Source organism: Orcinus orca, chromosome 1 (assembly GCF_937001465.1).
Source record: "Orcinus orca chromosome 1, mOrcOrc1.1, whole genome shotgun sequence".
Classification (NCBI taxonomy): domain Eukaryota; kingdom Metazoa; phylum Chordata; class Mammalia; order Artiodactyla; family Delphinidae; genus Orcinus; species Orcinus orca.
Window position 1 is genome coordinate 53,096,922 of NC_064559.1, and position 72,089 is coordinate 53,169,010.

At 41.9% G+C, this 72,089-nt stretch overlaps 1 long non-coding RNA gene across 1 annotated transcript; it reads left to right on the forward strand.

Moving 5' to 3' along the window:
- Window positions 1-40,132: 40,132 nt before the first annotated feature.
- On the forward strand, window positions 40,133-42,749 carry LOC125965656 (uncharacterized). Its single transcript, XR_007479845.1, has 3 exons — window positions 40,133-40,306; window positions 40,580-40,629; window positions 42,692-42,749. It is a non-coding gene; the product is annotated as an uncharacterized LOC125965656 (long non-coding RNA).
- Window positions 42,750-72,089: the final 29,340 nt, after the last annotated feature.

Genomic DNA, 72,089 nt, shown 5'->3' on the forward strand with positions numbered 1-72,089 from the left:
CACCATCCAGCTCCAACCTCCTGCCACTGCTCCTTTCCACGTTTTCCACCCTTAGGCTTTCTCCTCTATGTTTGTGCTCAAACCATCCCCTTTGCCTGGAATGTCCTCCCCCTTCGTCTTTATATGCCATCATCCTCTTCCATGAAGACCTCTTCTCTTCTGTTTCCATTGGCTTGCCCCTTTTCTCCTCTGGCTTTGAATTCTTCCTCTACCCCTGGTTCCTCATTTTCTATCTTCTTCTTTAGCATCTTTCACTTGGACCCCTGCTCAGACTCATGTTCTCATAAAACAGCTGTGTATAGCTAACATTGATTTTTGAGGTCTAGCCTAGAAAACTAATGAAAAAATGTCTTCCTGATTGTACAGTTAAAAGAGTTTCTTTTTAGACTGGGGAAATATGGAAAGTATGAAGAGCACAAGGGTTTCCACCAGCTGTGGAGGAATGGTCAAGAGCACAGGCAAGTTACTTAGCCTCTCTGAGCCTTAGTATTCTCATCTGTGAAATGGAAGTGATACACCCTGTCTCACTGGCTCACTGTGAATATTACATGACTGTTATGTGTAAAATGCCCAGGAGAGTTTCTGATGAGCAATAAGCACTACTCCTTACTTGGTAACTATTGTTATTATAACAACCATGGTAACATTTTCAAACTCTTATTTATACTGTTATTAAAAATACTTCATAAATTCCAGCCAGCAATCTTTCAGGCAAAATTCAGATCCTTTTCGTTTTCAAGCTGGAGGCTGCTTCTTCTCCCAGGGTAGAGAAGTGACCTGCCTTCTATCCCAGAAGCATTCACAGGTGTCACCAGGAAGTGGAACAAACATACTTGACTCTCTTGTCTATGCCTTCAGATCATGTGAAGCAACTGAACAGTCACTTGGGTGTGAAACCAACAGAAGGTGCAGGTTCAGTCACTTGACTCAGTAACAGGTGCTGTTTATAGCACCCAAGTTCTTTCCTGGAATCTTTTCATGTTTGTGACATGCACCATGTGTTAAGAGTGCACGCGTGCCATGTTTAGTCACAATGCGACAACCAATGGCAGGCACGACCTTTCGTTTAGGTGGAACCCTCTGGGTCGAGTGTGGGCTCCTCCTCAGCTCACCCAACCTTCCTCCCTGCACCACTAAGGCCATCAGGATGACTGGCTCACATCCTGTTAGGAAGAATTACCACAATCACTAATGGGTAGTTAGGGACAGCGTTCCAGTTTAAAGGCTTCCATGGGCTGTGAAAACTAGAGAGTAAATAATCGTTTATTAGCCAGTCACTTAGAGGATGCCACATGGAATGACGTTCCAGCGCTTCGAAACGCACAGAAGCCATATATCATAATGGACCATAAAAGTTACGTGCAAACAGGCTGTAAAACTGAACAACTGTTTACCTCGGTGAAGGTTTTATTTACATGCCCTCTGGCAGACACTTAAATGTACTTCATATGGGGCTGCCGATCACAGCTTCAAGCAGAGCCTGCATTAAGTGGAGATGCATTGGGTAGACACCAATTGCAATGTGATTTCAGGGGCCTGGGGACGGCCTCTCAGGCTCCCTCCAAAACGCATTTTGCCTGCTTGATGCTTAAAATTTCTTGAAATCGGGCTTCCCTGGTGGCGCAGTGGTTGAGAGTCCGCCTGCCAATGCAGGGGACACGGGTTCGTGTCCCAGTCCGGGAAGATCCCACATGCCGCGGAGCGGCTGGGCCCGTGAGCCATGGCCACTGAGCCTGCGCGTCCGGAGCCTGTGCTCCGCAACGGGAGAGGCCACAACAGTGAGAGGCCCGCATACCGCAAAAAAAAAAAAAAAAAATCTTCTTGAAATCAAAGCTCTATTTCTATAATTACAGAAAATTCAATTTGACAAGTTCAACATTGGATTCAACATAAAGTATCATGGAATGCACAAATAGCCAACATTTATAGTGCTATGTTCTTTACCGAGCACTTCCACACGTGGAATCTTCTTTGTCCTCCAACACTCTAGTAAGATGAATCATTTCCTCCGATTATGAGGAAGGACCCATGACTTGGAGAAGTTCAGTGACTTGTCCAAGGGCACATGTGGGTCATGGCAGAGCCTGGACTGGAATCTGGTGCTTCTGAGGATGCCTCCTTAGTGCACTTTCAACAAGAGCAGGCTCTTTCATTAAACACCCTATAGAGGAAGTTCTTGACCTAAATTCATACCATCCTGAGAGCCAGTTTTGAAAGGTGGAGATGTGGATGAGAGAGTTGGGTCAGCAGTCTTCCTGGGCCCTGCTCAGCTGGGGTAGGCCCAGAGATCTCCTTCTCTGCAGTGGCCCCTGCCTGCTTCAGGGATGTTCCTGCCCAAGCTGACTGGTGAGTGTGCACACACTTCCTTTAAGCTTTGCTGAGTTGATCCCTGCCACACTTGTGTTCCCTGCTGGGATTAGAGCCCTGTTCTGATCCCCAGTCTCCTTGGCTAAAGTTCTGGAAACTTGCTACTTCCTTGCTGGTTCTCTGTCCCAGGAGGCTACTCTGTGTCCCTTTTGCTTCTACCCTCAGCTGGTTTCTTTTCCTTTTTTAAAAATTTGTATTGGAGTATAGTTGATTGATAATGTGTTAGTTTCAGGTGTACAGCAATGTGATTCAGTTATACATATACATATACCCACATTTTTTAAGATTATTTTCCCATATAGGTCATTACAGAGTATTGAGTAGAGTTCCCTATGCTAAACGGTAGGTCACTATTAGTTATCTATTTTATATATAGTAGCATGTATATGTCAACCCCAATCTGCCAATTTATCCCTCCCCTCTTTCCCCACTGGTAACCATAAGTTTGTTTTCTACATCTGTAACTCTACTTCTGTTTTGTAAATAAGTTCATTTGTACCATTTTTTTAGATTCTACATTTAAGCGATATCATATGGTATTTGTCTTTCTCTGTCTGACTTACTTCACTCAGTATGACAATCTCTAGGTCCATCCATGTTGCTGCAAAAGGCATTATTTCATTCATTTTATGGCTGAGTAATATTCCACTGTATATATATGTACCACATCTTCTTTATCCGTTCCTCTGTTGATGGACATTTAGGTTGCTTCCATGTCCTGGCTGTTGTAAATAGTGCTGCAGTGAACACTGGGGTGCATGTATCTTTTTGATTTACGGTTTTCTCTGGACATATACCCAGGAGTGGGATTGCTGGATCATATGGTTCCGCTGGGGTTTTGTTCCTCTGCACAGACCTGCCAGAATTGCATGCTGATTGTTGGGGTTTTTTTCTCTATTGCTGGAACTGCCAGTTGTTCATTATTCCTTCATTCACTGAAGACATTTTTATAGAGCACCTACAACAGACAGGAAGACACAGTCCAGAGTCAATTCCCCTCGGCTCTCAAGGTAACCCTAATGAAACGTGAGTTTGCCGCGTACCTTTAGAGACTATGTAAGTGCTACTGTTGACTAGCTCACCAGATGCCTTAAAGCTGGGTTTTTTTTTTTTTTCTAAATCTCTGAACGTCCACTGTCAACCACAAGAACTGATGGCTTAATATGGGCACTGAGGAGGCTGGAGGTGAGGCTGGGTCATGGTTGGGGTCAGAACATGGGAAATGGGTTCTAGGAGAGCTTTAAGACAGCATGGGAATTTCTTAATATCAATAAGGCCTGGCTGGCCCTGGCTCCAGGTGAGTCTGGGAGCCAGTGGCTCTGCTGAGTGACAGCCAATGAGCCACACTGGGGTAATTTATAGAAAAGGGTGACAAGGAATGACCTTCAGCATCTTTGTTTAATAACATTACCTTCATAAGCTGCAATCCTTTAGTTTCACAGATACCAGTGGCAAGACTTGAATGCATTTTACCTGAATTTCTGCTTTATTTATTTCCCTGCTAACTTCATTTCTAAAATCACCTTTGCTGAATGACAACTCAATCAATTCAATAACATGCAATTTTACACAGTAGAAACCTATTCCCAGATCCCCCTTCCTACTTGTAATTGTCGGCTACTCCCTTGAATAGCCTGTGTGTTTCAAAGCCAAGTTATTTTCATCTCCAGACCCCCGAGGTGGAATGACACTGTGAGATGGACACAGTCCTGACCCGAGGCTGAAGATGCTGTCCTCTTCCCATTCTTTATTCACATGCATCTCTCGTTCATCACAGCCTGAGCTGCCAGCTCATGTTCAATTTCCCGTCAGATCAGTTGTGTTAAGGAATCATCGGCTTGATTGGCTTCATTTTAGAAGCTTTCTGAGATGCTGGGATTTTTTACTTTGTTTCACATGCTTTTGGAATCTTGCCAAAGTAAATGAAGGTAAAATGAACATGTATATTTTGGCTTTATTTTCCAGGACCAGGTAAAGTGATGGACAGGATTGTATTACTGGAGGAATGAAGGAGGAGGTGGGCTGCACACATATTCTGTTGATCCACAGAATCTGTGGGTAATGATCTGGGAAAAAAAATCTGCTGATTGAAAATGTGAATCATTAATAGCTTTGAAATATACAGCTTCTTTTAGATTTCAATCTTCTGTGATTTGCTTAGAGTCCGTGCTGCAGTGGTCTGAGCCACAGGTCGAATTGTCAGTCACAATGAGCAGGGTTTGCTCATGGCCTCTGTTGTTTCAGAGATTATATTAAACGCTTAGAAAAGCTGCAGTAACTCTTCCAGGGCTCTGGAGTAGTCATCATGGTATAGTACTCCCTGGACTTTCATTGATTTAGAATTTGCATTTTCCATTATTTGCAAATGACCCTCCAGGTTCTAAATATATTATAATTTGTATTCTTATTGAAACATGAATTAAAATTGCACTAGCTGGATGGGATGCTGGGGCATAGCCGTGGATTACATTGCTGGTCTAACACTCTGCCCTCTGCCACTCAAAGAAAAAATGTTTTTCACTCATTGTATATACATATTATGAGGAAAATGATGTGATATAGTGGTTCTTTGTGAATTGGGGGGATTCATAAAGATATTGTAAAGAATTACTCATGAGTGTCAGGCTGTACTGTCGGTATATCTTATTGTCTTATTGTAATGAAACCGAGTATAGCAATGCTTTTCTCATCTGTGGATGACTTATCTGGACATTAAGAAATAATTTATTTTGTAATCAATAAGTAAAGAAAAAGCGCTGCTGAGAAGACAATATAGATGTTCCCACATCTATCCACACTAAAACTCATACTCTTAGCTCAAAGGTGATCTCCTCAAGCCCTCATCCAGAACTAACCTCTGCCCTTTTTGATTTAGATTCGACCTCAGGTGCAAAGAGTTGAAGTCATCATCCTAAGATGCTCATGGCATCTACCTGCTCATTGTGGCTCACAATGAGCCACAATGAGTTTATTTTAGTATTTTCTGCCTTCATGCCCATCTCTATGCCTGTTATCTCCTTCATATCTAGTAAACATGCAACATGCACACTCATGTGTTTAGGATATGTTACTGAAATGTATGACATTTAAATTTATATGATGGTATTTCGGTATATGTCTTTTCTTTTCTTTTTTACTGTTTCCACTCAGCATAATTTTTCAGGATTTATCCATGCTGGTGAGTGTGCATGTGGTTAATTCTTCCACTGCATTTTCTTCCAGAGCATATGTCCACCATGGTTTGCTTATAGTCCCAGTTACAGATGCCACTGTTGGCTCAGTGCATTGCTGCCACATACAATGCTATGAAGTCCATCTTTTTCTGTGCCCCTTTATGGTCCTGGGTGAGTGTTCCTGGGGTGATAGCCCTAGAGTCAGATTATAGGTTATAGGGTAATTGTACGTTTCATCTCACATATTACTGCCAACTTACTCCCCAGATGACTGTTCCATTTTCCTTTTCTGTAGGAGTGAACTAGACTTCCTATATCCCCACATTCTCATCCATGTAAATTAGCATATTTCTGGGTATTAATGGTGTAGAACATCTCTTCATATATTTATTAGTCATTTGGATTTCCCCTTCTGGGAATTGTCTAGTCATGCCCTTGTCCATTTTACTATTGGGTTTCTTGTCTTTCTCATTAATTTGTTGGAATTCCATGTATATTTTAGACATTAATTTTTGTCAGTTTTAGTTGATGCAATTTTCTTCTGATACCTTTTGTTGAAGAGAAATTATTTTTTATATGACAAATATTTTATTTTGGAAGAATTTGAGATTACAGAAAAGTTGTAAAGATACTACAGACTGTTTCCATATCACCTTCTCCCCAATGTTAACATCTTACATAATTTGGCACACGTGTCAAAACCAAAAAATTAACATTGGCTTAATAATATTACCTAAATCACAGGTTTATTCAGATTTCACCATTTTTTTCCACTGATGTCCTTTTACTGTTCCAGGATCCTGCATTGCATTTAGTTGCCATGTCCTTAGTCTCTTTTGATCCATGCTAGTTTCTTAGTCTTTCCTTGTTTTTCATGACCTTCTCAGTATTGAGAAGTATTTTGTAGAATGTCTCTCAAATTGGGTTTGACTGCTGTATTCTTATGATTAGACTGTGCTTTATACATTTTTTGTAAGAAGACCACAGAGGTAAAATATGTTTCCTATCATATCAAGTCAAGGGATACATAATATCAACATGACTTATCACTGGTGATGTTAACTTAATCTTAAATACTTGGTTAAGGTGATATCAGGCACTTTTCTCCACTGTCAAGTTAAATTATTTTCCTCTCCATCCTCTATTCTTGGAAGTGAGTCACTAGGTTCAGCCCACAGGGGAGAGGAATCAAACTTTACCTTCTGGACAAGGGAGTATCTACATATACTATTTAGAATTCTATTAGGAAGAATAAATCCTTAATTTTAATGTTATCAAAATTGCCATATTTTCACCATATGGCTTGTGCTTTTGAGGTCTTGTCTCCTATCCCAAAGGCCACAAAGATATTCTTTTATACTTTCTTCACACACACACACACACACACACACACACACACACACATACACATACACACATACACCAATATAATATTCATCTTTAATCTTTAGGTTTTTAATCCATCCAGATTTTACCTTTATATAAGGTGTGAAGTAGGGTCTAAATTAAAATTTTATCCTTATTTTTTTTTTTAAACTTCCTTTCTTGAACTGATCCTTCCCCCACTGATTTATTATGTCAGCTGGCCATATATCCAATTTCCAACTGGGAACTCTTTCTGGGCTCTATTTTGTTCCATTGGTCTATTAGTCTGTTATTGTGCCAGTACATAATAGAGTTATACCATGGCATTATAGTATGCATTCATATCTGGTAGGGTAAATGTTGTGGGTTGAATAGTGGCCTCCACAAAGATTTGTCCACATCCAAATCCCTAGAACCTGTGAATGTCACTTTATTTGGAAAAAAAGTCATTACATATGTCATTAAATTAAGGTATTTGAAATGAAATTAGCCTGATTACCTGGCTAGGTCCTAAATCTCATGGCAAGAAACAGAAGAAGGAAAGACACAGACATACAGAAAAGAATGTTGATGTGAAGGCAAAGACAGATTGCACTGATACAGCTATAGGTCAAGAAAGCCAAGGACTGCCAGCAACCAACAGAAGCTAGAAGAGGCAAGGAACATATTCTACCTTAGAGTTCCCAGAGAGAATGTGGCTCTGACAACACATTGATTTTGGATTTCCAGCTTCCAAAACTGACAGAGAATATATTTCTGTTGTTTTAAGCCATCCAGTTTGTGCTATTTTGTTACTGCAGTCCTAGGAAACTAATGCAGTAACTGCTTCTGTTGCTTATTTTTTAAAATTGTCTTTTATTCATGGACATTTATTCTTCCATCCTCATTTTAGACAGTTTGATGAGATGTTAAAAAATCCTACTGAAATTTTTTTTGGTAATATCATTAAATTTATAAATTAATTTGGGGGGAGAATTTACATCCTTACAGTGTTAAATAATCTCATCCATGAGCATTGGGTTTTTCTCCATTAATCAGAGCTTATATGATTTAGTGGGCTTTAAGATTTTCTCCGTAAAATTCTTGTGTATTCTTTGTTATTTTCAAACCATGACAGTTCTGCGCTTCCCTTGCAATCTTCATGTCTTATTGCATTGGCCAAGACATTGAGGGCTATATAAAGCAGTTGCAGTAATAGTGAGCATCTTTGTCTTATTCTGGTGTAAAAGGGGATGCATTTAAAATGCATTGACTACATGTGAGGTTTCCTGGGGGTCTTTTATTTTATTTATTTATTTATTTATTTATTTACTTTTGGCTGTGTTGGGTCTATGTTGCTGCGTGCGTGCTTTCTCTAGTTGCAGTGAGTGGGGGTTACTCTTCGTTGCAGTACGTGGGTGTCTCATTGCGGTGGCTTCTCTTGTTGCAGAGCATGGGCTCTAGGCCTGCGGGCTTGGGCTTCAGTAGTTGTGATGCGTGGGCTCAGTAGTTGTGGCTCACAGGCTGTAGAGTGCAGGCTCAGTAGGTGTGGCGCCTGGGCTTAGTTGCTCCGCGGCATGTGGGGTCTTCCTGGACCAGGGCTCGAACCCACGTCCCCTTCATTGGCAGACGGACTCCCAACCACTGCACCACCAGAGAAGCCCCTCCCGTGGGTCTTTTAGTAGATCTTCTTCCTCCTTTATCTACTTAAGAAATTTCTTTTTCTATTCCTGATTCAAGGGGATGGGAAAATAGACTGCACATCTTGATAGGAGTAGAGGCAAAGTTACATTGCAAAGGCCATGGACATAGTAATGAGTGGAAAATTGTCACCATTTTTGTCCAGTGTGACTATTGTGATGATCTATCCACTACACTTCCACTGGATAAGTTATAAGCTGTATTTAGCATAGTAAATTTCTGGTTGGAAGACAGGTGGGGAGTCAGGGGCTACTTAGTCATGAGAAAAATATCCATGACTTAGAGATGGGTGTGGTGAAATGAAATTTTTAATTTTTTTAAATTGCAACAGGGGCAACATGGGGCAGACTACTGAAAAATACAGTAATGCTTTTTGTTGTTGTTGTTGTTGTTGTTGCTGTCTGCGGGATTCTCACTGTTGTGGCCTCTCCTGTTGCGGAGCACAGGCTCCAGACGTGCAGGCTCAGCGGCCATGGCTTATGGGCCCAGCCGCTCCGCGGTATGTGGGATCTTCCCAGACCAGGGCACGAACCCGTGTCCCCTGCATTAGCAGGCAGACTCTCAACCACTGTGCCACTAGAGAAGCCCTACAGTAATGCTTTGTGAAGATTTTTTTCAAAGAGTAAATTCCCAATAGGTACAACCATCAACTTGAGCACCAATTCATCAGCAAATATTTACTAAGTCATTACCATAGGCCAAGCACTGTCATAGTGGCTGGAGGAGTACAAAGAATAAGACAGTTTGCCCTCAAAACACTTTCAGTTTATTAGGAAGATATAGCAGTCCCCCAAAGAGGGCCAATAATACAAGGTAAAATGTAAGAGACATCAAAAGAGAGGTCCAAAGAGATGGCAATAAAGCATTCAGCTCTTTAAAGAGATTAAAAAAACAGGAATATATCTTCAATAATATAATAAAAACCAGTGGAGAGGGAGATTCACTTTTCATAACTGGGCCACCAGAGTATTTAAATTCCAAAAGCAAGGGATGTTTATATTAAGATTTCTTCACAAATGACACCCTACTACGTGAATTTTCTAGAGGTTTGAAAGAATTATTGTGACTTTGAAAATAGCTTCCCACAATCTGACTCTGTGAATTAAATGGAAGAGACATGAACAGGTTTCCACATCTGTATTGGAGTCTCTCCACTTACAAATCACTAATAACAAAACTAGCTCAAAGCATGTGTTGACACGAGAATTAGCTAGTAGAAACCATTGCAAAGCACTGTGGAAATCTTAAGTGCTGTGGAACTAGGTCAGTATGGACGTTGGCTTGCCTCCAGTTGCTCCTGAAAGAGAGAAGGAGTTCGATGACAGTTGAGTGACCATTTAACCGGCTATTCAGGTGACTGGCGGGATGCCTGGTGATACACGGAAGAAGAAAATTTACAGAAGACAAAAGTAGGAGCAGCAAAAGAGATCAGGGACCATTCTTCTCATCTGGGGCACTGCAGGCATTTTGAACAGGACAAGTCTTTGTTGTACAGGACTTCTGGTGTGTTGAGGATATTTGGCATCTCCTCTGGTTGAACATCACAGAGACAGAGAGCTAGGAACCCTTAGGAAATGATATTGCCAGGGGGTTTAGAGGGAGCAGAGTTTGAAGATGGAACTAATGAAGAAATCGAAAGATTTAATAAGAATGGCAGCAATATTTTAGTATTTGAGTGGATTTCAGTCAAGTTAATCCATTTTGCACAGGGCTTCCAGACTATTCTTTCTTTTTCTTTTTCTTTTTTTTGGGCCGTGCCATGCGGCTCGTGGGAATCTCAAATCCCTGACCAGGGATTGAACCCAGGGCCATGGCAGTGAAAGCCCGAAATCGTAACCACTAGGCCACCAGGGAACTCCCCCAGACTATTCTTAAAAATTTGCTTTCACTCTGTATGACAGACTCTAGGTCAACCCACCTCACTACAAATAACTCAATTTCATTTCTTTTTATGGCTGAGTAACATTCCATTGTATATATGTGCTACATCTTCTTTATCCATTCATGTGAGTCAGAAAGAGAAAAACAAATACCATATGCTAACACATATATATGGAATCTAAAAAAAAATAAATGGTTCTGATGAACCTAGGGTTAAAACAGGAATAAAGACACAGATGTAGAGAATGGACTTGAGGACAGAGGGAGGGGGAAGGGTAAGCTGGGATGAAGTAAGAGAGTAGCATTGACATATATACACTACCAAATGTAAAATAGATAGCTAGTGGGAAGCAGCTGCGTAGCACAGGGAGATCAGCTCGGTGCTTTGTGACCACCTAGAGGTGTGGGATAAGGAGGCTGGAAGGGAGACACAAGAGGGAGGGGATATGAGGATATACGTATGCATATAGCTGATTCACTTTGTTATACAGCCGAAACTAACACAACACTGCAAAGCAGTTATACTCCAATAAAGATGTTAAAAAAAAATGTGCTTTCCTTGCATCATGGCTCTGCTCTGAAGCCTTCAATGACTCCCTATGGCTTATAAATGTAGACCACATTCCCAGGCTTGACATTTGCCTTCCCTTCAAAACTCAATTCCAACCCCCATCTTCCATTTTCTTACATGGACTTTTCCAATTCTAGTTAATAGAGCCTAACAAAAGAAACTTGAATGATCCAGAATGATCAAGATGGGAAATGAATTAATGTTGAAGTCTTTTGTGGCTGAAGATTTTAATGAAGGGTTTCCAGTGGGGTTGACACCAAGGCTTATTCTTGTTGCTCTGATGTTGGTATTTGTTAACAATAGCATCCTCAGGTTGCATCCTCAGGACTTATCTTTCCCTTTGCAGTTTCCTAACTTAAAATCACCTCTCCGGTGTTGTTCTGATCACAGTCCTTCTATCAGAACCACAGACATTTGTCCTGTACCTGCATCCTTACTTCTGTATGTTTCCCTGCCTCTTCCATCTGGTCTTCTTTGTACGGGCTGTCATTTCCAGGGGACTGAACCTCAGTAGTAGATGCTTGAATTAGATACAAGATCTATTGCTACCTGAAAAAATTGTCCATTTGAGGCTTCAGGATCAGAAATGAAGTGTTTTCTTTGTAATCTAGCTGATATGATTAAACTTCTCTTTAGCATTAAGATATCTGTAATATTGCACAGAAAAAGTATTGTATGAATCCAAATACTCTTAGGATTTCTAACTCATAAATTGAAACTTGACATTTCATTTATGATAGAAATCTGGGACTCATTCATCTCTGTCTCCTCTCCCTTCTCTTCCTAACCAGTCCCATATCCTGATGACCTAACCTCCTAAATAGTTTGGAAATGAAATCGAAACTCCTTTCAATCCTACTGACAGGTCCTTAGTTCAGATTCTTACCATCTCTCACTTGGCTTATTACAAATAATCACTAAATGGTCTCTGCTTCTAGACACCTACTTCCCCCTACCCACCCCCACCCCACCCTGGGGAAAACCCTCTCACTTCTACCCAAATTCAACTTTTACCATGTTACTGCCCTGCTAGAACCTTTCAATATTTCCTCTTTTGTTCCAGGATAGTATTTAAAAGACTTTAGTCCTTTCATGGTAGTACCTGCTCACCTTCCCTGTCTCATTTCCTACCCCTCCTCCTTACCCTGTGCCCTCTAGTGGTGCCAAATGACCATGGTTACAAAAATCATACTGCATTTTTTCATGCCTATATGCTTTTTTTTAAAAAAAAATGCTGTTCTTTTGTTAATGACTACTCATCCTTCATGATGCATCTTTGGGGACTTCCCTGGTGGTCCAGTGATTAAGACTCTGCGCTTCCACTTCAGGGGGCTTGGGTTCAATCCCTGGTTGGGGAACTAAGATCTCGCATGCTGCATGGTGTGGCAAAAAAACAAAAGGCATCTCTGGAGTCACCCTCTCCTGGCAGCCTTTCCTGATCTACCTGTCTGTGCTGCATGCCTCTTCTGTGTTCTCTGTAAGCTGCCTGTGCAATTCTCTCTCTTAGCACATATCACACTGCATTGAAGTGATCTGTCCAGATGCCTGTCTTCCTCTCTTGACTGGAGCTTGGAACCTAAAGTCTGTCTCTGATTCATCCCTGCATCTGCAGCCCCCAGCACAGTGTGGCATAAAATTGATGTTCAGTAAATGTTTTCTGAAAGGTTGAATTCAAATTTGTAAACTTTCTGAGTAAGGCCGAAGAAAAGTGTGAAGTTGAGAAACATCTGGGAAGTTGAGGTGATACTGACCATTCAGACATTTTAGGCCAAAAGACACCAATTTTTATGATCTCTCAACAAAGGATTAGACCAGATGATTCCATTTGACCTCTGACCTCTCCCCTGCTAACCTGGTAGAATTAAAGGCAGGCCGCTGAGTGAAACAGATCTAGGATACCGCTGAGGGCTGACTTAGCTTTGTCAGAAGAGGGTGGAGAGCAGTGCTTGTTATTGAAGGCTCCAGGGAATCAGTATTCTCTTGCCTTGGGGGTAGGTACTGCTGAGGGCTCTGTGTGTGTGTGTGTGTGTGTGTATGTGTGCACCACACGTGGGCACATGGTGGTCATGACAACAAGCAGGATGTTTTGAAGAAGCCCCAGGGCGAACAGGGAGCCTTCTCAATCAGCCTGACTGTGAGGCACTTGAGACCTTGATGATGGAGGACTTTATTGTTTCTAACAGCTAATATTTTATCGATCACCCACTGTGTGCCAGGCAATATTTGAAGTGCTTTATGTGCATTAACTCATTTAATCTTCACAACAAGCCCAGGAAGCAGGTACCCTCATTGTCTTCATTTTAGAGACGGGGAAACCAAGGCTCACAGAATTGAAGTGATATGTTCGAGATCAGTCAGCTAAGAAATATCAAGGGCAGGAGCAATCCCAGGCAGCATGACTCAGGAGCCCAGGTCCAGGCTAACCTGCCTCAACTATTTTATCCTGCCCTTCATGTGCTGTCGTGGGCCAGAGCCAGTACTGCTCACTTCTGGGAGACCAGGTCTGCAGATGGTCGCTAGGAATGACAAGTGGGTATTGATCTTTGAGGAGATGCAGGGAGCCCCACCTTGTGGGCTTTTGGGGACCAGGGCAGCTGAGCTGCAGCCTGCGGGGAAGTCTCAACGGGAGCATACGCAGAGCTGTGATCTGTGGAGGAAGAGCTGTAATCACTGGCCAGATGATAGCCTCCCACTGCACCCTCTAGTCGTGGTCAGAAGTCTGCAGGGGGCTGGTAGAGTAAACCCACCCTGTGAGCACCCTTGCAGTGGAACCTGCTAGGGCTGGAAATGGTAGTGGAGTAATTCATCCATAATTGGGGGGCTAAGTGCCAAGATCTGGGCTGGGAATCTACATACATTGACCCTAATTCTCAAACTGACACTGCAAGGTGGATAAAACAGTCTCAGGAAGGTTAAATGATATACCCAAGTTGCAGCATTAGTCTCTGAGCTGAGATTTGAATCCAGTTCTACTTGATTCCAAAGCCCATCTTTCTGACCCATATTCACTGCCTTTCTTATATAATGCCTGCATTCTTTTCTTTCATTCTCTTTTTCTATTCTTTTCTTTTCCTCTTCCTTTCTTTCTTTCTTCCTTCCTTTTTTTTCTCTCTTTCTTTCCTTCCTTCCTTCTTTCTTTCTCTCCCCCCCCCCAACTCTCTTTCATTCCAGAACTTCCTCCTGGATCATGGAAGGAGAGTTGTGGCCTGTCTATGCAGCTGAAATATTTTCCCTGGATCTGGGGCAGTATCAGAACTGGGAGTCTCATGACATACCCCATAAAAAGCACTGTCAAATTCTTTTTTAATCCCTAGGTGTCTACAGTCAGAATTCACCTCAGTTTTTGTCTTTGTCCTTTTTTGACTTTTTCACATGCCTGGGAAGTCAGTGTATGAGCAAAAGCTGAGCGTGCAGAGCCCAGCACTCCCTGTGAGGCTAGATTCATGGGGGCAGCAGTGGGATGCACAGCCAGCTGGCTGGGGGCTGTTAGGCTCGACTGCATGGAATACTGAAGGCAAAGGGCACTCATAGCATATTGTTGAGTTGGAGAGTGATAACATCAATATTTTATGTGGATTATTCTGGAGTCAGGTGCATGGTGTGTTGGGTGGGGGAGAGACTGAGAGATAGGAGGTCCTGTAGGAATGGAGACGGTGGGATATGGGGCTGAAATTAGACAATGGAGTGGGAATGGGAAGTCAGGGACAGAGGGGGAGGCATTACGATGCTGCAAAGAAGGAGTAACAGCACTTGCTTGACTGTGGGGAGTGGTAGTGCCATGAGATGAGAATGAACTGGGGAAATCAGAAATGGGAGCTCATTTGGGAGAAAAAGATTAATTTTAAACAGTTTTAGCATTTTGGAGTTTTAAGAGTATTTTGAAAAGGCTCTGGTTGGAAATGCTTCCAATGCAGAGACCATCCTTGCCTTTCAGAGCCATTGTCATTTGGGAAATATGAATCTTTTACCCATCTCTTCAGGACTCCTGAAGACAGAGGTGAGACTTCTGCTTCTAGTGATCATGGCTGGATGAAGCCACCCTCAGGATAATAAACCAGGTAATTATCTCCATCCTTCCTCTGACAGTAATGGTGTTGAGGCAGGCAAAAATTCATCAGAGGCGGCCTTGCAAGCCCCAGGGCCTGATTGTCAGAATCCGCCTCTGCAGCATTACACCAGGGCGGTGTAATGATGGCCGAGGGCCACATTATGCCTCCAGAGTAAAGAACTGTGGAGATGAAAAGGACAAAGGCACCTACCATCCTAGCGTGGAACCAAGTCTGAGTAGATGGTCTGGGTCAGTAATTAGAAACACAGCACAATAAATATTGAAAGAAACTTCTGTAAACATTCTAGAGGACAATGAAATTAGAAATAACAAGCAGATGGGCTTTTATTCAAGGCAAATCATGCCAGATGGACGCAGTACCTTTTTTTTTTTAATGGATAAAAGTACAAAGTTGGTGGATGAAGGGAAAATGGCATGTTTGATGTCATTTGTTTGAAGATGGTTAAAGCGTTTGAGTCTTCCAAGAAGTCTGATTTGCAGAATTGGTTCAGAATGCCTGGAATAGAAGCACATACCTAACAAAAAAGTTGGATAAATGCTGCTAATTGGGCAATAGAAAGTACTGGAACACTGGGCTGGCAGGACTGCCTCAGGAGGGGTCTTCCAAGGGACCATTGAACTTTGGAGACTGAAGCGACCTTAAAGATTCTCAGTTCCAACCCTCTCATTTAAGGTTAAGGAAACTCAATCAAAAGGAGACCATGACTTCACAAAACCAGGGCTAGAACAAGGGTTACTTGACAATTAGTTCTGCAGTGTGAGTGCCAGGTCTCTTCTCTACCCAGCATCTCTCTTAGCTAGGAAAGGCAATAAATGTGTTCAAATACAAATTCTGAAAGGATTCTAAATACAGAGATGAAATAATGGGACCATGAGCAAACAAAGCCTGAGATATAGATCATGTCCCCTGAAGAGGGTGGGGCCTCAGATAAAGTGGAGATGGTGGTTGAGAGAAAACTGGGAAGCGTCATGCCAGGCCATGCTCCCAAGGTCCCTGCATGGTGTTCAAGCCACTTTCAGTGATATTAACTCATCATTACTATGAAGCAAATATTACCCATTTTGCAGGTGAGAAAATGACAGAACTCTAGGAGGTTTGGTGACTTTTCCAACTAAGGTCCAACAGCAAGCATGGAATAGAGCAAGGATGAAAGCTCATGTCCTCTGATTCTGGTCAGGCTCTTTCTCACCCACATTTTGCCTTTGGTAAAATTCTGATGGAGGCCCAGACCTGCCTGCCCTATTATCTCTCCAGAAAACTCCCTTCTTCTTCTTCTGGGCCCTTTCTCAGCTCATCTTCCTGCCCTTATACAGCTCCCCAGATGCCTGCCCTTCCTGACTTCACTGCATTCTCCCCATTCTTCATCAAAACATATCAGTCTCCTTTCCCATTCCTGCTGAGCTTTGCGCTAAGCCTTCTGTCACCCTAAAAACTAATTTCCCCCATTGCCTTTACAGGTGGTGGTTTCACCCCACCCCCCCAGCATGCTTCCTCATTTAAAAACCAAAACACATCAATGACACCTAGAATATTGTGACCTGTAGGGAAGGAGCACCATCGAGCCAATGCCTAAGAATAAGTAGACACTCTGTATTTATGAAGAGGATCGTGGGCTGGGAACTTTCCTCAAGACCCCTCTCAATAGTTCTTCCTTTTTATGAAGAGTAATTTATTCCCCCCAAACCCATATCTGAGCACCCCGGCTCTAACCATTCAACAGAGGACCCTGTGGTTATCAGGATCAGTCTTTTGAGTGGGTGGCAGGTTGAATAGGGAGGGAATGTTAATAAGTAATTTTGTTCCTTTCACACATAATGTTTTCCCTGTCAGAGTGTGGAAGAGTTTTTGCAACAGGTAGTTTTTTTTTTTTTTTTTTTTTTTTTTTTTTTCCCCTAGAAGAGTCATTGCGATAAAGGGGAAAAAAAAAAGGAAGCCTAGCGGCTTCCCTGGTGGCGCAGTGGTTGAGAATCTGCCTGCCAATGCAGGGGACACAGGTTCGAGCCCTGGTCTGGGAAGATCCCACATGCCGCGGAGAAACTAAGCCCGTGCACCACAACTACTGAGCCTGCGCATTTGGAGCCTGTGCTCCACAACAAGAGAGGCCACGATAGTGAGAAGCCCACGCACCGTAATGAAGGGTGGCCCCCGCGTGCCACAACTAGAGAAAGCCCTCGCACAGAAACGAAGACCCCACACAGCCAAAAATAAATAAATTAATTAATTTTTAGAAAAATGGAAGCCTATCTGCATTTCCTTCTACTGCTAAAAAATAGCTCCTTGGCCTTCATTGGTCCAGACTTTCAGCTCTGGGTAACCCATGGAGCAACGTGGTTAAATACAATTCTTGAACTTATTTTTTATCTTTTTGGTAAAAATGCTCAATGCATGCTTACTAGGAAGCACCCTATTTACCATCTGCTGTGAATTGAATATTTTTGTCTCCTCAATATCTATAGGTTGAAATCCTAACCCCCAAGGTGATGGTATTTGGAGGCGGGGCCTTAGGGGGGTGATTAGGTCATGAAGGTGGAGCCCTCATGAATGTGATTAATGCTCCTTTACAAGAGACCCCAGAGTGATCCCTCATCTCTCTGCCACATGGGGACATAGCCAAAAGACAGCCGTCTATGAACCAGAAAGTGGGCCCTCACCAGATACTGAATCTGTTGGCAACTTAATCTTGGACTGCCCAGCTTTCAGAACTGTGAGAAATAAATTTCTGTTGTTTACAAGCTGCCCAGTCTATGGTATTTTGTTATGGCAGCCTGAACGGACTTAAGCACCATCTGATGACTATAGTATTACTTTTTCGTTTACTTATCTTGCATGTGGGGTGGCACAGCAGTAAAGAAATGTGCTTTTCCCCCCTCTTCATGGAATGTGAGCTATTGGAAAGAGCTGGGTATTACCAGGCCTGTATTTTTTTCCCGCTTCTGCCACAAGGGAGCCTTGGGCATGTGTCTTAACCTGTCTGTGCTGCAGCCAGTCCTGGGTCTGTTGAATTCAGAACACTGTGACCTCCCTGAAGGTCGGAAATATAGCTTGTGTATTTTTATAGTGCTTGACATAACATGGACAAATTTAGTAAACATTTGGGAATCATACCTTTAAATGTTGCTGAAACACATTGTCACACACATCCATCACTAGCAAATATCACTCAATACAGTGCCAAATACATGCCTTTCATTACTTAATCTAATCATCACAATTCTGCAACATAGCTATTATCACTATTTTGCAGATAAGAAACCTGAAGCATAGAGAGATTAAGTGATTAACCTCTTTGCTAGTTGGTAGCAAAGTCAGGATTTGAACTCAGGTCCATCTACCTTTGTTCTACTAATCTGTATTCAGGACCTATGCTCCACATTTAATAACAATACAATTGCAAAGGGCTTTTGAGGTTTTAAATGTAACAGTCAAGATGCTTCTTTGCTCTAAGACACAGTAAGAAGAAGCCACAGATTTTGAAAAGGAAGATCCAATGGGCACTAGTTGGCAAGGGGAAAAAATCTTGTCCTTGAATGTTTTTCTCCAGAACTATCCCTCTGGGGCTCCTCTCTCCCCCAGTACTCGACTTGATTTACCTTGGCTGGTGGGCTGTTTGCCTCACTCCTGGGTTCAGGTGCTCCCTTTCTTCCACTCAGCTAGAGACTTCAGTGAAATTATTGAGCCCTTTTACCTGCCACACATTGTATTGGCCCTGAGTATACCCTGTGAACAAGATGTGGCTTTTCTGTTTCTTCTAGGAGCTTACAGTGTAGCTGGGGTGATGGAGAAGTAAACAGGCAGTTTCTATGAGGAGGTAATTATAGGGAGCTGCACAAGTACACGGGGTCACATAACTTAGCCTTGGGAGCTGGGGAACGCAGGCTGCAGGAAGTGGCCTCTGTGTAAGGACCACAGGATGAGTAGTAGGCTAGCCTGGGGTAGGGCAGAGGTAACAACCTAAATAAAGCCCCGGAGGCTACAGAGAGCATTTTACATGTAGAGACTAAATTTTGCATTATTTTCTTTTGATCCATAGCTGCAATATTTTAGGAAAAAATTCATCCCCCTCCCTCCACCATACCCCAGTTTCATTCAGTAAGCCCACTGTACTTACTCTCTGGCTCGAAAATCAGACGAGCCATCTCCTCCCCCAACCCCCCTGTGGTGGTGTTTGCTGGGCTCCAGGCCTCTCAGGACTCCTGTATGAGGTCATTTTAGTAACTGAAGGGCTCTGTGCCACACCTGCTTCATATAAAAGTCAGCCTCAAAACAAGTAGTAGTATATTTTAGAGCTGTCAGTGTCTTTATCTGGCATATTTTTTTACTCAGTGACAAGTATGTGCTTAGAAGTAGTCTATAATACTCGGTTTACATGGTTTTTTCGGTGTATAAGATGCATAAGGAACATCCCAAGTGGCTTTTACTCAGTTATCATGTTTCCTCTTAGTCTTCCCATGGCTAATAGTAAGCAAATCCCGTATAATTTTTTCTCTTAAATCTTTCATTGCAATCCCTAGTTGGAAGTTTGTCTTTCCTTCTTTTTTTCAGTACTTCTTTGATAGGTTTGATTAATGTCTTTAGAAAAAGAAAAGATTCGTTTTTCTTACCCCATAGTTAGTATTACTGCAGAGGGAGCCAGAAGCTGGAGCCAGTGGAAGAAAGCCTGGGATGGTGGCTTCATCCTGTGCGTGACCCTCACCACCACCAGGACCCGGCAACAATGCGGCAGCCTCGCTTGTCCTCTTACTATCTTTGCAGCTAAAGATAGAAATCCTTCTACTTTCTCATATGCTGGGAAAGGTCTCTCCAAACAGCCTGCCTGTTGTCCCCAAAGCAAATCTACTCACAATGTGAAATATTGCATGCACAGCTTTTTCTGGTTTCCTTTTTCTTTTTCCTCCCCCCCAGGTTTTGCAAAGTAACTCTGAAACCAACTTCTGCAGTGGAATGAATCTGCCCAAGGGCTATTTTTTACCCTGAATAACAATAACTCCCCTAAGAGCGGAAGTTTCTTTTTGCAGAGCTATATTATTGTTATTTGGGACTGATGGACTGTCAGTCTTCTCCGCCGGAAACAGAAATGCTAATCAAGCCTTCAGCAATGATGGGACCGAGGACTCAAACTTCTCCACTTCACTCAGACCCACGTGGACAACGGCTTTGCTGAGTCTTGTTTTTGTAGGTCCTTCTGGAGACGTGGCCTGTAAGAAACTCTAGCAATCTAGCGAATGTTGTTCTAACCGAGCTCACTGTAGTACATTTTTCACCAAATTACATTAGCATATAAAACTTGGATTATTGATTTCTTCTTTGTTTGTTGTGGTTTCTGGGCAAAGGTCCAGTTTATAGAAACAAAGAGAACATACACACACTTGGATTGAGAGTTAGTTGTCTGTTTATTTGTTCTTTGTTTTAGAGACCGGGGACATGATCCAGAGAGGTGGTATGACTTTGTATTCTGATTTTCTCTACCTAACACCTTCATTAGGCTGCCTTCAAACCTTCCGTGGCACAAGCTTTACATTTTGAATCCAACCTGGAGAGGGAGGAACAGGCAGGGAACCATTTGCCAGGGACAACAGAGTACCTGCCCTTTGCTAAACACCTACTGGGTATCAAGCAATGATGGCCCCGTACTTACAATATCTCCTCCGGGAGATACTGTAATATCCCCATTTTACAGATAAGGAAATTCAAGCTTAGTGAGGTTAAGTGACTTATTTCAGGTCACCTAGAAGCAAGTGCAAGATTAGTGGCTATTTACTTTAGAAAACAGTCTGGCAGTTCCTCAAAAGGTTAAACATAAAGTTACCATATGACTCAGCAATTCCATTCTTAAGTATGCACCTAAGAGAAGTGAAAATGTTATGTCCACACAAAAACTTGTATAACAATGTTCACAGCAGCATTATTCATAATAGCCAGAAAGTAGAAACAACCCAAATAGCCATCGGCTAATGAATGGGTAAATAAAATGTGGTCCATCCGTATAATGGAATCTATTTGGCCGTAAAGAGAAATGAAGTATTGATACATGCTGAGCCTGGATGAACCTTGAAAACATTATGTTAAGTAAAATAAGTCAGTCACAAAGGAACACATATTGTGTAATTCTGTTTATACAAAATGTCCTGAATGTAGAGAAAATAGATTTGTGGTTGCCAGGGGCTGTGGGGAGAGAGCTTGGGGGAAATGGAGAGTGACTGATAATGGTCCCGGAGTTTCATTTTTGGGTGATGAAAAAATCCCCTGGAATTGATTCTGCTTGTTTCTAAATTCTAAACTGGCTTTAAAATTGATTGTGATGATGGTTGTACAACTGTGAATATACTAAAAACCATTGAATTGTACACTTTAAATGGGTGAATGGATGTGAATAACATCTAAATAAAGTTAAAAAAATTCGTGACTACTGCCCACTGTGCTTATAGGGAGAGGCAATACCACTCAGATTGGGGAGTAACCCGAGATGTTTCTAATGACAGAGACCCAGGTACCAAATAACAAGCAGCAGCAGCTTGTAGCTTTTAAAGTATTTACTAAATGCCTGGCACTGTGCTAGGCACCTTACATATGTTATCTAATTTCATCCTCAAACGAACCCCATGAGCTTTATGTTGCTTTTATTCTCATTATGTAGGAGGAAATTGAGGCTTAGAGAGGCTTAGTAATTTTCTCAAGGTCACATATCTATTAAGTCCTACGGATGCCTCTACTGAATAAAGACCTTGGAAACAACTGTGTTGATTTGTCTAAGTCCCAGTATTGTATAGCAGTGGCCAAGAGAAAAGGATCAGCAGCTAGATGGCCTGGCTATGACTCAGCATCTGCCTCCTGGGTCCTGTGTACATGTGAGCCAGGTGCTTAAACTCTGTATTCCAGTTTTTCCTCTGTATAATGGGATAGTAAAAGTACTAAACACATAAGGTTGGAGGATAAATGATATAATATGTAGGAGGCATCTAGGACTGGGCCTGGCACATAGTAAGTGCTCAATACGGGTGAACTATTATTATATATAGTCTCCATTGGGGGATGGGAGGACGGGAATGAACAAGTCACAGCTTGTGGCTCAGCTCCAGGCAAGTGGGGAAGGCAGATGTGGACATAACTGAAGTCGGGGAGAGTGGTGAGAGCAGGCAGGAGGCACAGAGGCAGAGTGACTAATGAGGCACGAGGGCCACTCTCGCCTGTGGTCCTAGATCTTTCGTCTTCTTGGCTCTGGTATGAGTGTTAACAGCAGCACAATTTTCCTCCCTTTCCCTCAAGGTTCCAGGCACATGTAAGAATTATGAAATCTGGTGGGGGAGTTTCATGATTGCGTTTTTCCTGACAGCTTGTTTAAAAAAAAGGGTAGAGCAGAGAGAGTAGAAAAGGTCTTTTATTTGGGCTTCCTGAATATTTACCATTAGGTAGATCCTTAGGCTAATATAATAGAACCTTGATCAGGAGAGGAAGAGTCACAAAAGGAGAGTGCGTGAGGTGTGCTCATCCTCGATGTGGGTGTTTCCTCATATTCCAATTACATGAAACTTAGGAATATGTTGGAGGTTAGCTATTTATGGATAAGCATGAACTGTAAGATTTATAAGTAAATGAGTCTATGTATATGTTATGTATACAAGTTGAGAGGGAGAGAATGAGAGAGACGGAGAATGAATTCAAAACAGGAAACTAGGTTTCCAAGTATGAAGGGGTAGAAGGGAGAACCAGGTAAACGGAGAAACTGTTTGATGCACGTGCTCCTGTTTTAGTTCCCAGCAGTGCACCCGTCCGGTGCATAGTAGGCATCCAAAAAATATTTGTTCAATCTGAATAAATAGACGGTTAGTCTAGTTCATACATTGAGGACCTCTATGACCTTCAGATTCCAAATTTAAGTTTACTCTCTGAGAAGTTATTCCGAAAATCAAGTGATAAGTGAGATCACCTTTGTCAGGCATTCCCTCGGAGCAGTCACCCATCCTTGCGAAGATCGCCCCAGAGGACTTGGAGGGTGATCTGCTAGCGCACCCTGGCTGTACCTTAGCATCACCTGGGGAGATTTTGAAACATGTGCCTGCCAGGCTGGGCCTCAGCCCAGACCAATCAAATCAGAATCCCTGGGGGCGGAGCCTGGGCACTGGCAATTATCTTTTCAAATCCTCCCCAGCTGATTTTTATAGGATTCAGGGGTGATAAACACCGGACAAGGGTGTCTGTAGATAGGAGGGCTGGTGGTATCTGCCCAAAATCTTGGCATGTAGTTGGCCAGAGGTGAACCACAAGTCTTGCCTGAAGGAGTGTGGAAGTGTCAGTCACCCTTTACGTTTCCAGGGTCATTTTCCAGGAGACATCTCTGAACTTGAAATGAAGATATCCCGGCCCAGGGGCAGCGAGGGCACTGGAAGGATGGCCGCAGAAAGGAGGTGAGCTGTAGGAATAGGAATAGGCACTGAACTTTCAACTGCTGTCATTTTGAGATTTCCCACAGCCTGAGGCTAGGTACCAAAGGGAGGATGTGAGGGAGGGGAAGGGCAGCCCTAGACCTGGTCCTACTGAAGGTGCTGGGCTGGGTCAGCGGAAGGCTCCATGGCCTGTTGCGAGGGCTGCAGAGTTCTCTGGAGGCCCGGCTCCCACAGCAGTGCTGGCTGCATGGCACCCCAGGACTTTCAGATGATCAAAGAGTCACTGGAGAGTTCTGGGGGCCTCTGGAGAGCTCGTGGGGTGTGTCTATGGCCATGGGAGCATATGCATCTTGCCCTGGATGAAACTGCTGAGGGCGAAAACACAACCCATCCGCTTGTATTTTCAACAGGACCAGGCTGTCAGTCAACTAAATAGCTCTGAGAACTCCTTTATTTAGCAAACAGCGTCCCAGAAAAGATACCTGGTTTTTAGAGGTGGTGTGTCTCCTTTGAGATCTAAGCTTTCCCTCAGCAAAGGATGTTGTTGGGTCCCCTGCTGAGTCTGGGGAGACCAGGAAAAATGTAGGCTCAGAGAAGGAAAATTTGCACTGTACTTGAATCAGGAGAATTAGATTATCAACATCAACCCTTCTCCAAAATGCGTTTGTGCTCACATTGCTGTCTGCATCCTGCCGCCTTCTCCAGAATCTCTCTGCAACCCACCCCCAACGATTCCATCTCAGCTGTACCCACTTGATAGACTATCACACAAAGGCGCATTTATTACTGACAAGCTTCTTTATCTTGGATAGTATGTCACAAGTAGTCAAGACTATAGCTCTTGAAGGTAGTTTCACAGATTTAAGATGAAGAAACGGTATCCATATAGTTCCGGAGTCAAGGAATGTGGTAGCTAGCCGGTAGAAAAAAAAAAAATACGACTGCTGGAGGGTGGCATTTTACTCACTAGAGCCGGCTTGGACTTCAGATATGATACGTTTGATTTATAGTTTCTATTTCACTCTGATAGAAAACTCTGCTTACCCTTATTGGAAGGTCGACTGTGTTGGGTTCTTTAGCTAAGATAGCTGTTAAAATTTATTTCACATTCAAGGAAAGGGGCGGTTGTTATTCACCATGTTCCTATTTTAATTATGATTTTTCCTGGCATGATTTTTAGCAAGAATAAGCTAAGGCCTGCAAGGAGTGATTTCCCCTAATCAGTTCTTAAACCCACCTCCCCCGCCCCCCTCCAAGGAACTGCTCCAGCTGCAGCTCCACAGATGAAACACAGAGGAGGACTGAGCAATTACCTGGTGGATCTGAACAGCGTAGAGTCAGCACTCAATTAGAATAGTTCACTTACGAAACTCCTTTTCTCTCCCATCTTCTTTGCTCTATAGAGCATCACCTTGACGCTCGCTGCCCCACCTGCCCTGCGTCGCAGCTCCTTCTCATCCTCCTCTCCAGTTAGGGTCTTGGGTCCCACGGCAGCCTAGCCCTCGTCTCCAAGCCTCTCGGGAGAGGCTTACCTTCATCCTCCCCCAATTGAGTGGACTCAGAGCTGAGCGCCCCCTGAATTCTCACATTTCCCAGGTGCGTACCCACATCCCCCTTGGCCCCTGAGATTGTGGGCACAGGTTTCTAGAACTTCCCTCGTCTGAGACTCTCTTTGCACACCCTCTCGGTTCCTTGGACTCTTTCATTGATGCAGCTGCTGCCTGTTCTTGCCAGCTTCCTTCACGAGGGACTGAGGCCTGCCCCTAGCCCAGCGTGAGGAGGGGGCCTGCTCCCAGGCACACACCTCACAGATCTGGGCATGTGGCCCTGCAGGCTTTCTGAGAACAGCTGGGTCCCCTGCCCACTTGCACCTCCAGGGACTTCCTTTTCACCATAGTGTCAAGCACTTGTTAGTGTCTTGGTTAGAGACAGCCAATCCCATATTTGGCTGACCCCCCCCTCACTGTCAGCCACATCTTCACCCTAGCAGTCATCTGGTTATAGGCCTTAAACATCTCTCTTCTGGCATGTCTTGCTGGGAATATGAGTCACCATACTAGATATTTATTCATTTATTCATTCACTTACTACATGTTTACTGAGCACCTGGTATGTGCCAGGCCCTCTGCTGGATTCTGGGCACTCAGAGTTAGACACTATATACATCTTAAGGAATATGGATTAAGGAATATGGATTAGTTTGCCAGGGCTGCTGTAACCAAGTACCACAAACTGGGTGGCTTAACAATAGAAATGTATCATCTCACAGTTCTGGAAGCTGAACCTTTGAGATCAAGGTGCTGGCAGGATTCAGATCAATCTTTTTATAAAGACATCAATCATGTTGGATTCGGGACCCACCCTGCTCCAGTGTGACCTCATCTTAACTAATTACATCTGCAATGACTCTATTTCCAAATAAAGTCAAATTCTGAGATATTGAGGGGGCAGAGTTTAGGACTTCAACATATTGTTTTTCGAGGACACAATTTCGCCCATAAAGTAGGCACCATTTTATGGGGGCAATAATGATACTAAGAGGTGTATATATATGTTTACTGTGGACCCAGTGAGTGGGGGAATAGTTCTCTTTTCTTCACTTCACTTTTCAGGACAGACACACCCTTAAGACAGCTAATATTTATCAAGTGATAGCTATGTTACAAGACCCTGTTTGTATTTCTTGAGCACTTACTATGGACTCAAATGATTTATATGCATTGATACAATCTTATGAAGAAACTGAGGCCCAGAGAGGTTAAGTAAACAGCCCAGCTTCACACGGTAAGTGGTGAGAAGCAGATCAGGTGTATTTTGTAGGAACTGAATCACTTACACCTTCTATCCCCCACCTCCATGCAGCACGGGGCTCTAATATTGGGGATCTCTCTATTGTTTTAGACCCTGCCCCTCACAGGGCATAGCTCACAGAGATTAACATGTAAGGAAGCTCTCTGAGTCAAGCATGAAGAAGCCCTATTGCTCCAGGCTTTTCTTCTCCATGGTCAGAACCTCTGTTCCATGTGCCCTTACAATAGGCACCTCCCATCCATCTCATGTTCTATTGATTACCTTTGCTGTATCTTTCAAATATAGTTCTCTTACTCATTTGCTCACTGTTTGTCTTGCTGATAGAATGTAAGCCCCATGAGGGCAGGGACCAATGTTGCTGCTGCCTAGCACCCTGCCTGGACTACAGAGGCATTCCAGAAAGACCTTTGGGTGAATGGAATCTGCTACAGATAAAGTAGATTTCTTTGGGGCCTTCTCAAAAATGAGATTTTTTTTTTTAAGTGCAGGGCACAAAATGACTCTAGGAACTCATATCTTAGATAATTGAGTAAAAATGAGACACTTAGAGCATCATCGCTCGTCCCCAGCACAGCTGTGGAGGACACTGAAGATGTGACTCCCTGCATTGAAATCTTATTACAGTGTTTATTGATAATTATCATCCTAAGTGGAGCAAAGAACCCTACTAAAGCTCTCACAATGTAGCTACAGGTTTCAATTTCACTTAAAGTATTGATTTCCCACCCAGGGCCCATCAGCGTTTTCTCTCCTAAGAGCAGCCCTCTCCCACTCCTTTGTGAGAACAGGCTGCATATTCGAGGCAAACTTGACTGGGCTGAGTTCATGTGAAGGGGAGTAATGCACCTGGAGCAGGGAGCGGGGGTTGGGGGGAGGGGAGTGCTGGAGTTGAAAGGCCTTTGTTCTTACCCTGGGACATACGTAGCTCACAATTTATTTTGAGATTGGGTGTCCTCATTTGGAAAAAGGGGTAAATAATTTGTACCCTGCCTGCTTCACAGACTGATGCTGGGTTCAATTAAGATAATGCACAGAGAGGTGCTTCTGACCCAGCATATACACATGTAAAGAGTAATTACCTGGGCTTAAGAAAAAGAATATCCTGGAAGCAGCATGGCAGAGTGGAAAGAGCAGGAGCATTGATATCTGACAGACTTGGGCTCAAACCCCAGTCCTACTGTTTATTAGCTGTGACTTCAGTTATCTCTGTGTTTCCGTTTTGTCATCTGTGAAATGGGAAGAAGAATATCGACTTTGCATATTTATGAGGGCTAAAGGGGATGGTATTTGAGAAGCTCTTGGCATTTAGTAGGTGCAGTAGCAATAATGTTCCCATTGGTTTTACTTTGTCACTTAGATAATGCCATTCTATCAGTTTTCCATTGCTGTCATAACAAATTGTCGCAGATTTAGGGACTTAGAACAATACAAATTTGTTATTGATCTGTAGGTCAGAAGTCCAGTGGGCTTGGCTGGTTTCTCAGCCTGCCTGACTGAAAAGAAGGTGTGTTGGCAGGCTTCTAGGCTCATTCAGACTGTTGGCAGAATTGAATTCCATGTGGTTGTAGGACTGAGGTCCCTGTATCCTTGCTGGTTGGTGGCTGGGGTGTTGTTCTCAGCTTCCAGAGGCTGCCCACATTGCTTGGCTTGTGGCCCCCTTCAAAGCCAGTAATGGCCAGTGGAGTCCTTCTTACCTCAGATCATTCTGACCTCCTCTTCTGCCTCTCTGATTCCCTTTTCAGAGCCCAAGTGATTATGTTGGGCCCACCCAGATAATCCAGGATAATCCACAGCCCTATTTTATGTTCAGTAAATTTAAGTAGGCCCCTTTTGCTATGTAACCATTTTGTGCCAGTTTAACACATTCACAAGTTCCAGGGATAAGAACATGGACATCTTCGGGGGCCATTATTCTTCTTACAACAACCCTATGTCGATATCCTATTGCTTCATATGTATTAAAAATGTCTCCTCCACAAGATCTAATATTCACAATACTAGTTCAATGCCTGGCGTAGAGGAAGCTCTTGACAAATATTAGTTTCAGCTTTTGCTATTGATACGCAGATGACAACAAGTCTCTTATCTTCTCCATCAGTCCTAGCATATCCACCTCGCTGAGGGATATCTCCTTTACTCCCCATCTTCAGTTTTCTCCAGAAAGCCTTTCTGATCCCAGCCCTCGCCCACCAGCCTGGGTTCAGTGCCAGTCCTCTGTGTTAATGAATCATAGGACTTACCTTGTTTACTTTTCCATGTATCTCTCCTTAAAGCTCTTCCACGAGACTCTGAGCTTTTTGAGGACAGAAACTAATGCTTTTACTGGTATCATTTGGTAGAGTGTTTGGTAGTAGGTGCTCAATAAATGTTTACTGAATACATAAATGATGAGAATCTATTATACACTTAAAAATAATTGATCAAATAATTACTGGTTGGAACACATCCCTTGAACAACATAAATGTTGAAATATCCATTCAAGAGGGGGAAAATGTGTGTATCTGGATGTTGTACTTTCTAAGAGAGTTGTCTTTACACAGAGGTTTCTGAAAAATAAGTCCAGGTTGTGTTTGTGGATTGTCTAGGCCCAGATCTTGTGGAGGAAGGCAGTTCTGAAATTGCCACGGACTTACGGTAATGACTGTTTGGAATTTACTGAATGATTTTACCACTTTTTTCTCTAAATGCATCAGGGAACAAACAAACACAGTATTGAAATCAAACCACATCACCTTGGCTTACTTCTTATTTGCTTACTTACTGGGACTTATTATACACTAACAGCAAAATTGTACCCTAGTGTTATTTCTCTTGGAAATTCACAGGTAGCTCTTCCTTCTGCTCTTTTCCCCCCACATGTCAAATGCTCATTTTCTATCCATTTTGTGAAGTGTCCTAACAATACTGCAGAGAGGTAGTGATCAATAATGATCAAATAAGAGTAATGTTTACTGTTGCTGCATGTGTGTTTGTTTTCTGTATTTTAAAATTTTGTCTCTTTCAGTTTGTTACATTGATTCCAGATCAGCCAGGAGGCTGGCTCCTCTTGCCTGGGCCTGGATTCCTTCACAGCTCTTTTGAGCTTGGCTGGTCCTTTTTCAATAATCGCTCCCACTCAGGGACTTTGGTCTTTTGATATTTATTTTTAGGTTCAATATAGTCTCCATTATTTTAAAGGAACAGTTTTATTATCTGAAACAAACAACCACAAATAAAAAATTGGAGCCAAATCACAGGCCTCAGGACCCAGATGAGGAACAAAGAAAAATTGTTTCGAGCCGTAAATGCTTTCTTTGCAGTTTTCCTTCTGTCTATTGGGCTGGGACACATTTTCTGTAATCATAGACCAGTGATTAGGCATCAGATTATGTCTTGATGTAATAAATGTGCTGCCCTCTATTGGAAGTCTGGGAATCCTAATTTCCTTTGGATTCAGTGCTCCATTTTGGAACCCAGTCCAGCTCAGTTGTGAGGCTTATATGTGCATTGAACAGTTTTAGAGAAGTCAGTTGTCAACAGCCACCACCTCTGATTGACCGCCTTTGCCCAATTACTTTCAATTCAGCAAGTGTTTATGGGACATTCACTGTGTGCCAGACATCATGCAAGATACCTGATAGATGCACAGAAGCCTCAAACATGGTTCCTGATTTCAGGAAGCTTCTGACTTTGTGAGGAAGACGGACTTATACACGAGTAAGTAGAATGGAAAGCTGACGCTGCAAAGCTCCACAAATCCACGGAATTTTAAGTGCTATGTGGGTAGTGGTGTGGCCAAAGAGGATTAGGACTTAGTACTGGACCGGTTGGGAATCCGCGTACCAATGTAGGGGACACGGGTTCGAGCCCTGGTCTAGGAAGATCCCGCATGCCGCGGAGCAACTAAGCCTGTGCGCCACAACTACTGAGCCTGCGCTCTAGACCCTGGGAGGCACAGCTGCTGAGCCCACGTGCCACAACTACTGAGGCCTGTGTGCCTAGAGCCTGTGCTCTGCAACAAGAGAAGCCACCGCAATGAGAAGCCTGTGAACCACAGCGAAGAGTAGCCCCCACTTGCCACAACTAGAGAGAGCCCGCGTGCAGCAATGAAACCAACACAGCCAAAAAAAAAAAAAAAAGTATATATAAGTCAAGCTCAATGCCTGACTTAACAGTGGGTGTTTTGTATGTGTGGTATGCATGATTGTGGAAGGCGGTGTAATTAGAACATGGTCAGGGTTGGGGGTGTCCGGAAGGGCTGTAGCCAGAACCTCATTGACATCTTCCTCTCCTATATACTCTGAGCATTACTAGAACCATGGTGGGTGACTTCATCTACAGCATAGTAAGGTGGCAGCATGACCAGAAGCAACACACTGATGGACTGTCCAGAAAGACCATGTCCATTAACAGACAGGACGGCTGATGTGCCACACATAGCAGTACTATGTGAGCCTGCGTATGCATATGTGATGGCCCAGCTGGCTGAGTACGAAGAGTGGGCACTAGGGACCCATCTGTACCAGTAGTACAGGAAGCGGGGGAGAAGGTGAGAGATGTGGGTAGAGATGTGGGCATTTGTTGTTTGTAGATTTTTGATGATGCCCATTCTAACTGGTGTGAGGTGATACCTCATTGTAGTTCTGATTTGCATTTCTCTAATAATTAGTGGTGTTGAGCAGCTTTTCATGTGCCTCTTGGCCATCTGTATGTCTTCTTTGGAAAGATGTCTATTTAGGTCTTGTGACCATTTTCTGATTTGGTTGTTTGTTTTTTTAATATTGAGCTGCATGAGCTGTTTATATATTTTGGAGATTAATCCTTTGTCCGTTGATCGTCTGCAAATATTTTCTCTGATTCCGAGTGTTGTCTTTTGGTCTTGTTTATAGTTTCCTTTGCTGTGCAAAAGCTTTTAAGTTTCATTAGGTCCCATTTGTTTATTTTTGATTTTATTTCCATTTCTTTAGGAGGTGGATCAAAAAAGATCTTGCTGTGATTTATGTCAAAGAGTGCTCTTCCTATGTTTTCCTCTAAGAGTTTTATGGTGTCCAGTCTTACATTTAGGTCTCTAATCCATTTTGAGTTTATTTTTGTGTATGGTGTTAGGGAGTGTTCTAATTTCATTCTTTTACATGTAGCTGTCCATTTTTCCCAGCACCACTTATTGAAGAGACTGTGTTTTCTCCATTGTATATCCTTGCCTCTTTTGTCATAGATTAGTTGACCATAGGCACATGGGTTTTACTCTGGGCTTTATATCCTGTTCCATTGATCTATATTTCTCTTTTTGTGCCAGTACCATATTGTCTTGATTACTGTAGCTTTGTAGTATCCTCGGAGGTTAGGAAGTCTGAATCCTCCACCTCCGTTTTTTTCCCTCAAGATTGCTTTGGCTATTCAGGGTCTTTTGTGTCTCCATACAAATGTTAAGATTTTTTGTTCTAGTTCTGTAAAAATGCCACTGGTAGTTTGATGGGGATTGCATTGAATCTGTAGATTGCTTTAGGTAGTAGGGTCATTTTCACAATATTGATTCTTCCAATCCAAGAACATGGTATATCTCTCCAACTGTTTGTGTCATCTTTGATTTCTTTCAGCAGTGTCTTATAGTTTTCTGAATACAGGTTTTTACCTTCCTAGGTAGGTTTATTCCTAGGTATTTTATTCTTGTTGTTGCAATGGTGAATGGGATTGTTTCCTTAATTTCTCTTTCTGATCTTTTGTTGTTAATGTATAAGAATGCAAGAGATTTCTGTGCATTAATTTTGAATCCTTCAAATTTACAAAATTCATTGATTACCTCTAGTAGTTTTCTGGTGGCATCGTTAGGATTCTCTATGTATAGTATCATGTCACCTGCAAACAGTGACAGTTTTACTTCTTTTCCAATTTGTATTCCTTTTATTTCTCTTTCTTCTCTGACTGCCGTGGCTAGGACTTCCAAAACTATATTGAATAATAGTGGCGAGAGTGGACATCCTTGTCTTGTTTCTGATCTTAGTGGAAATGCTTTCAGTTTTTCACCATTGAGAATGAAGTTTGCTGTGGGTTTGTCATATATGGCCTTTATTATGTTGAGGCAACTTCCCTCTATGCCTACTTTCTGGAGAGTTTTTATCATAAATGGGTGTTGAATTGTGTCGAAAGATTTCTCTGCATCTATTGAGATGACCATATGGTTTTTCTCCTTCAATTTGTTAATATGGTGTATCACATTGATTGATTTGCGTATATTGAAGAATCCTTGCATTCCTGGAATAAACCCCACTTGATCATGGTGTATGATCCTTTTAATGTGCTGTTGGATTCTGTTTGCTAGTAGTTTGTTGAGGATTTTTGCATCTGTATTCATCAGTGATATTGGCCTGTAGTTTTCTTTCTTTGTGTCATCCTTGTCTGCTTTTGGTATCAGGGTGATGTTGGTCTCGGAGAATGAGTTTGGGAGTGTTCCTCCCTCTGCTATATTTTGGAAGAGTTTGAGAGGGATAGGTGTTAGCTCTTCTCTAAATGTTTGATAGAACTCTCCTGTGAAGCCATCTGGTCCTGGCTTTTGTTTGTTGGAAGATTTTTAATCACAGTTTCAATTTCAGTGTTTGTGATTGGTCTGTTCATATTTTCTATTTCTCCCTGATTCAGTCTTGTCAGGTTGTGCACTTCTAAGAATTAGTCCATTACTTCCAGGTTGTCCATTTTATTGGCATAGAGTTGCTTGTAGTAATCTCTCATAATCTTTTGTATTTCTGCAGTGTCAGTTGTTACTTCTCCTTTTTCATTTCAAATTCTATTGATTTGAGTCTTCTCCCTTTTTTTCTTGATGAGTCTGGCTAACGGTTTATCAATTTTATTTACCTTCTCAAAGAACCAGCTTTTAGTTTTATTGATCTTTGCTATCGTTTCCTTCATTTCTTTTTCATTTATTTCTAATCTGATCTTTATGATTTCTTTCCTTCTGCTAAACTTGGGTTTTTTTGTTCTTCTTTCTCTAATTGCTTTAGGTGCAAGGTTAGGTTGTTTATTCGAGATGTTTCCTGTTTCTTAAGGTAGGATTGTATTGCTGTAAACTTCCCTCTTATAACTGCTTTTGCTGCATCCCATAGGTTTTGGGTTGTGGTGTCTCCATTGTCATTTGTTTCTAGGTATTTTTTGATTTCCTCTTTGATTTCTTCAGTGATCACTTCGTTATTAAGTAGTGTATTGTTTAGCCTCCATGTGTTTGTATTTTTTAAAGATCTTTTCCTGTAATTGATATCTAGTCTCATAGCGTTGTGGTTGGAAAAGATACTTGATAAAATTTCAATTTTCTTAAATTTTCCAAGGCTTGATTTGTGACCCAAGATATTATCTATCCTGGAGAATGCTCCATGAGCACTTGAGAAAAATGTATATTCTGTTGTTTTTGGATGGAATGTCCTATTAATATCAATTAAGTCCATCTTGTTTAATGTATCCTTTAAAGCTTGTGTTTCCTTATTTATTTTCATTTTCGATGATCTGTCCATTGGTGAAAGTGGGGTGTTAAAGTCCCCTACTATGAATGTGTTACTGTCGATTTCCCCTTTTATGGCTGTTAGTATTTGCCTTATGTATTGTGGTGCTCTTATGTTGGGTGCATAAATATTTACAATTGTTATATCTTCTTCCTGGATCGATCCCTTGATCATTATGTAGTGTCTTTCTTTGTCTCTTCTAATAGTCTTTATTGTAAAGTCTATTTTGTCTGATATGAAAATTGCTACTCCAGCTTTCTTTTGGTTTCCATTTGCATGGAATATCTTTTTCCATCCCCTCACTTTCAGTCTGCATGTGTCCCTAGGTCTGAAGTGGTTCTCTTGTCGACAGCATATATATGGGTCTTGTTTTTGTATCCATTCAGCCAGTCTGTGACTTTTGGTGGGAGCATTTAATCCATTTACATTTAAGGTAATTATCGATATGTATGTTCCTATTCCCATTTTCTTAATTGTTTTGGGTTTGTTATTATAGGTCTTTTCCTTCTCTTGTGTTTCTTGTCTAGAGAAGATCCTTTAGCATTTGTTGTAAAGCTGGTTTGGTAGTGCTGAACTCTCTCAGCTTTTGCTTGTCTGTAAAGGTTTTAATTTCTCCATCAAATCTAAATGAGATCCTTGCTGGGTAGAGTAATCTTGGTTGCAGATTGTTCTCCTTCATCACTTTAAATATGTCCTGCCACTCCCTTCTGGCTTGCAGAGTTTCTGCTGAAAGATCAGCTGTTAACCTTATGGGCATTCACTTGTGTTTTATTTGTTGTTTTTCCCTGCTGCTTTTAATATGTTTTCTTTGTATTTAATTTTTGACAGTTTGATTAATATGTGTCTTGGCGTGTTCCTCCATGGATTTATCCTGTATGGGACTCTCTGTGCTTCCTGGACTTGATTAACTATTTCCTTTCCCATATTAGGGAAGTTTTTAACTATAATCTCTTCAAATATTTTCTCAGTCCCTTTCTTTTTCTCTTCTTCTTCTGGAAACCCTATAATTCGAATGTTGGTGCACTTAATGTTGTCCCAGAGGTCTCTGAGACTGTCCTCAGTTCTTTTCATTCTTTTTTCTTTATTCTGCTCTGCAGTAGTTATTTCCACTATTTTATCTTCCAGGTCACTTATCCGTTCTTCTGCCTCAGTTATTCTGTTATTGATTCCTTCTAGAGTATTTTTAATTTCACTTATTGTGTTGTTCATCGTTGCTTGTTTCATCTTCAGTTCTTCTAGGTCCTTGTTAAATGTTTCTTGCATTTTCTCTTCTATTTCTAAGATTTTGGATCATCTTTACTATCATTAGTCTGAATTATTTTTCAGGTAGACTGCCTATTTCCTCTTCATTTGTTAGGTCTGGTGAGATTTTATCTTGCTCCTTCATCTGCTGTGTGTTTTTCTGTCTTCTCATTTTGCTTACCTTACTGTGTTTGGGGTCTCCTTTTTGCAGGCTGCATGTTCGTAGTTCTCTTTGTTTCTTGGGTCTGTCTGCAGTTGCTAGAGTTGGTTCAGTGGGTTGTGTAAGCTTCCTGGTGGAGGGGACTAGTGCCTGTGTTCTGGTGGATGAGGCTGCATCTTGTCTTTCTGGTGGGCAGGTCCACGTCTGGTGGTGTGTTTTGGGGTGTCTGCGGACTTATTATGATTTTAGGCAGCCTCTCCGCTAATGGGTGGGGTTGTGTTCCTGTCTTGCTAGTTGTTTGGCATAGGGTGTCCAGCACTGTAGCTTGCTGGTCGTTGAGTGAAGCTGGGTGCTGGTGTTGAGATGGAGATCTCTGGGAGATTTTCGCTGTATGATATTACGTGGAGCTGGGAGGTCTCTTGTGGACCAGTGTCCTGAAGTTGTCTCTCCCACCTCAGAGGCACAGCACTGAGTCCTGGCTGGAGCACCAAGAGCCTTTCATCCACATGTGTCAGAATAAAAGGGAGAAAAAGAAGAAAGAAAAAGAAAGAAAGAAAGAAAGAAAGAAAGAAGATAAAATATAATTAGGTAAAATATAATAAAGTTATTAAAATAGAAAAATAATTATTAAGGAAAAAAAATTTTTTAAAGTAAAATAAAAATGGACAGATAGACCCCTAGGACAAATGGTGAAAGCAAAGCTATACAGACAAAATCTCACACAGAAGCATCACATACACACTTACAAAAAGAGGAAAAGGGGAAAAAATAATAAATCTTGCTCTCAAAGTCTACCTCCTCAATTTGGGATGATTTGTTGTCTATTCAGGTATTCCACAGATGCAGGGTACATCAAGTTGATTGTGGAGATTTATTCCGCTGTTCCTGTGGCTGCTGGGAGAGATTTCCCTTTCCCTTCTTTGTTCGCACAGCTCCTGGGGTTCAGCTTTGGATTTGGTCCCACCTCTGCGTGTAGGTCGCCGGAGGGCATCTTTTCTTTGCTCAAACAGGGCGGGGTTAAAGGAGCCGCTGATTCGGGGCCTCTGGCTCACTCAGGCTGGGAGGAGGGAGGGGTATGGAGTGCAGGGCGAGCGTGCGGCGGCAGAGGCCAGCGTGACGTTGCACCAGCCTGAGGCGCGCCGTGCTTTCTCCCTGCGAAGTTGTCCCTGGATCACGGGTCCCGGGCAGTGGTGGGCGGCACAGGCTCCCGGGAGGGGAGGTGGGGATAGTGACCTGTGCTTGCACACAGGCTTCTTGGTGGCGGCAGCAGCAGCCTTAGCGTCTCATGCCCGTCTCTGGGGTCCGCGCTGTTAGCCGTGGCTCGCGCCCGTCTCTGGAGCTCCTTTAAGCAGCGCTCTTAATCCCCTCTCCTCGCGCACCAGGATACAAAGAGGGAAGAAAAAGTCTCTTGCCTCTTCGGCAGGTCCAGACTTTTTCCCAGACTCCCTCCCAGCTAGTCGTGGTGCACTAGCCCCTTCAGGCTGTGTTCATGCCGCCAGTCCTCTCCCTGCGCTCTGACCAAAGCCCAAGCCTCAGCTCCCATCGCCCCCTCCCTGGCGGGTGAGCAGACAAGCCTCTCGTGCTGGTGAGTGCTGATTGGCACCAGTCCTCCATGCGGGAATCTCTCCGCTTTGCCCTCCGCACCCCTGTTGCTGTGCTCTCCAACGTGGCCCCAAAGCTCCCCCCTCCACCACCCGCAGTCTCCACCCACGAAGGGGCTTCTAGTGTGTGGAAACCTTTCCTCCTTCACGGCTCCCTCCCACTGGTGCAGGTCCCGTCCCTATTGTTTTGTCTCTGTTTATTCTTTTTTCTTTTGCCCTACCCAGGTACGTGGGGAGTTTCTTGCCTTTTGGGAGGTCTGAGGTCTTCTGCCAGCGTTCAGTAGGTGTTCTGTAGGAGTTGTTCCACGTGTAGATGTATTTCTGATGTATCTGTGGGGAGGAAGGTGATCTCCGCTTCTCACTCTTCTGCCATCTTCCCCCTCTCTCTCGCTGTTGCTAAGTCCTGTTTGCTAGTATTTTGTTGAGGATTTTTGCATCTATATTCATCAGTAATATTCTTCTGTAATTTTCTTTTTTTGTATTATCTTTGTCTGGTTTTGGTATTAGGGTGATGGTGGCATCATAGAATGAGTTTGGGAGTGTTCCTTCCTCTGCAATTTTTTGGAAGAGTTTGAGAAGGATGGGTGTTAGCTCTTCTCTAAATGTTTGATAGAATTCACCTGTGAAGCCATCTGGTCCTGGGCTTTTGTTTGTTGGAAGATTTTTAATCCACTTTTCAATTTCATTACTTGTGATTTGTCTGTTCATATTTTCTATTTCTTCCTGGTTCAGTCTTGGAAGGTTATACCATTCTAAGAATTTGTCCATTTCTTCCAGGTTGTCCATTTTATTGGCATAGAGTTGCTTGTAGTAGTCTCTTATGATGCTCTGTATTTCTGTGGTGTCTGTTTTACATTCTCCTTTTTCATTTCTAATTTTATTGATTTGAGTCCTTTCCCTCAAGACTTGATGAGTCTGGCTAAATGTTTATCAATTTTCTTTATCTTCTTATAGAACCAGTCTTTTGTTTTATTGACCTTTGCTCTTGTTTTCTTTGTTTCTGTTTTATTTATTTCTGCTCTGCTCTTTATGATTTCTTTTCTTCTACTAACTTTGGGTTTTGTTTGTTCTTCTTTCTCTAGTTCCTTTAGGTGTAAGCTTTGATTTTTTAGTTGAGATTTTTCTTATTTCTTGAGGTTGGATTGTATTGCTATAAACTTCCCTCTTAGAGTTGCTTTTGCTGCATCCCATAGGTGTTGGATTGTTGTGTTTTCATTGTCATTTTTCTCTAGGTATTTTTTGATTTCCTCTTTGATTCCTTCCATGATATCTTTGTTATTTAATAATATATTGTTTAGCCTCCATGTGTTTGTGTTTCTTTACATTTTTCTCTGTAATTGATTTCTAATCTCATAGCGTTGTGGTCGGAAAAGATGCTTTATATGATTTCAGGTTTCTTAAATTTACTAAGGCTTGGTTTTTGACCAAGGATGTGATCTACCCTGGAGAATGTTCCATGTGCACTTGAGAAGAAAGTAGAATCTGTTTTTGGTTGGAATATCCTATAAATATCAATTAAATCTGTCTGTTGTGTCATTTAAAGCTTGTGTTTCCTTATTAATTTTCTGTTTGGATGATCTGTCCATTGGTGTAAGTGAGGTGTTAAAAGTCCCCCCCCATTATTGTGTTACTGTCATTACAATACATTACAATACAATACATTACAATACATACAGGATCCATTCTGAAGAATGAAGCTGCCATGAACTGAGCTGGGGAAGCCCAAGAGAGGAGGTTGAGGGAATATTAAAATTCAGATATCTCTTAGATATCTCGCTGGAGATTGTGAGCAGGTAGTCTGGTGCTCAGTGGGGAGGTGTGGGCTGGAGATGCAAACTGAGGAGTTGTCAGCATGTCCATAGTGTTTAAAGCTAGGAAACTAAGTGAGGTCACCCAGAATACAAAGGTAGGTCAAGAAAAGAGAACCAAGTACTTGAGCTATGAGATTCATTTAGAGTCACGCTTGAGTTCTCAACTCTGACAATCCCTGAAGGAAAGAAAGAGGTTGAACGTCTCTTTTCCCAATTTATTTGACTGTGGAGCACACTTTCCCCCTGTGTACCTGTGGAATTTCCTCTTTTATAGATCTTAGTATTTGCCTTATGTATTGAGGTGCTCCTATGTTGGGTGCATATATATTTATAATTGTTATATGTTCTTCTTGGATTGATCCCTTGATGATTATGTAGTGTCCATCCTTGTCTTTTGTAACATTCTTTATTTTAAAGTCTATCTTATCTGATATGAGTATTGCTACTGCAACTTTCTTGATTTCCACTTGCATGGAATATCTTTTTCCATCCCCTCACTTTCAGTCTGTATGTGTCCCTAGGTCTGAAGTGGGTCTCTTGTAGACAGCATATATATGGGTCTTGTTTTTGTATCCATTCAGAGGGCCTGTGTCTTTTGGTTGGAGTATTTAATCCATTCACGTTTAAGGTAATTATCGATGTGTATGTTCCTATTACCAGTTTCTTAATTGTTATGGGTTTGTTTTTGTAGGTCTTTTTCTTCTTTTGTGTTTCCCACTTAGAGAAGTTCCTTTAGCATTTGTTGTAGAGCTGGTTTGGTGCTGCTGAATTCTCTTAGCTTTTGCTTGTCTGTAAAGTTTTTAATTTCTCTGTGAAATCTGAATCAGATCCTTTCCAGGTAGAGTAATCTTGGTTGTAGGTTCTTCCGTTTCATCACTTTAAATATATCATGCCACTCCCTTCTGGCTTGTAGAGTTTCTGCTGAGAAATCAGCTGTTAACCTTATGGGAGTTCCTTTGTATGTTATTTGTCATTTTTCCCTTATTGCTTTTAATAATTTTTCTTTGTCTTTAATTTTTGTCAATTTGAGTACTATGTGTCTTGCTGTGTTTCTCCTTGGGTTTATTCTGCCTGTGACTCTGTGTGCTTCCTGGACTTGGGTGGCTATTTCATTTCCCATGTTAGGGAAGTTTTCGACTATAATCCCTTCAAATATTTTCTCAGGCCCTTTCTCTCTCTCTTCTCCTTCTGGGACCCGTATACTGCAAATGTTGGTGCATTTAATGTTGTCCCAGAGGTCTCTTAGGCTGTCCTAGTTCCTTTTCATTCTCTTTTGTTTATTCTGTTCCATGGGAGTGAGTTCCACCATTCTGTCTTCCAGGTCACTTATCCATTCTTCTGCCTCAGTTATTCTGCTATTAATTCCTTCTAGTGTATTTTTCATTTCCATCATTGTATTGTTCATCTCTGTTTGTTCTTTAATTCTTCTAGGTGTTCTTTAATTCTTTCAGGTCTTTGTTAAAGATTTCTTGCATCTTTTCAATCTTTGCCTTCATTCTTTTTCCATGGTCCTGGACCATCTTCTCTATTTTTATTCTGAATTCTTTTTCTGGAAGGTTGCCTATTTCCACTTCATTTAGTTGTTTTTCTGGGGTTTTATCTTGTTCATTCACCTGGTACATAGTCCCCTGCCTTTTCATTTTGTCTATATTTCTGTTAATGTGCTTTTCCTTCCATAGGATGCAGGATTCTGGTTCTTCTTGTTTCTGCTGGCTGCCCTCTGGTGGTGAGTCTAAGAGGCTTGTGCAAGCTTCCTGATGGGAGGGACTGGCAGTGGGTAGAACTGGGTGTTGCTCTAGTGGGCTGAACTCAGTAAAACTTTAATTTGCTTGTCTGCTGATGGGTGGGGTTGAGTTCCCTCCCTGTTGGTTGTTTGGCCTGAAGTGGCCCAGAACTGGAGGCTACAAACTCTTTGGTGGGGTTAATGGTGGACTCTTGGAGGGCTCATGCCAGGGAGTACTTCCAAGAACTTCTGCTGCCAGTGTCCTTGTCCCCACAGTGAGCCACAGCCACCCCCTGCCTCTGCAGGAGCCCCTCCAACACTAGCAGGTAAGTCTGGCTCAGTCTCCCATGCAGTCACTGCTCCTTCTCCTGGGTCCTAATGCTCACACTACTTTGTGTGTGCCCTCCAAGAGTGGAGTCTCTGTTTTCCCCAGTCCTGTCAAAGTCCTGCAATCAAATCCCGTTAGCCTTCAAAATCTGATTCTCTAAGAATTCCTCCTCCCATTGCTGGACCCCCAGGATGGAAGCCTGACGTGAGGTTCAGAACCTTCACTCCAGTGCATGGACTTCTGTGGTATAAGTGTTCTCCAGTTTGTGAGTCACCCACCCAGCAGTTATGGGATTTGCTTTTATTGTGATTGCACCCCTCCTACCATCTCTTTGTGGCTTCTCCTTTGTCTTTGGATGTGGGGTACCTTTTTTAGTGACTTCCAGTGTCTTCCTGTCGATGATTGTTCAGCATTTAATTGTGATTCTGGTACTCTCACAAGAGCGAGTCCACAGCAGGGTTTTGAGGAAAGGGGTGCTGTGACCTGTTAAAGTAAATGTAGCACTCAACCTAGGTGTTGGGTTGAGAATAGACAACATCGGGGAAGGACAGGAGCAGGGACACCAGTTAGGTGGCCCTTTAAATAATTCAGGTGAGGGATGATGGTGGCCTGGATCAGGGTGGTGGGTTGGGGTTATGAGAAGTGGTCAAATTCTGAATATATTTTGGATGTAGAGCTGATTTGAATTTGCTGATGGACTAAATATGGGATGTGGGAGAAATAGAGGAATCATGAATGGCATTAAGATTTTTGTCCTGAGTAACCTGAAGAATGAAGTTGCCATGAACTGAGCTGAGGAAGCCCAAGGGAGGAGGTTGAGGGAATATTAAAATTCAGATATCTCTTAGATATCTCGCTGGAGATTGTGAGCAGGCAGTCTGGTGCTCAGTGGGGAAGTGTGGGCTGGAGATGCAAACTGAGGAGTTGTCAGCATGTCCATAGTGTTTAAAGCTAGGAAACTAAGTGAGGTCACCCAGAATATAACGGTAGGTCAAGAAAAGAGAACCAAGTACTTGAGCTATGAGATTCATTTAGAGTCACGCTTGAGTTCTCAACTCTGACAATCCCTGAAGGAAAGAAAGAGGTTGAACATCTCTTTTCCCAATTTATTTGACTGTGGAGCACACTTTCCCCCTGTGTACCTGTAGAATTGCTGTTCTATTGAATAGATTTTTGAGAAGGCCATGTTAGGCTTGGGAGGTAGCCTAGGGCCCTAAGGAGAGGAACTTTCCATGTTCTGCTAAGGAATTTGGACTTTATCTCCTAGGTGGTGGGAGGGCCACTGATGGGTTTTAAGAGAAGTAACGGGATGGTATATTTTTGTGGCAGTGTGGAAGGTGGTTTTGGCGGTGGGGGGGGGGAGTCTGAAGGAAGAAGACAAGTGAATAGGTGATTGAAGTAGCCTAGGTGAAAGATGATAAAGCCCTGAATATAGCAATTGGGAATGGAGAGAGAGAATCAGATGAAATGGGTATTTAGGAAGTTTAGAATCCATAAGATTTGAAGACCTGTCAGACATAGTAGGTGATGAAAAAGATTCTATGATAACCCTGAGGGTTCTGGCTTGGATAGGATTTTCTATAATTACCTGTATCCCTTAGGAGAGGTCTATCAATGCAAGCTACAAACCAGTACTTCATGTAATTAACTTTTACTTTTAACATGGTTCAAGTTATATTTTATTTTACAATGAAAAATGGGAATCGATTTAATGTTCAGACAATGCTGCCTGTCATTCATAAAGTCATATTACTTTTTCGTTAATACAAAAACATTTAAAATGGTACTTAATAGAGTGAGTGTGATGAACTGTTTGAATGTACATTGGAGCATGGTGGTGCTTTCTTTCTAACATTAATAGTTATATTTTGGGATTGGTGTGTTCTAATCTTTTGTATGCATAATACAGCTTGTAAAAGAGAGCAGATTATACTGACTAGAAAAACGTTCCTAGGGGGTTAAGTTAAGGACCTTGGATATATGCCTGGGCCCTGTTTTCCAACACTGTTAGAAAGTGGGAGACATTCCAGTATTGCTTATTTTGATTGTTCTATGTTCAGAATGGTGGCTGACAAATGCTGGCATTCCTCTGGCTACTCCATGGACACTGGAAAGAAGGGATGCTTCTTTAGTGTAGTGATGGTATGTCCATAGCCTTTTACCTTTTCAAATAACCTCTTGCCTGCAGTGGTAGCATGTCCCAAATAGCTTAGGTTCTAAAAACTGAATTGAGAAGCAGAACCAAGTTGTTTAGGGTTATGCAAATGATGCATAATGTCGTAACTTGACTACTAATGAAGAAAGACTTTCAGTTTGACATATAATTAATTCTTAAGAAAATAAATGAAGATTTTGGGGGTAGTAAATATTGGTTCTGTTCACAGGTATTTCTGGTTTTCTTCCCTCTAGGCACATGTAGGATTGAATCTCCTGATCTGTGTTATAGAAGACTGGCCATGTGACTGACTTCAGCCAATGAAATGTAAGTGGAAATGATGTGCATTACCTCTGGATAAGAGTCAGTAAGAGCTAGTGTATAAGTTGCTACATATCCTTTCCCTTGTCATGGTGCCCAGTGATGCTTCAGATGATGGAGGCTCTTAGTTTTTGTTCCTGACTGAGGCAATGTGGGGATGAGTCCTTAGAGGATTTGTAAGCTTTATTATTATTTTTTAATTTTTAATATTAATTTTATTTATTTTTTATACAGCAGGTTCTAATTAGTTATCCATTTTATACATATTAGTGTATACATGTCAATAAAAATCTCCCAATTCATCATACCACCCCCAACCCCACCCCCCACTGCCACTTTCCCCCCTTGGTGTCCATACACTTTTTCTCTACATCTGTGTCTTTATTTCTGCCCTGCAAACCGGTTCATCTGTACCATTTTTCTAGGTTCGACATATATGCATTAATATATTAGTTTTCCTCTTTCTGACTTACTTCACTCTGTATGACAGTTCCTAGGTCCCTCCACATCTCTACAAATGACCCAATTTGGTTCCTTTTTATGGCTGAGTAATATTCCATTTTATGTATGTACCACATCTTCTTTATCCATTCATCTGTCGATGGGCATTTAGGTTGCTTCCATGACCTGGCTATTGTAAATAGTGCTGCAATGAACATTGGGGTGCATGTGTCTTTTTGAATTATGGTTTTCTCTGGGTATATGCCCAGTAGTGGGATTGCTGGGTCATATGGTAATTCTATTTTTAGTTTTTTAAGGAACCTCCATACTGTTCTCCACAGTGGCTGTATCAATTTACATTCCCACCAACAGTGCAAGAGGGTTCCCATTTCTCCACACCCTCTCCAGCATTTGTTTTTGTAGATTTTTGATGATGCCCATTCTAACTGATGTGAGGTGGTACCTAGTTGCCATTTTGATTTGAATTTCTCTAGCAATTAGTGATGTTGAGCAGCTTTTCATGTGCCTCTTGGCCATCTGTATGTCTTCTTTGGAGAAATGTCTATTTAGGTCTTCTGCCCATTTTTGGATTGGGTTGTTTGTTTTTTTAATATTGAGCTGCATGAGTTGTTTATATATTTTGGAGACTAATCCTTTGTCCGTTGATTCATTTGCAAATATTTTCTCCCATTTTGAGGGTGGTCTTTTCGTCTTGTTTGTAGATTCCTTTGATTTGCAAAGGCTTTTAAGTTTCATTAGGTCCCATTTGTTTATTTTTGTTTTTATTTCCATTACTCTAGGAGATGGATCAAAAAAGATCTTGCTGTGATTTATGTCAAAGAGTGTTCTTCCTATGTTATCCTCTGAGAGTTTTATGGTGTCTGGTCTTACATTTAGGTCTCTAATCCATTTTGAGTTTATTTTTGTGTATGGTGTTAAGGAGTGTTCTAATTTCATTCTTTTACATGTAGCTGTCCAGTTTTCCCAGCACCACTTATTGAAGAGACTGTCTTTTCTCCACTGTATATCCTTGCCTCCTTTGTCATAGATTAGTTGACCATAGATGCGTGGGTTTACCTCTGGGCTTTTGTTCCTGTTACATTGATCTATATTTCTGTTTTTGTGCTAGTACCATATTGTCTTGATTACTTTGTAGTGTAGTCTGAAGTCAGGAAGTTTGTTTCCTCCAGCTCCGTTTTTTTCCCTCAAGACTGTTTTGGCTATTCAGGGTCCTTTGTGTCTCCATACAAATTTTAAGATTTTTTTGTTCTAGTTCTGTAAAAAATGCCATTGGTAATTTGATAGGGATTGCATTGAATCTGTAGATTGCTTTGGGTAGTATAGTCATTTTCACAGTATTGATTCTTCTAATCCAAGAACATGGTATATCTCTCCATCTGTTTATATCATTACTTTCTTTCATCAGTGTCTTATAGTTTTCTGTATACAGGTCTTTTTTCCCCCTAGGTAGGTTTATACCTAGATATTTTATTCTTTTTGTTGCAATGGTAAATGGGAGTGTTTCCTTAATTTTTCCTTCAGATTTTTCATCATTAGTGTATAGGACTGCAAGAGATTTCTTTGCATTAATTTTGTATCCTGCAACTTTACCAGATTCATTGATTACCTCTAGTAGTTTTCTGGTGGCATCTTGAGGATTCTCTATGTGTAAGTATCATGTCATCTGCAAACAGTGACAGTTTTACTTCTTCTTTTCCAATTTGTATTCCTTTTATTTCTTCTTCTTCTCTGATTGTTGGGACTAGGACTTCCAAAAGTATGTTGAATAATAGTGGCAAGAGGGGACATCCTTGTCTTGTTCCTGATCTTAGAGAAAATGCTTTCAGTTTACCACCATTGAGAATGATGTTTGCTGTGGGTTTGTTGTATATGGCCTTTATTATGTTGAGGCAGTTCCCTCTATGCCCACTTTCTGGAGAGGTTTTATCAAAAATGGGTGTTGAAATTTGTCAAAATCTTTTTCTGCATCTATTGAGATGATCATATGATTTTTATTCTTCAATTTGTTAATATGGTGTATCACATTGATTGATTTGAGTATATTGAAGAATCCTTGCATCCCTGGGATAAATCCCACTTGATCATGGTGTATGATCCTTTTAATGTGTTGTTGGATTCTGCTTGCTAGTATTTTGTTGAGGATTGTTACATCTGTATTCATCAGTAATATTGGTCTGTAATTTTCTCTTTATTTAGTATGTTTGTCTGGTTTTGGTATCAGGGCGACGGTAGCCTCATAGATGAGTTTGGGAGTGTTCCTTCCTCTGCAATTTTTTGGACGAGTTTGAGAAGAATGAGTGTTAGCTCTTCTCTAAATGTTTGCTAAATTTTACCTGTGAAGCCATCTGGTCCTGGACTTTTGTTTGTTGTAAGATTTTTAGTTATGGTTTCAATTTCATTACTTGTGACAGGTCTGTTTATATTTTCTAAGTCTTCCTGGTTTAGTCTTGGAAAATTGTACCTTTCCAAGAATTTGTCCATTTCTTCATGTCTGTCCATTTTATTGGCATAGAGTTGCTTGCTGTAGTCTCTTATGATGCTTGTATTTCTGCAGTGTCTGTTGTAACTTGTCCATTTTCATTTCTAATTTTATTGATTTTAATCCTCTCCCTCTTTTTCTTGATGAGTCTGGCTAATGGTTTATCAATTTTGTTTATCTTCTCAAAGAACCAGCTTTTAGTTTTATTGATCTTTGCTATTGTTTTCTTTGTTTCTAGTTCATTTATTTCTGCTCTGATCTTTATGATTTCTTTCCTTCTACTAACTTTAGGTTTTGTTTGTTCTTCTTTCTGTAGTTCCTTTAGGTGTAAGTTTAGATTGTTTATTTGAGATTTTTCTTGTTTCTAGAGGTAGGCTTGTATTGCTATAAACTTCCCTTTTAGAACCGTTTTGCTGCATCCCATAGTTTTTGGATCATCGTGTTTCCATTGTCATTTGTCTCTAGGTATTTTTTGATTTCCTTTTTGATTTCTTCCGTGATATCTTTGTTATTTAGTAATATATTGTTTAGCCTCCATGTGTTTGTGTTTTTTTACATTTTTTCCTATAATTTTTTTCTAATCTCATAGTGTTGTGGTCAGAAAAGATGCTTTATATGATTTCAGGTTTCTTAAATTTACCAAGGCTTGATTTGTGACCCAAGATGTGATCTGTCCTGGAGAATGTTCCAGGTGCACTTGAGAAGAAAGTGCAATCAGCTGTTTTGGGGTAGAATGTCTTCTAAATATCAATTAAATCTGTCTATTGTGTCATTTAAAGCTTGTGTTTCCTTATTAATTTTCTGTTTGGATGATCTGTCCACTGGTGTACGTGAGGTGTTAAAGTCCCCCACTATTATTTTGTTACTGCTTATTTCCTCTTTTATAGTTGTTAGCATTTGCCTTATGTATTGATGTGCTCCTATGTTGGGTACATATATATTTATAATTGTTATATCTTTTTCTTGGATTGATCCCTTGATCAGTATGTAGTGTCCTTCTTTGTCTCTTGTAATAGTCTCTATTTTAAAGTCTATTTTGTCTGATATGAGAATTGCTATTCCAGCTTTCTTTTGGTTTCCATTTGCATGGAATATCTTTTTACATCCCCTCATTTTTCGTCTGTATGCGTCCCTAGGTCTGATGTGGGTCTCTTGTAGCCAGCATATATACACGTCTTGTTTTTGTATCCATTCAGCCATTCTATGTCTTTTGGTTGGAGCATTTAATCCATTTACATTCAAGGTAGTTATCAATGTGTGTGTTCCTATTACCATTTTCTTAATTGTTTTGGGTTTGTTTTTGTAGGTCCTTTCCTCTTTTGTGTTTCCCACTTAGAGAAGTTCCTTTAGCATTTGTAGTAGAGCTGGTTTGGTGGTGCTGAATTATCTTAGCTTTTGCTTGTCTGTAAAGTTTTTAATTTCTCTGTTGAATATGAATGAGATCCTTGCTGGGTAGAGTAATCTTTGTTGTAGGTTTTTCCCTTTCATCACTTTAAATATGTCCTGCCACTCCCTTCTGGCTTGCAGAGTTTTTGCTGAAAGATCAGCTGTTAACCTTATGGGGATTCCCTTGTATGTTATTTGTTGTTTTTCCTTGCTGCTTTTAATATTTTTTCTTTGTATTAAATTTTTGATAGTTTTTTTTAATATGTGTCTTGGTGTGTTTCTCCTTGGATTTATCCTGTATGTGGCTCTCTGCACTTCCTGGACTTGATTGACTCTTTCTTTTCCCATATTAGGGAAGTTTTCAACTATAATCTCTTCAAATATTTTCTCAGTCCCTTTCTTTTTCTCTTCTTCTTCTGAGACCCCTATAATTCAAATGTTGGTGCATTTAATGTTGTCCCAGAGGTCTCTGAGACTGTCCTCAATTTGTTTCATTCTTTTTTCTTTATTCTGCCCTGCGGTAGTTATTTGCACCATTTTATCTTCCAGTCCACTTATCCGTTTTTCTATCTCAGTTAGTATGCTATTGATTCCTTCTAGAGAATTTTAAATTTCATTTAGTGTGTTGTTCATCATTGTTTGTGTGCTCTTTAGTTCTTCTAGGTCCTTGTTAAACGTTTCTTGTATTTTCTCCATTCTATTTCCAAGATTTTGGATCATCTTTACTATCATTACTCTGAATTCTTTTTCAGGTAGACTGCTATTTCCTCTTCATTTGTTTGGTCTGGTCGGTTTTTACCTTGCTCCTTCTTCTGCTGTGTGTTTCTCTGTCTTCTCATTTTGCTTAACTTTCTGTGTTTGGGGTCTCCTTTTCACAGGCTGCAGGTTCATAGTTCCCATTGTTTTTGGTGTCTGCCCGCAGTGGGTAAGTTTGGTTCAGTGGGTTGTCTACGCTTTCTGTTGGAGGGGACTGGTGCCTGTGTTCTGGTGGATGAGGCTGGATCTTGTCTTTCTGGTGGGCAGGACCGTGTCCATTGGACCATGTCCAATGGCGTGTTTTGGGGTGTCTGTGACCTTATTATGATTTTAGGCAGCCTCTCTGCTAATGGGTGGGGTTTGTTCCTGTCTTGCTAGTTGTTTGGCATAGGGTGTCCAGCACTGTAGCTTGCTGATTGTTGAGTGGAGCTGAGTATTCATGTTGAGATGGAGATCTCTGGGAGAGCTTTCGCTATTTGATACTATGTGGATCTGGGAGGTCTCTGGTGGACCAGTGTCCTGAACTCGGCTCTCCCACTTCAGAGGCACAGACCTGACACCCGGCCAGAACACCAAGACCTGTCTTCTACATGGCTGCTAGTGTTGGAGGGTCTCCTGAGGAGGCGGGGGGTGGCTGTGGCTCACTGCAGGGACGGGGACACTGGCAGCAGAGGTTCTGGGTAGTGCTCCTTGGCATGAGCCCTCCTGGAGTCCCAATAGTCTTTAAAATATATAAATATCCTGAATAATATTAATTGGTGGAGGAATGTTGTACTCTATTTTTTATATTTATATATTTTATAATTATATCATATAATTTATAACAATGTAAGATTTTATTTTTGTACTTTTCCTTGTTGTAAATAACATTCCAGTGAAAGATTTGTACCCATCTTTGCTTGGATTGCTGCTTATTTTCTTAGAGTAGATCCTAGAAGCAGAATTATTGGGCCCAGGATTATGCATATTTTTAGGAATTTGCCACATATTGCAAAATAGCCCAGGAGAAAGGTTGTACCAATTAACACTCCAGCAGTGAGAGATGGGCCATCTCACCACCCCTGTTGAGTATTAGAATTCCTTTTAATCTCTGTTAATTTGATAGGTGAAAATGCTATCTTGTTGTTTTATATTTGCATTCCTTTGATTACAAGTGATGTAGGACATTTATTTCATATGTTTATGAGTCATTTGCATTTTTTCTTATGGGAATTGTCTAAATGGATTCTCAAGTCCCCCAAACAACAAACTGTTAAACGGAAAGCAACACAGGAAGCCAGCAGTGCAGTTCTGTTACCACTGAGCCTCAGCACATGTGTTTTGAAGTGTGAGTGTTGAACAGGCTCCTTTTATTACCTCTTATCATCCTTGTTTTGATTATTTTCTCTCCAGTCATCTCTCTCCACAACCCATGTCACCCTCAAGCCTTGGTCTCCCTCCAAGCATCTATTGCACCAAGCTGCAGTCATGGCTAAACCTGAAATTTTGGAGAGAAAATGACAAATGTAATCAAAGTCAGTTTTGAGTGGAACAGCATTATTGTGGAAAAATCCATGAAGTGTCCCCCTTATGAAGGTCCCTCCCTATGAACTGATATGTTCCCATGGCAAAGAGGCAGTGGGCACATCCTCTCCTAAAGGGTCAATGATTAAAAGCACAGCCTGTTTCTCTGGCTTTAGGCTTGAATCACTGTCCCTGGTGGTAAAGCTTAAATTACTCTTCCCTGGAAGCATTCTTATTTATTTCATAGACATTGCATTACCCCCGATTGTCTATTTGCTGCTTTTAAGAAGAGAGAGGAAAGAATCTAAGGTTCCCCAAAGTAAGTGTTACTTTTTAGCTAGTGTGAGGTAAAAGACAGATTGAAGTGGAGCCAGAGGGACCTGCCCTTCACCCTCCATCTTCATCGGAGTTGGACGCTCACATTGGTATGTCAGGCAGCAGCTGGCAGGCTCTTTTATCATCATTAATTGTCCGCTGAGTTGTCACAAGGAGAGACTAGAATTCGGGTTTAATTACATCTGTATCATCTCTGATAAATTTCAGGAGATTCTGGTGGTGCAAAATAGGCATGGGCCAGTGATGTGCCAAGGATATGCTGTGAAGCAGAAACCATGTGTATCGTTGAGGGGGAAAAGGTGAATTAACTGAATTCCAAGGAAGTAAGGCTTTATCGAGGCTGAACAACTCTCATGAGATGTGGTGATGGAGAAGAGGGGGAAGGGAAGCTGTTAGTGGCATTGAGCTTGTTAAGGGTCATTTGGTTTCTGTGCAGAAGGTGTAGTGGGCCTTCCCAGGGAACAAGCAAGATTCATCCAATGCAATTGCTTGTTTTTATGGACAGTAACCTACTGCCAGTCAGGGAGCAAAGAAATACGTTTGGCTTTGGATAAAACAACAGCACTTCCACTCCCATTTCTTTTATGATATATGTTTCTTTGGGTGGTCTCTGATTTAGTTCTGGAAATATGTGCTGGTGCAGAGTGAGGCTTAAGTGACAATGAAGCTGGCTTTGGCTAAAACAGAACTAAACTACAGTTTAACAGAAATGGCAAGGAGTAGGTGGCATGGGAGCTGAGTGTTATCAGTAGCTCATCGTTTCATAAAAGAGTCAACAAGTGCTTAGAACCTTCATCACACTGTGGCAATGGCCCTTCTGCCCAGCTTAGCCACACAAGGTCTCATTCTGATCTTTTATCCGTCCTTGTGTACCTCCCTATCTGACTCTGGTGCTTTCGTTATTGACTGACATCTGAACTTTGTGCCCCAGAGTAAAGCAAATCTGCTCTGATTCCCTTCATTGGTGCATGGATCTTGTGCTTAAGAATGTTAACCACTTGGCTTCATCTTAACTCTCACTTTCTGAAAGAGAGTCTGAAGCTCTTTCATGAGCTATCTCTTGTGGAATTAAGTGTTGTCAAAGAATCATATAGATTGGCCATCTGGCCCTCTGCTTTTCAAAAGGATAATTTTAGTGCGATTTCCACATCTTCTGAAGAGCAATTTATTTTAGTCCTTAGGCCCTCTTTCAGCATTAAAAAAAGTAGATCACATAAATGTAACCCAAAAAATCTAAAAAGAATAATTGTATATGGTTGTATGTGTCTTTGTACATAATAAAAGGGTTTTGCCCACATTCTAGGTCTCCAGTAAAATGTTGTGGTCTTTTATGTTAGGCCTCTTATACAAGCCACAAAACTAATCTTTGCTCTGATTTTTACAGCTGTGTACAAAACTCACAGGGGTAAGTTTGGAAAAACAGGTAAATCAAATTCAGAGCTCTCAGAAGTTACAATATACATTGACTAAATATAGATACATAAGAGGATTAAAGTTGAATACAAGAAGATATATATATTATATATTATATATATATAATTTATATAATATATATATACATTATATATATTTTATATATATAATATATATATATATATATATATATAGAGAGAGAGAGAGAGAGAGAGAGATACCAAAGTTTATATGTGATTGTAAGTTTCTCGAAGCCAGAGGCTCGATGTTCGTACTTCTATCCAACAATACTAGGCCCAGGATAGATGCTCAATAAATATGTATTGAATGTGTAAAGTATTTATTGAGTGTGTTAAACAACTTTTACATTTACCATATGCTCCGATGGGCTAATCATATTCATTGAGGTGTGGACAGAATTAGAAGTAGGTGTGGTGTGCCAAAATACTGAGCTATGATTGAGTGCGTCCCACTTCATGGAAACTATCAGGGCTGCCCCTGAAGTCTGAGAGCAGAGGCACCTGCCTCAGGCCTCAGTGCTGGGTCTTTGTGCTTCAGGGACAGGTAGCTGGGTGTAACTCAGGCAGGCCTTTGATCAAGAAGGTTATATATACATATGTAACCATGAGGGGAAGTCAGGTAATAATCACTTTCTTGTCTCCTACTGCCTTTTTTAAAAAAATTGAAGTATAGTTGCTTTAAACTGTTGTGTTAGTTGCTGGTGTACAGCAACGTGATTCAGTTATACATATATATATATGTATTCAGTTTCATATTCTCTTCCATTATGGTTTATTACAGGATATTCAATATAGTTCCCTGTGCTGTACAGTAGGACCTTATTGTTCCTCTGTTTTATATATAGTAGTTTGTATTTGCTAATCCCAATTTATCCCCCCCACCCCACACTCCCCTTTCTTCTGGTAACCATAAGTTTGTTTTCTATGTCTGTGAGTCTATTTCTGTTTTGTAAATAAGTTCATTTGTATCATTTTTTTAGATTCCACATGTAAGAGATGTCATATGATATTTGTCTTTCTCTATCTGGCTTACTTCACTTAGCATGATAATCTCTAGGTCCATCCATGTTGCTGTAAATGTCATTATTTCATTCTTTTTATGGCTGAGTAATAGTCCATTGTATATATATGTACCACATTTTTTTATCCACTCATCTGTTGATGGACATTTATACTGCTTCCATGTCTTGGTTATTGCAAATAGTTCTGCTGTGAACGTTGGGATGCATGTATCTTTTCGAATTATAGTTTTTTCCGGATATAAGCCCAGGAGTGGTATTGTTGGATCATACGACAACTCTATCTTTAGTTTTCTAGGGAACCTCTATACTATTTTCCATTCCCACTGCCTTTCTAAGTCCACTCTATAGGATTTTTTTCCCCTCTGTTCCCCAAAGAAATACAGGCAGGTCCTATGACTCTTCTGTCCGAACCAGATCAACACAAATAGTTCTCCCATCACTTCAAGTCACACAACATCATCTTAGGATGCTAATTATATATCTAGTCCCACGTTATAGTTAAAACTAATTTTGTTTAAAAATAACATTTCCTCTTTCTTCCAGTTCAGGCTTATTCCAGGCAGGAAGCCATGGTCAGGGAATGGGAATGTTTTCAACTTCTGTCTCCTCTCTCCTCACTGAGCATTTCTAATCCTCCTTGCACATTCTGCTAACTCTTGGGTTCCGACTAGGGAGATCATATGTCCTGTGTACTCAGTCTGGTCCCAGATACTTGTTGCCTGGGGCCTGGTTATTAACATTTCCCCATTGTATCATGGTTTTCCAGAGAAATAGAATCAATAGGATATTATATATATAAAAATATTATAATTGGCTCATGCAGTTAGGGAGTCTGAAGTTTGTAGGGCAGGACAGCAGGCTGGAAATGAAGGCAGGATTTCTATGCCACAGCCTTGAGGCAGAATTCCTTCTTCTCTGGGAAACCTTGGTTTTTGCTCTTAAGGCTTTTAATATCTGGATGCCTCCTCATTTTTTTTTATTGGGATATAGTTGTTTTACAATGTTTTGTTAGTTTCTACTGTACAGTGAAGTGAATTAGAGTACCCTGTGCTATTCAGCAGGTTATTATTAGTTATCATATTTTATACATTGTAGTATATATATGTCAATCTCAATCTCCCAGTTCACCCCACCCCGCCTTTCTCCCCTTGGTGCCCATATACATTTGTGCTCTATGTCTATTTCTCTGCCTTGCGAACCGGTTCATCTGTACCATTTTTCTATATTCCAATATATGCATTACTACACGATATTTGTTTACTATATGATATTTGTTTTTCTCTTTCTGACTTACTTCACTCTGTATGACAGTCTCTAGGTCCATCCATGTCTCTACAAATGATCCAATTTCCTTCCTTTTTATGGCTGAGTAATAGTCCACTGTATATATATTTACCACATCTTCTTTATCCATTCATCTGTTGATGGACATCTAGGTTGTTTCTCTGTCCTGGCTATTGTAAACAGTGCTTCAATGAACAACGGGGTACATGTGTCCTTTTGAATTATGGTTTTCTCAGGGTATATGCCCAGTAGTGGGATTGCTGGGTCGTATGGTAGTTCTATTTGTAGTTTTGTAAGGAACCTCCATACTGTTCTCCATAGCGGCTGTGTCAACTTACATTCCCACCAACGGTGCAAGAGTGTTCCCTTTCTCCACACCCTCTCCAGCATTTATTGTTTGTGGATTTTTTGATGATGGCCATTCTGACCGGTGTGAGGTGATACCTCACTGGAGTTTTGATTTGCATTTCTCTAATGATTAATGATGTTGAGCATCTTTTCATGTGCCTCTTGAGAGGCCCCCTCATTATTGAGGGTGCTCTTCTGTACTTAGAGTCAACTGATTGTAAATGTTAACCATAAAACACCTTCACAGCAGCATGTAGGCTAGTGTTTAACCAAAGAACTGGGCACCAGAGTCCAGTCAAGTTGACACATAGAGTGAACCCTTATACCTTTTCTTTCTCAGAAGTCTCTCTGTATGTGTACTAAATTACATGGCCGCCCCAGCTCTGACCCCTCCCAAGAGCATGCAGGGAAGGAGAGGAGATAAGAACACAGGAAACGTCTCTCTTAATGGTACCTCAAGATGGCAGATGTTTAAATCTGACTCTTGCTCTTAGGGACATTTTTTGGGTTTTTTGGAAATGTTGCCTTCTCTCCCTCAACACTAGTCATCTCTACTCTTCGTTCCCCAGAGGGCACAGTCACTTCTATTCTGGTAGCCTGGGACTCGGCCCCAACGTAATGGATTCTCTTTCACTCTGCCATCACACCAGCTAGTAAGCGCACATCTCACCTTTGAGGTGGGAGTCAGGTGTGTGCACAAGAAACACATATTAGGCTTTCTGAGGAGTCCTTTTGAAATATATTCCGTTAAGTGTGAGGTGACGGCAGGACCCACTCACCCCTTATACATGTCTTCATTGGGGGGAAGCTCAGCGTACAGATAACACTTACCCAAGGCCCTTTCCTATATATATGTGTAATATACATATTATACACACACACATCTTACAATCTTACACTCTTGATGTGAGTGAGGGGATGAAGGGCTGATTAGTTTTTGTTTACTCCTTTGAAATTCTGCATCATGGCAAAGTGATATCTACGTTTCAAGATCTTAGCCTAAAGTCCCATTTTAATATTCTGTACAGATGCACACAAATATGCGTACTGCTGTACATTTACCTAAAAATATTATCAGTCCACCAAACTCCCAGTAACAAAGAAACGTAGGCTGGGGAATTGCGCCTCACACTGTCCTTCTTTGTTTTTTCTTTAATATTTTCCTGGATGTTTATTGTGACCTCATGTTGCCAGCAGGTGTGTGTGTGTGTGTGTGTGTGTGTGTGTGTGTGTCTGTGTGTCTGTGTATTTGGAGCTGGCGGGGAGAGGGGGGGCAGCGTATGACTCTCCAGTGGGTGATTAGTCTGGGTCCTCATAGTCCTCTGGGTTCAACCCTGGGTCTCACATCAGACAGGCTGTCTGGATGCTGTGTAAACCAAGCAGTGGGGTGAACTCTCCTGCTAGCATCACCCTTTGCTACAAAGGCATTTAAAACAAGGCCTGAGGCAATTAGGACATCAAATAACCCTATTGCTCTTATAATACTGAAATATTGAATATTTAAAAGGTAAGCAGGCTTGAAATTTGTAATGGAAAGAAAATATCCCTTTAGGTCATTAAAGAGTGTGAGGAGCCCTAGCCTTTGAAAAATAGTTGGAAAAGTTTGAAGAATTCATAAGGCAAAAGAAGCTGGGTTATATTCACAAATATGCAGAGTCCTGAGTATAAAATAAGGGCCAATTCAGAGGTCCATTTAAGAAGGTGACCAGAGCATAATTAAAGTAACTGGCTTCATAGCCAATTTGGAATTCTGTCACTAGGAAAATGGTTACTATGAGATAGTCACAGACAAGCCAGAGAAAATGAGCACACAAAACGGCATCAAAGAAGAAAATAAGCTGAGGTGGTTAAGAGAGCAGATTCTGGAGTGAGAGAGAATAGACCCTGATTTGGTCTAAATACTTCGCAGTCTGGGTGGCCTGACAATACATGTAGAACTTTCTCTGCCTTAATTTTCTCACCTGTAAATTGGTACCTATCTCATATGGTGGTTGTGAGAATGCTATCGGTGTGCTTGATACATAGTAAGTGCTCAGTAAACTTATTATTATTATATTTAGATTTTTTTTTCTCCTAGAAGCACCAAAAGTCTGATACGAAGATGAACATTTCCCATAGAGAGAAGTAGTTAAGACAAAACCAAGCTCTAACCTGGAGTAGTTCAGATTTCATATTGATTGGATTTGATTATATAGTCACCAAAATAAATAATTCATTCAGTTTCAGATATAAAAGAGACAAAAGTATGCCAAAGAAAGTGTTTAATTCCACAAATAGGAGGAATGACTTTCAGTGTGCTCTGGTTTCTCAGTGTTTACTGAACCTGTTTTCTCCAGAAGAGAGAAAAAATTCCACAAAAGTTGTTTCATCTTCTGATTATATTGTTTTATACTGGTTTATAGATATACCTATTGGAGACTCAGTTCTTTATTCATGAAGATGTGACCCATATTAATTAGAACAGACTACGTGATGAAACCAAGAAACCCAAAGTCTCACTGGTGTATATTAACAGATGTTTACTTATCTACCAGGCCACATCCTGCTGGAGACCAGGCAGCTCTCCTGGAGGGTTTTCCTCCAGTATTGAGGTAGTGACCTAGTACCATTTTATCCTGTGGCTTCCATGTTTGCTATGGCCTTTTTGGTGTCCTCTACTAGATCTTCAGTTTCCCCAACTGGTGAGCAAAGATATAGTATGAGAATGATAGAGTGAGATGTTTTATATCCAGCTTGGAAGTGGCAAACATTATTTATTCCCATATTCCTTTGGGCAGAACCTGGTCACATGGCCCCAACCTGACTGCAAGAGAAGCTAGGAAATGTAGGTTTTCTGTATTCCCATGCTGGGAAAGAGGGACTGGAGAGCATTTTAGTTATTCTCTGTGCATGACTTCTGTTGATGTGAAGTTAGAGTTTTCATACTTGGTAAGTTTTGATAGGATGGGTTGCAAAAGGGATGTTGAGAGATCTTAGCCACTAGATCAAGGCAAAAGTTTTTTGTACTTCAAAATGTGAATATGTGCATTAATTTGCTGAGTGATAAGGACTACTTTGAGTAGGATGGCCCTTGATCCACTGGGTAGGCAGAACTCATTTTGGCTTCCTTAAGTCAAGATGCTGAGGAAATGACAGTAACCATATGCTTGCTTGATAACATCAAGACCCTTTCTGATAAATTCTAGAGGATGTTGAAACCTCTTTCCTCTGGCTAATCTAATTTAACTTGATGTTAACTTGATATTACATAACTTCTGTGTTTCCACTCTAGAATTTCCCTTAATATGCTTCAATTTTCACATCTAAGTCTGGATCATCAAAATGGCCCTTGCCTTGTCTTCACTCATAGATTCATACATCAAATAGTTACCAAGCATCTATTGTGAAAAGACAGGAAGAATAGTTTTTGGCTGTATCTTCAGATAGTAAGGTGGTTTTTTCAAAGGGGTAGAAACTTTCATTTTATCAAACAATATATTCAATCATAGTAGTTCACAGCAGCACAAGACAGTGTCCTGAAGTAATAATAATACTATATGGCTGCAAGCTTTTCATTTGTATATAATTAACCCCAGGAGAGGATGGGCAAATATAGTATTATACACTGTTGATCAACTTTGAAAGGAAGAACTTAAGACGACCCTCACAAAGTTTTCAAATGCCAGTTGGGCTGTACGATGATGGTTTGGTACTATTTTGGTCAAGGCTGGCTTGTCTCTATTTCTTTGTTTCTCCGTCTCAATCAATGGTAAGCTGGACCAGATAATCACTATAGCTCATTTCAGCTCTTAAGAGTTGATCATTTGTCCTTTCTGTCATTCAGCACACTTAAGGAAATGCTCTCCCTACTTCTTCTTCTTCCCTGCCCTGGTGTGAGCCTAAGAAAAAGCAATTTAATTTTAATGTTATCTGAAGTCAGATTTATTAGGAAGACAAATCTGTTGGGAAAAAAGTCTGCCTCCCCAAGCTAAATACTACAGTGTTGGCAGTCAGATCAAGCGTCAACTTAACACATTGGCTGTGCTCTGTGAGGCTTTCGCTAAAGGTAATTGTTTCCTTTCAAGATGGCATGATATGACCCATGATATTTACAAATTCTCAAGAGTAACAAGCCATGAACACACAGGATTTATTTGTATGCATGAGTTCTAAAAATCATCCTTTGATTTTGCATGCTAGGAAAAGTATCAGACTGGGGCAATGTTATCAAAGGGCCATCCAGATAATTGTTCAAAACACAGAATTGTGGGTCCCATCCCACACTTATTAACTTCAGATATCTGGGGTAGAATCCAATAATCTGAATTTCTGACAAACTCCTTAGCTGGGGGGCTTATTAACAGTCTGTCAACCACTAAACCAGTAGTCAGATCACAGAACTGTCTTCGTCTGTAGAAGAATATTAACACTTACTCTTTTTTTTTTTTTTTTTTGCGGTACGCAGGCCTCTTACTGTTGTGGCCTCTCGTGCTGTGGAGCACAGGCTCCGGACGCGCAGGCTCAGTGGCCATGGCTCATGGGCCCAGCCGCTCCGCGGCACGTGGGATCCTCCCAGACCGGGGCACGAACCCGCGTCCCCTGCATTGGCAGGCGGACTCTCAACCACTGCGCCACCAGGGAAGCCCTAACACTTACTCTTTGTCATACAGAACTGTTGCATAGGTTAAAAGGATAGCACAGGCCCAAAGACCTTCACCGAATGAAAATTTCTTGCAAATATAAGTTTGTGTTGTTATTGTTGGGGCAAAGCGTAGTCAAACTACCATCTTTTGCTTTTGCTTCTTGAAAATGTCTCAGGTCCCCCTCTTCTCAGGAGCTTAGGCCAGAGTATCAGCATGTGATGCATTAATTCTGGACCCCTGGCTTTAGAGAGGTTTATGTCAACTGTAGCAGCTCCGAAGTGCATGTGGAGTTAACTCAAAGCAATGTTCCATTTGTGCACTTACGGATTTTAAAGGGGATGAGCGCAATGTTCTTTTCTGTTGGTCAGGGACAAGCAAAGCTATTAGCTCTAGGTCTAGGGAAAGGAAAAAAAAAATCACTTTTCATATTGTGCAACCAACCCTAAATCAGGTCAGTCTCTCCTTCACTGCTGGCTAATATCCAAACCACAGTGAAAAGCTGATGTTTTTGTTTAGAATGGATTTTTGCAGCATTTATAAACCAAGACTCCTTGAAATTTTCATTAGGAGGCTCATACAGTTCACCTCTTGTCCTGCCCTTTTTCCTTTCTCCTGGAATAGTTGAGTGATTTTGAAAATTCTCACTAGTTTAATTGATTAGTAGGGAGAGTTCATTGTGAAAGTCACCTTCTGCCAAGCAGAACTGAGATTGACATACAGTCAAGATTCTATAACCTTGGAGGATGCAGCACAGGGGATGAGGAGAATGTGACCTTCCTCACAGCTTTGGATGTATGAGGAAGGGAAGGGTGCCATCATTTAGGAACTCAGTGCCAGCACTTTGCTAGGCACGGGAGACTCATCGAATCCTAATAATTTATAATCTTGTGACATAGGTTTATTACTATGTTTATAGGCAAGGAAACTGAGGCTCAAAGTGGTTAACTTGCTAATAGGTGGTGGAGCCAGGGTTATTTCTGTGTAACAAATCATCCTAAAACTTAATGACTTAAAATGGTAATCATCTCTTGTTTCTCACAAACCTGTACAGACAGTATTGGCTGACAGGTCCTGGTTCTGGAGCTGGTCTGGGTCAGGGTCAGCTAATCTGTTTTTTTTTTTTTTTTTTAGAGGAAGTTATCATATTATTTGAAAAAAATTTTTTTAACTTTTTATTTTATATTGGAGTATAGCCGATTAACAATTTTGTGATACTTTCGGGTACACAGCAAAGGGATTCAGCCATACATATCCGTGTATCCATTCTCAACCAAACTCCCCTCCCATCCAGGCTGCTGTGTAACATTGAGCAGAGTTCCCTATGCTCTACAGTAGGTCCTTGTTGGTTATCCATTTTAAATATAGCAGCATGTACATGTTGATCCCAAACTCCCTAACTATCTCCTCCCCCACTGATAACCATAAGTTTGTTCTCTAAGTCTGTGAGTCTGTTTCTGTTTTGTAAATAAGTTCATTTATACCATTTTTTTAAGAATCCACTTGTAACTGATATCATTTGATACTTGTCTATTCCGTCTGACTTACTTCACTCAGTATGACAATCTCTAGGTCCATCCATGTTGCTGCAAATGGCACTATTTCATTCTTTTTAATGGCTGAGTAATATTCCATTGTATACATATGTACCCCATCTTCTTTATCCATCCCTCTGTCGATAGACATTTGGATTGCTTCCATGTCTTGGCTATTGCAAACAGTGCTGCATTGAACATTGGGGTGCATGTATCCTTTCGGAGGGTCAGCTCATCTTAGTTGAGCTTGTTCATGTATTTGCAGTCAGTTCACCAGTTGGCTGGTCTGTGTGTGTGTGAGTGTGTGTGTGTGTGTGTGTGTGTGTGTGTGTCTGGCTGACCGATTTAGGATGGTTTTCCTCGTGTGTCTGGCAGTCAGTTGACTAGAGTGATGAGGGTGTGGCAGGTTGTATTTTCCAAAGACGAACACAGTATATCTTATCCCACATATTCTTTCCATAATGTGATATTGCAGTTTTCTCATCTATGTCCCTTTCCCTTGAATCTGGGCAGGCATTTGAGACTGCTTTGACTGACAGACTATGTCAGAAGTAGTTCTGGGCTGACCTCCAGGCTTGGGCCTTGAGAAAATGGCAGATCCCACTTTCTTCCCTTCATGACTTTGCTCTTGGAAGTCACCTACAATGTGTGAGGTAGCAGAGCAGACACTTGGAGGGGCCGTGTGTAGATGTCCAGCCCACCATCCCAGCCAAGGTCTCAGCTGGCAACCAGCCTCAGCCAGCAGAAGTATGAGTGAGAGAGCCTTCGATGACCCCAGCTCCTGGGTGTCGGGTCACCCGCAGACTTCAAGCTGCCCAGCTGGTGCCATGTGGAGCAGAGATGAGCTGTCAGGGCCAGGCCCTACTCAAAGTGCTGATTTGTAAGGAAAGTAAATGATACTTGTTGTTTTAAGCCACTGAGTTTGCGGTGGTTTGTTATATAGCAATAGATAACTGCAATAGTTATGGGGTCATATGTCTTATACCATCCAGCAAGCTACACCGGGCTTGTTTGCAGAGTAGTAGTGGGGTTCCAAGAGAGGGAGAAAGTAGAAGCACAGAAGGTCTCTTGAGGCCTAGGCTCGACACTGGCACACTCTCACTCCCAGTGCATTCTGTTGTGCAAAGCGAATCGTAAGGCCAGCCTGGTTCAAGGGAAGGGGAAAGAGACTCTGCCTCTTGATGGGAGGAGCTGAAAAGTCACATTGAAAAGCGCTTGGATAAAGGGAGATGAAGCCTTGTGGCCATTTCTGCAACTTATTACATTACACAACCTCCTGAGCCTTGTGGACAGTTCAGGTCTGTAAGAAAGGTAAAGTGACACTTAAAAACCCAAGGAACCTTAATGATTGTGTTTCATGTAACAAGATATAGAGAGTAAGGCCTGACTTCTGACAAGCTTGGCCATATAGAATGTCACTTGCAGGAAAAAACAGTCAAGAAAATATCTATCGCAAAGCCCATCTACTTTACTGATAGCACAGATGCGCCATCTCCCCATACCCCCAGCGGAGGAGGGGAATAAAGCTTGGAAGGAAAGGGAACAATTTTGTTTTATTGAAATATAGTTGATTTACAATGTTGTGCTAATTTCTGCTGTATAGCAAAGTGATTCAGTTATACATATATATATATATATATACATTCTTTTTTAAATATTCTTCTCCAGTATGGTTTATCCCAGGGGATTGGATATAGTTCCCTGTGCTATACAGTAGTAGGACCTTATTGTTTATCCAATCTAAATGTAATGGTTTGCATCGAACTAATCCCAAATCCCAGTCCATCCCTTTCCCTCCCCCTCTCCCCCTTGGCAACCACAAGTCTATTCTCTATGTCTGTGAGTCTGTTTCTGTTTTGTAGATAGCTTCATTTGTGCCATATGTTAGATTCCACATACAAGTGATATCATATGGTATTTGTCTTTCTCTGTCTGACTTACTTCACTTAGTATGATAATCTCTATGCTAATGGTTGTTTCCATGTCTTGGCTATTGTGAATAGTGCTGCTATGAACATAGGGGTGCATGTATCTTTTTGAATTATAGTTTTGTCCAGGTATATGCCCAGGAGGGGGATTGCGAGATCATATAGTAGTTCTATTTTTAGTTTTCTGAGGAACCTCCATACCGTTTTCCATAGTGGCTACACCAACTTACATTCCCACCAACAGTGTAGGAGGAGGAAAGGGAACACTTTTATTCCTTTATGCTGCAGAATACATAGGGCATGTGTCAAAACCTGATTTACATTCATTCATTGATTTGAGAAACATCATGCCTATCAAGAGGTTGAAGTGATGGTCTTGGGACTATTGTCAAGGCCCTTTGCTGGGTCTAAGATAATGAACATCCACCTTTGAAGATGGGTTATATTGTGGAGTACGGGAAGCCAGGTTTATTTTGGAGCAAACAACATATTGGGTCAGCTTTGTAGTAAGTTTACTGCCTCTGGTAGAGGCCTGACTTGTGGGAAAACTCCAGTCAGTTGCCAAGTTGCTGGGCTGGGAACGTAAGGAGTGTCCTCTGGCCTCAGGTGTACAGAGGACCAGACTCTTTTGACTTCTTCTGACTAAGTGAACCGGATTCATTTCAATTCACTGCTACTCAAATAGTTATGGAGCACATCCTGCGCTCCAGTCATACTGTGGGTGCTGAACGCACAGAGCTAAAATAAGATCTGGGCCTTGCTTCACAGGCATTCACGGCCTTGAAATAAGTCAGTGAACCAATTCTTACCATTCAGTATCCTAAATACTATGATCGTGTCAAACAGGGTGTAAAAAAGGAGCACTGGATAGGGGCAGTGAATACAGTCTGTGGGTCTGGAAGCTTCTGGGATGAGGAGTTAGTGGGTACCAATAGGTAAGGGGAATAGCACATGCAAAGACTTGGAAGCAAGGAGAGCTAGAGCAAAGAGTCTGCATATGTGTGATAGGAAAGCAAGAAACGAACTCATAGAGGAAGCTAGCGGCCGAGGGAAGTGACATGATCGGATTTAGTTTTGGGAATCAGGAATATGGAGAATGGATTCAGCGGATAAAACAAGACAGGGGAATTTTGAGAGGCGCTTGTGATAAACCAGGCTAGCGGGGATGAGGGCCCCAACCAGGACAGTAATCATAGGGCTGAAGAGGACATTTTTTTAATTGAAGTATAGTTGATTTACAATGTTGTATTAGCTTCAGTGGTACAGCAAAGTGATTCAGTTATATATATATTTCTTTTCCAGATTATTTTCTCTTATAGGTTATTACAAAATATTGAGTACAGTTCCCTGTGCTATATAGTAGGTCCTTGTTGTTTATCTGTTTTATATGTAGTAGTGTGTATATGTTAATTCCAACCTCCTAATTTATCCCTGAAGAGGACTTTTTAAAAATATTTTTCAAATTTTATTTTATTGTGGTAAAAGCACTTAACATGAGATCTATCCCCTTAAAATTTTAAATGAACAATGTATTATTTGTTAGTTTTTTAACATCTTTATTGGAGTATAATTGCTTTACAATGGTGTGTTAGTTTCTGCTTTATAACAAAGTGAATCAGCTATACATATACGTACATTCCCATATCTCCTCCGTCTTGCGTCTCCCTCCCTCCCACCCTCTCTATCCCACCCCTCTAGGTGGTCACAAAGCACCGAGCTGATCTCCCTGTGCTATGCGGCTGCTTCCCACTAGTTACCTATTTTACGTTTGGTAGTGTATATATGTCCATGACACTCTCTCACTTTGTCCCAGCTTACCCTTCCCTCTCCCCATATCCTCAAGTCCATTCGCTAGTAGGTCTGTGTCTTTATTCCCGAAGAGGATATTTTAAGGAAGTAGTTTTGCTGGACTTGTATTAATGGGATGCAGCAGCAGGGGAATCCAGGGTGATGCCCAGGTTTGAACAATGGGTCGCTGGTATGGCCATTGTCTGACAGAGGGAATGTAAGAGGATGAGCAGGTCCAGGTTGGGACCATGCTGAGTTTGTCTTAGAACATGCCATGTTGGAGGGTTCAGCAGGCATCTAGTCTGACAAAGCGTACCCTGAAGACTTCATGACTGTTGTTCTAGTTCCTACCTTCTCCCTCTCTGGCCTGCCTCCATCCCTGCCTCCCCTTTGCCTTACAAAAACCAAACCTCCAAAATAGTGAAAAATGCATTTGAAAGAGTCTCTGTTCATATGAAGTATTGTACATGTCTCTACCACCTCCTAGGCCACTCTGTGTTCTCCCTTCAAAGACCTGCAGGTGCACAGCTGCATTGCTTGCACATTCCGTAAATGACTGTTTATACAAACATTGTCAAACATTAGGATGAGCCCACTCCAAGCTCACTTTAATGCACATCCTGGAAGTGGAGTGGTGGGTTGGTCTGTAAGGCACTCTGTGTCTGCCCCCAAATCTAAAAACTATTATATAATTTTTCAGTTGCAGTGCAGTAAAGTTACCTTCCATGACTTTATAACATTTTACAATGTACAAATTACAACTCTAATTTGTATCTCACAACAATCACCCCAGGTCTGTGGGAAAGATACTGTGCATTCCATTTTACTGATAAAGGAAATGAGGCTCCGAAGGCTTGTGACTTGCCCACCGTGGTAGATCTGGAACACGAACCCAGGTCTCTTCCTCTAAGCTCAATATTCTTTCTGTCCTAGCGTCTTGTCCCTCTTTGGGCAAGAAAAGCCAAGAAACCAAGGAGCTTGACAGGGTCTGGAATTAGATCTTCTAAGCAAACATGATATGATCTGACTTAGGGGATGTCAGCTTTCCCTACAGAAGTGAGCCTTCTCCACAGTGTCCCAGGTTATGGCATTGGTCAGAGGCTGTTGCATTTGTTTGCTGGGCCCTTTACTGAGGTTTTCTGGTTAGAGTGGGATCACTACAGTTCTTTGGGGAGCGCTAATTCATATATATATATGTATATATGCACACATATATGTATATAAAGTATATATATATATATAAACTTTCTGTTTTTATGCATAGGTATTTTTATTCCTTGTCACATCATATTTTTTTCCAGCTCAGTAGCTGGTGAAGCTCAAGTACCACCACTAAACCAAGGGCCAGATTTCATGTCTGAAACTGACAATGTAGTATGCAGCTTGGCAGCCCCTCACTTACAGCCTAGGTCAACAGGACCAGGGATCAGCAGAAGGAAGGACAGGGTAAAGTATCTCACTTTTCTTGGTTACTTGCTTGATGAGCCTTGGTGTGCCACCTGCCTGGCAGATAGTAGGCACTCATACCAAGAGAGTTTGAGAGAGGGTATATTATAAAAGGATATGCCATACGTATTCGCTGGCAAACTCCATGTCCCCGGTGTTGTGATGGGAATGGTATAACCCAATGACCAGTCTCTTATAGGAGCTAGGAGGGAGAGGTAATGAAAATATGATTATAAAGGACTTTAGTGTAAGATAAAGGATGCTCAACGTAAAAAAGAAAAAAAATGCAAGTAAAGACTCTACAAATCATCCCTAAGAGGCATTCTTTGAATAACTGATGGGTCATATTAAAGTCATTTGAAAGATACAGCACCAAGTTCCAGCATGAACGAATAGGGATATTCTCATGAGAATAAGTGACGTTCTTGTTACTCATTCTGGGGAGAGATCCTCTTCTGTTTAGGAAACTGACAAGTGAGAGTGGCTATATTTCCCTGTCCAGTGGTTCCCTCTGAACCCTGGAGGTTGAGTATCACTTGGCAGGTGGGGGGATGCTGAGCCAGGAGTGACAGAACCAACATGTCTCTCTGCCTTTAGCTACGGGCCAGCTTTGTGACCTCATCCCAATTTCTTGTCGGTCCACTCTTCCAAGCAGGGATGTTATCGGGGTACCTGAGAACAGCCTGGAGAAGGGAAGCGAACTGCAGTCAATGCAGCTTTAAAGCTTTAGCAGTGCTGTCCAAGAAGAGCCCCAGGGATGGAGAAGCACAAAGCCAGCTGGGTTCCCTGTCACGTCTCCCTGAAGCCCTTTTGGGTTGACACGGATCTGGGCAGCAGCAGGAGACAGGCCTGTGGTCCTTCGCAGCCCATGGTCTATGCTCAGGAGCCCCTGCTACCTTTTGAAATTCCAAACCATACCCTCTCCAAGAGGGTGGCTGGTGTTCCTACAATGTGTACTATGATTTAGCTTTGTCAGAATCAGTTGGGGAATCCTTCATTTGTTGGGAGGCAGTGTGGCTTTGTGAAAAGAGCCCAAACTGGCACCAGAAGTTCCTAGGTTCAGAGCCTGTTGCTGGCTGAGTGACACTGAGCTAGCCAGTTTAGCTGTTCAGAGTAGTTTCTACATTGCTAAGACAGGAATGAAATGATTGTATATGGAAAATTCCTACCTTAATGTTCAGCCGCAATCAGAACTCAAAAGTAGCCGTTATTATAGTTAGTATTGCTATTGCTGTCGATGGGGCTGGACGAAGGTTACTCCCCCTTTCACCCTGCCCCAGACTCCGTAGTGGAGCTCGCTTCCTGCCTTTCCCTAATGCTCTCCCCTGCCCCGCCCCCAACCCACAGCACACTCTCGCTGCTGGACTCCCCTTGACAGTTCCTCAAAGGTGCTGTTGATGCTTGTCCCCTTTATAAAGACGGTCCATCAACTCCCTGAATGTACGGCGGCCCACCCTGCCAGCCTGCCTGAGACACTCCCAAACGTAGATGTTGCCACTCGTTCCCCCCTAACCCTTTCCCCAGGCTCCATCTAAAGCCATAAAGAGTGTGGGATGGAAGACTTTTTGGCCAGGCTGCAGATGGTTTTAATAATGATAATAATGATAAAAATGTCATAATAGATACTAATTACAGAATATCTGCTATGTGATTAGGTGTTTTCCCTTTTCATTTCATTGAATCCTTATTGTAACTCTTTTGGACTCTAAGACCATGTTTGTTCCATTAAATGTTGAGCAAACCTGGGGGCTCAATCATCCTGCCTACCTCCTACACCATTCATTCTTAAGGATTCCCAAGGCCTAGAGTTTCAGATCATTTATTCATTTGGAATCAGCTAAGGAACCACACAAGACAACTAGTCTGATGGTCACAACTGGTTTCTTTTCTCCATCAATCAACACCCCACAGCTGATTGGACAAGCTGGGAGTATTCTATAAATAATAAAATGTGTCTTATTATGGGGAATTTCCAAAGGTTCAGCACTAGTTCTCAGCACCCTGAGTTTCTCTGTGACCTTCAGCAGCTCGGCCGGGTTTTAGGCAGCAAGTGCTTGCGGGGAGAGTCTGCAAAGAGAAAGAGAGGCTCTCCTGGGGGGAGGATCTCAAGCCTTACCTGGGCCTGATCCCAGAGTGCTGCTTCCTTCTTTAAAGCTCAGGAAGGAAGACAGCTTCTGACTTGATTATGCTCATGTAGTAGTACTCAGGAGAGAGATGAAAAATTAGGATGTGTTTATGTGTGTGTGTTGGGGGAAGGGATGGAGAATTGAGCTGCAAGTAGGTGACCAATCATCCCAGTTTGCCTGCAACTGAGGAGTTTCCTGAGACGCAGGACTGTTGCTGCTAAAACTGAGACGGTCCTAGGCCAGCCAGAATGGTTGGTAACCTTAGCTGTCGGAGGGGGTCACATTTAGTCATTATTCTGGGGGGTAGTGCACTATTGTAGTTAATGGTTTAGACTGCCTTGGTTCAAATCCTGGGTCCACCTGGGCAAAATAAGCCCTGTACCTCAGTTTCCTCATCTGGAAACTGGGGATGGTAATCAACCCTACTTCACAGGTTGTTGTGAAGATTGAATGGCCCACCGAATGTCAGGTCCCTGACACACAGAAGTAACTGACAGCCACTGTACTGTTTGTTCTCTCACCTAGCAGCACAGCCTGGTCCCATGGGTGCTTTTTCCTGAGTCTAGTCGACCCAAGACCCTATGAGACCCCCTGGTGTCAGCGTGCCGTCCCATCTGCGTGGCTGCACAGCAACGTCCTGTGTGGCTCTTTGCCAGACTGAGAGCTCTGTGGGGTCGAGGGGAGCCGGGGCTGCACCAGGGTTCGCATCTTTCCAAAGACAGAGTCTGTGTTCTGATCACAGACTGTGACAGATGTCATACCCTAGGAAGGGGGAGCTTGAGGTGTCAGTGGGCAGAGGACCTGTGTCTCCATTACCCCCCTCTTTGAAGAAGGGGTATGTGGGAGAGGAGAAGATGGGAATGGAGAACTCTAATGTGCCGGATACCAAACACTGGGGTCAGACCCTTCTTGTCATCTGATGGTCACACTGTGATGACACAGTCTCTCTTTACACATACATACACACACACACACACACACAAATACATGAAAACACATACATACACATTTTCTGCTGGTTCAGCATCCTCTAGAAGACAAGATGTAGGGCCTGCTTTCCCCAGATCGCCTGATCTCTCTTCTCATCTCCATTAGGCGTGCAGACGCTGCAGACCTCCTTCTCCAAATTTCTCCCAGTGCCTCTTTCTGTCCGAGTCCTGTTCCGTGCCTGGCTTTTCTTCTCTTTGCTTTGAAGAGTGGGGACCCTGCTTTGTAGGATAACAAATAGAACTGTCAAACACATCAGTGCTGCTGCCTGCAAAGATAAATGGGGCGACAAGTGGAGCAACCTCTGTGGATCCCGGGGCCCCAGCAGGAGCCAACACTGTGACAGATGGGGGGACAAGCAGCGCTGACACAATTGGGTCGCCTGAATGTTGAGGGGTGAGGGTGGCGTCTGCTCCTCCGTTGGCTCCCCTCCCCCTCTACCACGCACGTACTATGTTGCTGGAGATTATAAAGAGATAGCAGGCAGGTCACCACTCCTCACCAGCCTTGTGCATCTTCCCTGTCAGCGGCACAGGGCAAGGAAGCAGGATGTCTGCAGAGCACCCTGCCATCTTGGGGTGACAGCTGAGTTACGTGCAAAGAAATCCAGTCCTGGGCAAAGACCAGGATAAAGTTTGTCTTTAACCCTGAACCTCATCTTTATCCAGGCCTGCCCTGCTTGTTGACACTTTCTCATCAGTCCTTCCAGCAGGCTAAACTCATCTCTGGTTCTCACCCAGGAACCCCTCCCAGGCCTTGCCAATCAGCCCGTGCAATCGATCTCTCCACTCTTTCCTCTTATATCAAAATTGCACCCTCTGTGTCCTGTTTCATTAGGCTTCGGTAGGATGTCCCACTGATGGCTCCCAAACTGCCCTCCTTTCTAAACAGGGTACACATCAGCACATTCCCAGGGAAGGGCTGGCCTGGGCAGGGTGTTTCGGAGTCCCTGATTGAGGATGGTCCACAGGATTGGAAACTCCACTCCAAAGGGATCCAAATGCCTCATGGTATTTTGGGACAGAAATTTTGGGTGGTAATTTTTCACTTCCAGTCTCCTTTTTTATTCTGCCTAAAGAGAAGCTTTCTTTTACTCATGGGTGCTGTTCTGAGTCAGGGTCTTCTCTGGGTCTCTGCCTTCAATATCCACTGCTAATGGGCCACCTGGGCCCATACAGTCAGTTCAACTCATTAAACATGTAGTGAGACTGCCTTGGTTCAAAGCCTGGGTCCACCTGGGCAAAATAAACCCTGTACCTCAGTTTGTGTAAAGCAATATGCTGACTGCTATGAGTAGGGGGAGGCAGAGGGATGGCTGCAAAGGTAAATAAGCTGTGGCTTGTTTCATTTTGGACTCATGACTTAGTTGAGAAAAAAGACATGTATGAGTAGCTTTAGTAAGAGTTCAGCCATGAAAAAGAGCTAAAGGGGCAGAATGAGAACAGGAGGAGGAAGACTAATCTTGACTTGAGAGGAACAAGGACATCCTCAAGGAACAGGTGGGGTTAGGTAGGGCTTTGAAGGATGAAGAGGATCTGGACAGGATGAAATGGTGGGAAAAAGACTCTAAATAGAGGAAGATAGAGGGAGAAATATGGATTCAGACAGATGGGAGATGCAGAGTGTTCTGGGGTCTGTACTTGGTCAAACATGACCGGGGCACATGAAAAGTGTGTGTGTGGGTGTGTGTGTGTGTGGGTGTGTGAGTGAGAGAGAGAGAGAGAGAGAGAATGTTTGGTTGGGAGAAAAGATTGGGCACAGCCTTAGGAGTCTGGATTTCATTCTGTATTCAGCTTTGGAAGGGGAGACAGAATGATTCTTTACTTTCCATTGCATCTCTCATTGCAAAATTCTCAATGGAATTAGATGCTGCTCTTAGTAATGTGTAAGGAAATAATCATCACACAGTTCTCTTGGATGCTCCAAAAAACTGGGGGTGATGGGCAGTAGGGAAAGAAGGGACAGGGGAGAGGCCAGTACAGAGTGCCTTTGTGTAGAATGAATGAGCTTGTGCCAATTACTGAACCTCTTTCAGCCCCAGTTTCCCTGTCTTAAATAGGGATAACATATAATACCTGGCCTAACACGGGGATAATAATACTTCCCCCGTAGGGCTGTTATGAGGCTCATGGAGGAAATGTATGTAAAGTGTCTAGCACAGTATACCTCAATACCTGCTGGCTATTATGATGATTGTCCCCCTGCCCCCTGATCTATTTTAGCAGGCAAGAGCTCTCAGACTCTGTTAATGGGCAGCTGTATAAAAGAAGCACGTGGTTTGTCCACAGGAATGATGCTGCTGAGGGATGCTCAAAGTCTAGATGATGAGGAAACTTAACACGATCAATATCCCTTTTGGAAAAGATTATATGCTATACTAGGCAGCAAATAGACCATTGAAACTGGATTTGGAAAGCATTTGTGGAGTCTATTAGAGATGGTTAAACATAGAGAAAAATAAAGAGTGGATTACACACATGCAGCCTGTTAGCACTCTTTCTCTTTGTGTGCCCTTTTCTCTCCCTCCCCCTCTCCTTCCCCATTTTCGGGTTTAGGTAAGTAGGACCGATCAAATAACTCTTCTAAGAGAAGTTCAAGGAGAAAACGGCATGGCCTCATGGCTGTGTAGATCTAGCTATTTAGAGTGTGTGAAATTTTAGGAGCCGAACAGGAAGTGATGCTTCTATTTACAGTGGGCAGTGGACGAGTTCTTCCTGATTAAGAAGTTGATGGGTTTTCCAGGAATAACTGAAATCTTTCGGTTAGCTTTTTAAGGTTACTAGTGAGCAATTTAGTGCACTGGAGCAGGAATTTTGTGTTCTCTAGTGGCTTGAAATAATTAGATTATTTTGTGGAATGAATAAATGGGAAGTTAACTCACTGGCTCACTGGCCCGGATCAGTGTGGTAACATGATTTATTTCTTGTAAAGGTGAATACTCTAGAGTGTTGACCTTACAAATGATTGTTTTGACTCCCTCCCCTTTCTCATTTGTAATATGTTTTGGGTCATTTTGTGAGGGAGGCTGCCCAGTTGAGTGGGAAGAACGTGTGGACTTTGGGATGGCCAAATCTTGATTCAGTTTTTATGAGGTATGTGACCTTGGGCAAATCACTTAACATGCCAGACCCCACTTCCTAATCAGTAAAGGAGTGGTAATAATACTTAACCTTATACGAGAGGCGTATGAATTAAGCCTGTCACTGAAAGGAAAGCGTCTAACACAGCTTCTAGCCCACATTGGGAACCCAAGAAGACATTAGGTTCCTTTTAGTCTTTCTCCTTACCATATTATCTTTAAATGATTAATGTTTATACCAAGGATAAACAGCCAGCACATTGATAAATTATGAGTTTACTCAGTTTTTAGCTTAGAAAGAACTTCTGTCTTGGTAAAATGCTTTAATGAAAATGTTTACTGAGCCTGTGCTTTTGGGTGAAGGGAATGGGGTTTAGCATTTTGCTTTATGGCCACTAATGACCCAATTCAAAGCAAAACCTCTATCTTCAAACCAACCAATGATTACCTTAATATATAAAGTTT